This window comes from Thalassophryne amazonica, chromosome 21, assembly GCF_902500255.1.
Source record: "Thalassophryne amazonica chromosome 21, fThaAma1.1, whole genome shotgun sequence".
Taxonomy (NCBI): domain Eukaryota; kingdom Metazoa; phylum Chordata; class Actinopteri; order Batrachoidiformes; family Batrachoididae; genus Thalassophryne; species Thalassophryne amazonica.
Window position 1 is genome coordinate 30,884,128 of NC_047123.1, and position 53,425 is coordinate 30,937,552.

Genomic DNA, 53,425 nt, shown 5'->3' on the forward strand with positions numbered 1-53,425 from the left:
TTAGACATTTAGTCGGTAAATGTTCGGTAATATATTTTAGATAATATGTTAATATGAATTCTTTTGACATAGAATTGTAAAATAAACCTTTTATTAAATATTTTGGCATAAAATTCGTTTTTGAACTAAGCCTCGCGGAAAACGTGAGCTAAATACAGGTGCCTTAATGATGCGTGTTTATGCCAAAATATGGAATAAAGTTTGCCAACAGCTCCTCGCCATAATTAACTTTAGGATTTCTATCGTTGTGAATTTCGGTTCTATACATTTAGCTCCAAAGGTTCATGAAAGTGTTCGAGTTGTGAACAAACTCACCTAAACTTTGGACCTCTTCTACCTGCCTGAAAGGGGCGTGGCTTATTCCCAAAGGAGACTCGATCTTCTTTCATCCGTTTTCCCACAAGAAATATTTGGAATAACTCACCGTTGAGAAACTGGGATTTGAAGGTAAATTACCATTAAAATTCTTGCTTTCACGGAAGTTCGGTCTATCCAGCTGTTTTTAAGTGAAGTGGGTTTGTTGTGTCACCTGGTTTTATTGTGTCTCTGGTAAGTTTGGACGTCATTGTTGCCTAAATAGGTTCGTTATTCCTCTCAAACTCCTGGTTTCATTGTTCCATTTTCTGGCTTTAAAAACTCCAACACAGAATTCAGAGCACAAACCTTTGAGTCCTTTGTAAACTAGAACGGCACTTGGACATTCATTCTTCTGCCAACAACAAACTCTTCTGAAATTTTGCCTGAGGATTAACTTGCTTGGACCCCTTTTCCTTAAAATATACCTTTATTGATTGCTGTGTTTTTCCAGATCCAGCTCCTGTTTGGATCTGAATCATGTGTCACTGTCAAAAACACTTGTTCTGGGGTGGTATATTGAGGGTCCATCCAAGTGTCTAGAGGTCTGGACAAATTATGAAGGTGGACACTTCTGAAAGTCTTGCACAGTAGCAGTATTACAGTATAGTCCAAGTCCAGTTTTGGAATTTTTTACCTCTGCATACTGCATGGAACATTTCATTTATACTGCACGTCTCACTTCTGGTGGCAACATTGGTCAGCAGTCACCAACCGGGTCCATGTGGTCCAACTGTTCTTACTCCACCCATTGCTAATTGTCAAGGTCGGGCATTACCTCAATGCCTTCTGGTGGCTGTTTTTGGTCGGTGGTCGGTGTAATTTGGTAACTTTTCAAAGTCAATGTAATGTACAGTGGTTCATTTCAGGTTAGCTTGGTGTATAAATGTCATCGTTCCAGGAAATGATAGCTATCAGCTAGAAACAAGCTAGAGATGATACCAAACCAGCTGATTAGAATAGAACAGCATACAGCCCGAGCATGTTTTCACCAAGCGGCCAGTCGTGGAAGTACGAATTCTCACCTTTTGGATTCACGACTTAGCCGGAAGTGACGTGGACCCAACCTCACCATTTAGCTAAGTCTAGTGGGCTAATGTGCTCAGGCCCAGAACTATATTGGATCCGTTTCACATGCACAAGCGAAGGTCCCAAAAAACATAGCTACTGTGTGATACGGTGAACTTGGCCATTTCAATACTTTTCAACTCTTCACTTATCTTGTTAGCATGCTAACATACAAATCAAGCAACAGGCTAGTCTTCCAGCAATTAAAAGTACTAGAAAAATTACTGGTATGCAATGCAGTATGCCTAGGGGCAACAGCTAAAAATTTAACTGGTTCTTCTTATTGACAAAATTGACAATTTCAAAATTTTTCATAGTGACCAGATGACCACTTTTTGAGAAAGCCTGCTAACAAGCAAACTCAGCAACAGGCTAGTCCTACATAGCAACTGAAAGTACCAGAAAAACAGCCAGTACTCAATACAGTATGCCTGGGTTCAGTAGCAACAGACAAAATTTAACTTCAAATGCAAATTCAAAACTTTTCTCCTGGATCAGAAGACAACTTTTTTCAGAATTCATGCTAACAAGCAAACCAAGTAACTGGCTATTTTTCCAGCAACTGGAAGGACCAGAAGAACAGTGGGTAGGTGGTAACATACATCTGGGTCCAGAGTTTGAAGAAAAACTAAAATTTTAATAGATTTCTTGATACAGTTGACAACGGAGCTCGGCTGGTACCTTTTGGTAAATGCTAACCAGGCTAGCACCTATAGTTGTAACTATATATGGGCATCGTTTCGTATTAAATCAGAGATATCTGCTTTATTTTAAGGATTCTTACAGTACCATCCATGATGGAATGAGAATCTATGACTTTTCTGTAGCCCTAGATAGTAGATTAGGTTGAGAATTCTTTAAGCGAGCATGAATCGATGCTTTTCAGAACATAATATATATATTTTTTTGAATTTCGACGATGATCTGGATTATGGGGAGCTTCTGTTCCAGTACGATCTGGGCGTTAATGCAGCTTCGCCTCAGTACATTTCAACAAGCCTTCCCTCAGCAGACCTGCAAACTCTGTACCTTCCAGCTGCACAGAGGAAAAACAAATAATGTGTTAATTAAATCCAGGCTTCCGGCAAAGCACAGTAGACACTAACAAACTGGGCTACACAGGACAAAAGAAACTGGTATTATTGATTGTTGGTGCAACAGATTTCATACAGGAAGGAAGATGTGTGGAAACTGGTGCATTTCGTGTTGTTCCCCCCTGCACCAAATTCATGCCCCTGCTCGTCATGCATTCCACAGTCAGACCCTCCCTCCTCCGACACCACCACCTTTTTCTTATCTCTCTGATACCTTTTGTTGTTTGTGTTTTTTCTCAATCATCCTCCAGGACGTGCCTTCAGATCAGCACAGCTGTATTGTGTTTGCTGGTTTTTATGCTGTCTCTTTTTTTCCTGTATATCTGCCAGTCTGTGTTCAGCCAGTGATGTCTTATTTATAAATGTATTGCAGTAGAGCACGTTGGTTGCTGCAGTACCATTGCAGACATACTGCAGAAGGCAGAGGATTAAAACTGCTCAAGTGGAGAAACAAAGGCAGAGCTTTCAAAAAGCTGCTTTTATCTCTCTAACCACCCTTCCAACAGTTCAGGGCTGTTTTGCTTCTTAATGAATTTGTTATTTTGACAGTAGTGTAACATTATCATAGTGTAAAATAACAGGGTTGGGACAACTAGCTAGTACCTGACTAGTTGACTAACTAATCGGGCATTTAAATTCTGAAGTTTACCGCTATTAAATCTTTGTGACATCATAAAGTCAAAGTCAAAGGTTGGAATTTTAACAAGCTCTTCCCTAACCCAAAAACCATCTCTTTGGTGTTATTGTCTTGATCAATTCTACATTGAGTATTGCTATCGTCGTCTCGGTGATGAGGAAGATTGTCTCTTGGACGATATCTGAATGGGATGGTGGAATTTTACATACAGGGTCGATCTCGACACACCTGTGCGTGGGAATGTTGATGCACGGCGATAAACACACAGTCTTTCACAGATTCTTATGGCCTGGTCCAGTGGTTGGCATCTGGGTTTGAAGACCTGCTACGTCCTTCGTCCGCCTTCACAGCTGTTGGATGGCTGTTCTTCACCTTCTCCACTTGATCCACCATAGAGGACTTCTTGTTTCACCACAGCGATAAACACACAGTCCTTCACAGATTCTTATGGCCCGGTCCAGTGGTTGGCATCTGGGTTTGAAGACCTGCTACGGCCTTCATCCGCCTTCACAGCTGTTGGATGGCAGTTCTTCACCTTCTCCACTTGATCCACCATAGAGGACTTCTTGTTTCACCAAAGCAACCCATTAGCCGTCTCTTGATCAAGATTCCTGTTGGACCTTCACAGTTACTGTAGCGGCCACAGGGCACACATGCTCTCCACCGTATTTCACCCCAACAGGCAATACCCTACTTGATCCATTACCTAGGTGTCAAGATGTGTACAAGGAGTTGGATTTTGACACCTGTATTGTAGTGGTTGACATTTGTTTTTCTTTACTGTGAATCATTGCGGCAAACAAGACAAGTTCATTTAGCTGATTCAGGACAACTGTAGTCAAACACACCATGTCAACGGAACAATGTCTGGGATAAATAGTGGTACTTTAATGTAATATTACTCTTGCCATGTGCCTGTATTGAGCTGTAAAACCCAATGAGTTTGTTGAACTCAAACCATTTGAGGAAACCGATTGCCTTCAACTATTTGAGTTTGCCAACTTAAATGAAATAATTTTCAAAAATTTAATTGTTCAAGTTTTAGTACCTTAGTTTTAGTTATATAAACTTATATAAAATCTAGTTTATGTTTTTCAATTAAAACGTGACAATTTTGGATGCATTCTTTGGTTTACTTGTTGACAGTAATCTGCTTTATATATATATATATATAAGGGCTGTAACAGAATGAAAAATGCTAAATGGCAGCCCATGAACAGAATTTGCAGTTTTTCATAATGGTATAAACTTAATTAAAATGAGTAAATTGAATGCACTGGAAATAGTAGAGACGCTTGAATCTTTGACTGGACTGGGTTGCTTGACGCGAGGACGTTTCGCTTCAAATCGCAGAAGCTTCCTCAACTAAAATTCTTGCTCTTGTGGTCTGACCTCTGTCTTGACTTTTGTAGAGAAGAATAATCAAGAAGTCACAAAAGCTGGAGTTTTAAACCTAACCAGACCCCTCCTACCGAGAGGCAGACTGCTATAGGCTAGTGACTAAACAATAGCTCAAATTAGCACCTATTGTGCTCTAGTTAGCACCCTCCTAATGACAGGGCAGCTGTCCCTCCTAATGATGGGACGGACCCTCTCCTGATGGCTCCCTTGACGACTGTTGATGACGTGAATGACTCATTAACATGAACAAAAGACTGAAACTGCTTTGACCTGAGTACCCCATTGTAAACAGGGGATAAAGTGTGTCTCAGACCCCCTCCCCGGTTAAGGCTGGGTTTCAAACGTTTCACAAAGAATGCCTCCTTGACCCCTCTCTCAAACCATTTCTTCTCTCTGGCTTATATTTTAACTTCCTTGTCCTCAAACGTGTGGTTAGTGTCTTTAAGGTGGAGATGAAGGTGGAGATGTGCACTGGAAATACATCACCAACTCTTAAATGCCCCAAAATTTTAAATGCACTTAAAGGAACTGAGTTGTTATGACAACAATTCGTTTTGAGTTAGTTTAATTAATGGAGATGAGTGACTAGAACTTTTTTCAAAGTTTACGTTACATTAACTTAATTATCGTATTAAAATGGAGTGTTCAGTTTAACAGTGTGGTGATTTCTAAATGTGGGAACAATGCGGTCTACCTTTTTATGCATGTTTTGTGTTTTAACTACAGGGCCATGATTACACCAGCGGAATACGGCCAAACATCGTGGGAGTTGTCCATTCAGGTGGATCAAAGAGACGGAGATGAATCAATGAAGTTTAAACTTCGTGTAAAGGGTGACTTGCACATTGGAGGGCTCATGCTCAAACTGGTGGAGAAGATCAGTAAGTGTTTCCTCGTTCAGACTGTGAATAATGTTTCTGTCTTCTTCACGTGTGACTTTTGGTTTGTTTCCTTGGTAAACATCGAAGCACGGTGCTTCAGTCCTCCCTCTCTGTCGCAACAGGCCTGTTGCCTAGGCCACACCTCTGTTTGCGCTGCATTTTTGTGACGCTGTGCTGACTTTGTTTAACCACAATACGTTGGCTTGTCTTGCCCCAGGGGCCAAAGTTCCTCCTGGATCTGATGAGATATTTCTTTACAGCTCCTTGTCAATATGATAAAATGAAAGCAGGTTTAGTGGTTAAAGCGTATGAGACACGATCGGTGACTCAGTAGTTTGTCATCACTGGACTTATTTCAGCCAGCGCAGTGATGTCAGGTGGACTCATAAAACCACCACTTTTTATTTATTTTATTCAGCCACCCACAACATGCTGAGCACAAGAACCCTTTCAGTTTGTAGCAGCAGAAGTCAGGTGTAGACATTTAGTCACAGTCTAGCTATGACCAACAACTCCACCTGTAGATCACTTCTACATGAACCATGAAAGCACATTTATTTTGAAATAATACCATTTTTTTAAAAGTGTCCGATATTGTATGAGTTGTGTGTATTTAGATGAAAATTTATGTATGAAATATTTGGTAAAACACACATAGCCTGAGGGCTAATCACAGTAAAATTGCTTTGATGCAGGGATCAGTGGGTGTCACGATGCAATTCACTGCCAAAACAGTAGGGGGTGCAACATTTTTCGTGACTTTCATACTATCCTATGAAAGCCATTGATTGTGAAACCGGAAAAGTGAGATTCTGAAAATGATGTAGGTAGTGGACCAATCACCATCCGTGCGGCCTCCGCTGTCTCGACATGTAGCTACAATTTTTGGGAGGTGCACGTCAGGCTATGGGGAGGTGCTTCGGAGTTGCGGATATGGCGTAGCATAGATTGAGTTTAAGTGTTAATCACTTGCGTCATACTTGGATTTGATAAAATAGCATGAAGACTACAAAGAACTAGACTACAAAAGCTAGGTAGGCTAGCTAGTGTGGCAACTAGCCAAAAATAAGTTAACGGCTACATAAATACACTGTAGTTAGTTGAACTCAAACATTTGAGGAAACGATTGCCTTAAACCATTTGAGTTTGCCAACTTAAATAAAATAATTTTCAAAAATTTAATTGTTAAAGTTTTAGTAACTATTTCGGACTCTCTAACCAGAAGGCTAAAACCCAGGGCTCTGGCCTTGTGTCCATAGAATTCTTTTGAGCTGTTGGGAGTGAGATTTACTAACTACATATGCACAGCGACACCTGCTGGCCTCCGTTAAATAAACTCAATTAAAATGAGTGAATGGAATGCACTGGAAATACATCACCAACACTTAAATGCCCCTAATCTTTAAATGCACTTAAAGGAAGTGAGTTGTTATGACAATAATTCATTTTTGAGTTAGTTTAATTAATGGAAATGAGTGACTGTAACTTTTTTCAAAGTATGAGTTACATTAACTTAATTATTGTATTAAAATGGAGTGTTCGGTTTAACAGTGTAGCATGTATTGCAATTGTACTTTCATACATTGTCTGACAATTGACTACAATCTATATCTATGTGTGTTTGAACAGATTATACATCAGAATAGCAGAATTTTATATGACCAGATGTTCCATCAATGTCTGAACTGGCTTTGAATACCAACTCTGCATTTATATTCCATTTACTGAGATTGTCCTCTTAACCATTTGGGTGTTTTTGAGCTATCAGTTGTTGTAGCAACTTGAGTTTTCCTTACCGCTGTTGCCCATGTGCTTAATCAAGGGTTGGTTAAGGTTAGACCTTATTCTTGTGAAGTGCATTGGGGCAACTTATGTTGTGATTTGGCACTGTATAAATAAATGAAATTGGAATAGAATTGAACCTTACCATAGCATTGCTAGCTAATATGTCAACCACCGCCGCAAGATAACATTGGAAGCCATTGTTGTGACTGGATCATCCTTACTAGCTAGCTAGAATGTAGCATGGTTGCTACCCAATAGTAAAGTAAAAATTACATTAAATACAAACATTTGTAAGACCCAGTCTTTTCTTATTGACTGCAGTGTATTTACTTATTTTTAAAATGATCCATACTTAGGTATAGAAGAATTTTATAAAATTTGATAGCATGATTTGCAAATTTATTGGCACCATTTTAGACACATTATTCCTTCCTCTGAGTTAACATCAAGACTCTTTTTGCTTCCCCCCCCCCCCCCCCCCCCCCCCCCAACCTTCAGGACTCATAGAAAATGAATGTAGAAGTATTTAACACTTTTGTTTGTTTGTTTTTTCCTTTCAAGGTTTGACGATAAATGTTATAATACTGACACTTCTCCCAATTCTTACTGAATTTTGCTGTGTACCAGAGGCTCCCCAGGACTGGTCAGATCATGCCCTTTGGTGGGAACAGAGGAAATGCTGGCTGCTAAAGACCAACTGGACCTTAGACAAATATGGCATTCAGGTAATAATAATAGTAATAATAATAATAATTAATGAGTGCATACCACTGCCAACATCTAAAACACCCTATTAGGCCTTTTTTGTTGCCCCAAAATGCTAAACCATAGACATTTATTCTGCAGGCTATTAATTGTTCAGTGTTTTGTAAAATTTGCAAACTTCTTATCTTAGAAGATAAGATCTTTGATCCTCATTCTCAATGAGGATCAAAGATCTTCAGTGAGGATCTTTGTCTTGATCTGCCCCTACATACACTGGAATATATTTCTTGATATGACCAAACTTATCACAAAGATTCATAAATATCACTTTGTAGGTAGTAAAACTTTTAATTCCACTTATTGTTTTTATACACCTTCACAATTCTATATTACAGTGATTGAAAAATAACTATAAATATGCAGTATGTTAACTGGAAATGTGTGTGCTGTGCTGCTTTCACACAGTCGGATGCATACCTGCGCTACACGCCCCAACACAAACCCCTTTTCCTTCAGCTCCCCAATATGAAAACCATCAAAATGACTGTCAGCTTCTCCAGCGTGGTCTTCAAGGTGGTAACCGAGATCTGTCGAGTCCTAAGTGAGTTTTCCTGCCCCATGTGATTAGAGTTTTCCTTTTTGCAGTATTGATTGTCACTACGATGGGTGGTGAAATGCCATGTCTTTCCTGATCACTGCACCTGCTGCTCACTCCATCTCAGACATCAGAAGACCAGAGGAACTGTCACTGCTGAAGCCTCCAGATGATCCGTCCAAAAAGAAGAAGAAGAAAGACAAGAACTTCCAGCAGGAGGACATCCTGGACATGGATGAACTGAGTGGAGGACCAGGAGGAACAGGTACTGTGGTGCATGATTCCCTATTGTATTATTATCCTGTTCTGCATGTTTTAATGGTGGAGAACATGCAAAACGCACAGAATCAACCTATGAGATGGGTTTGGTGCAGAAACAAATGCTTGAGTGTTATGGACTGCACCACCTTGCCTCCTGTAGATGAAGTATGACATTACAAATAAGTATTCTTCAGCAAAAGTTGTTAGTGGGATGGATTTTGTGTTTAACCCCGCATAGGCAGAAACCCAGCTTTTTGAAACTTTGAACCAAATTATTTCACAGAATGATTCAGTGAGTTTTGGAATCTTCAAAACAGTAAATGAGCCACTCGCTTCAGAAATTGATTCATTTTCAAAATGCCTGAAATACTAAATTTAACCTCACATTTTAAAAAAAGTCTAAATGGTAAATGAACCTGTTGCTACAATGACAACAAAAAGTGAGTGTAGAAACAAAGATAGTTTTTAAAAAAATCCATTGTTTTGAGCTTTTCCCAAACTAAAAGATGTTTCAAATAACTGGTTCATTTACTGACTCAAGCATTTCAAAACAATCCTGAAATGTGGCGTTTCAAGCATTTTGAAACAGTGAACTGTTTTCTGAAGTAATTGGTTCATTTGCTTAGAATAAACAGTAAATATCTGGGGGGGGGGATTCACCTTTTTGACATGCTTAAAAGAACCAAAAATCTAAATGAAACAGTTGCTTCAAAAAAAATTTGCTGTTTAAAATGAACATTACAGAAATGGATTTGTGGTATCAAAATACTTGACCACCATGAGGTTAAAAATTTAGTGGACAGATAACCAGCATGTGCCCCCACCCCCCCACCCCCACCCCCTTATTTTTCCTGTCTACACCCCTGATTATCACGGAAATACACTCAACAAAAATATAAACGCAACACTTTTGGTTTTGCTCCCATTTTGTATGAGATGAACTCAAAGATCTAAAACTTTTTCCACATACACAATATCACCATTTCCCTCAAATATTGGTCACAAACCAGTCGAAATCTGTGATAGTGAGCACTTCTCCTTTGCTGAGATAATCCATCCCACCTCACAGGTGTGCCATATCAAGATGCTGATTAGACACCATGATTAGTGCACAGCTGTGCCTTAGACTGCCCACAATAAAAGGCCACTCTGAAAGGTGCAGTTTTATCACACAGCACAATGCCACAGATGTCGCAAGATTTGAGGGAGCGTGCAATTGGCATGCTGACAGCAGGAATGTCAACCAGAGCTGTTGCTCGTGTATTGAATGTTCATTTCTCTACCATAAGCCGTCTCCAAAGGCGTTTCAGAGAATTTGGCAGTACATCCAACCAGCCTCACAACCACAGACCACGTGTAACCACACCAGCCCAGGACCTCCACATCCAACATGTTCACCTCCAAGATCATCTGAGACCAGTCACTCGGACAGCTGCTGAAACAATCGGTTTGCATAACCAAAGAATTTCTGCACAAACTGTCAGAAACCATCTCAGGGAAGCTCATCTGCATGCTCGTCGTCCTCATCGGGGTCTCGACCTGACTCCAGTTTGTCGTCGTAACCAACTTGAGTGGGCAAATGCTCACATTCGCTGGCGTTTGGCACGTTGGAGAGGTGTTCTCTTCATGGATGAATCCCGGTTCACACTGTCCAGGGAAGATGGCAGACAGCGTGTGTGGCGTCGTGTGAGTGAGCAGTTTTCTGATGTCAATGTTGTGGATCGAGTGACCCATGGTGGCGGTGGGGTTATGGTATGGGCAGGCATCTGTTATGGACGAAGAACACAGGTGCATTTTATTGATGGCATTTTGAATGCACAGAGATACTGTGACGAGATCCTGAGGCCCATTGTTGTGCCATACATCCAAGAACATCACCTCATGTTGCAGCAGGATAATGCACGGCCCCATGTTGCAAGGATCTGTACACAATTCTTGGAAGCTGAAAATGTCCCACTTCTTGCATGGCCGGCATACTCACCGGACATGTCACCCATTGAGCATGTTTGGGATGCTCTGGACCGGCGTATACGACAGCGTGTACCAGTTCCTGCCAATATCCAGCAACTTCGCACAGCCATTGAAGAGGAGTGGACCAACATTCCACAGGCCACAATTGACAACATGATCAACTCTATGCGAAGGAGATGTGTTGCACTGCATGAGGCAAATGGTGGTCACACCAGATACTGACTGGTATCCCCCCCCCCAATAAAACAAAACTGCACCTTTCAGAGTGGCCTTCTATTGTGGGCAGTCTAAGGCACACCTGTGCACTAATCATGGTGTCTAATCAGCATCTTGATATGGCACACCTGTGAGGTGGGATGGATTATCTCAGCAAAGGAGAAGTGCTCACTATCACAGATTTAGACTGGTTTGTGAACAATATTTGAGGGAAATGGTGATATTGTGTATGTGGAAAAAGTTTTAGATCTTTGAGTTCATCTCATCCAAAATGGGAGCAAAACCAAAAGTGTTGCGTTTATATTTTTGTTGAGTGTATGTGAATTTGGCTTCCAACGCATTTCTGTCTATATATATATATATATATAATACTGTGGATTATTTTTTGGGCTGTCTAAGTTTGATGTCAGTGATGAGTAGAAGTGCATCTTTTTTGCCTCTGTGAAAATAAATGAGATCCATGGATAAACTGACAACATACAGTGGGACTGAGGATCTGACGAAGGTTTCATCCCTGAGATCTAAAAGAATTCATGATGCCACCATGATGTTCTTCAGAATTTTGCTTACATGCACGAAGAAGTAGAGTCACACTTCAATGCTTTGGATTTTTTTTTCCACTGCAGATGTCCTGTAATGTAAAAGTCACTCTTCTCTTCTCTTTGAAATTATCCTCATTTTGAAATATTCTTATGAATGGACATTGGATCTTATGTTTTTTGTTGTCTTTGCCATCTTTAATACAAGGCCCCATGTACAGTAAGACCATGACAGCGACCTACGACCCTGAGAACGGGATGCCGCTGTCTGCCACCAGTCTTTGGTTTGGAGAAAACCCTTTCGCCGAATGCCAGCCCAACCTTCCTCCCACTGAGTTAGCCAAACTTTACCAAGCGCTGTCACTGGTGGACAAAGCCGTCAACAACGCAGGGTAAGCGGATTGGAACGGTGGTGATTTTATACATTTCTATTAGTATTCCAGCTGGTGAATCACCTGAGTGGTTGTCGGTGCGTTCTGCAGGTGGTTGGACTCATCGCGCTCTCTAATGGAACAAGATATTCAGGACGAAGACAAGCTACTACTACGCTTTAAGTATCACGTCTTCTTTGACCTCAATCCTAAAGTAAGACACAGAAATAAAACATCTAACCGCACCTCATTATAAGATTTGTTCATTTTCTGCCGCCGATCCAGTAGCAGCGCACTACAGCTCATCCCACACTTCCCTATCCGATAATTATAAGATGTTAAACTAAGTGTTCGTACGTCTTTCCTCATGCTTTTGTGTTTTAGTACGACGCCGTGAGGATAACCCAGCTGTATGAACAGGCCCGCTGGTCCATCCTTCTAGAGGAGATCGATTGCACCGAGGAAGAAATGTTGATGTTTGCATCACTACAGGTGATTGTTCATAATTATAGACATGATACACGTCGACTTAAAATCCACAACACAAAGTCAGCTTAAAGCAGAACAGGAAGAGAGAGCAACACCCACCTTACATGTTTGACCCCAAGTCCATGCAAATTTCGCTTTTGTGATTTGGTGATTCCATAAAATATATACGATTCTCTGTCTCTTTGGTGTTCATTCACTTCTGTCCAAAATAAAACCAGTTTATGTTTGAATAACACACAAACCTTCCACCGTGTTTAATCCAGATTGGCTCCAAACTGTTTGAATTTGACCTTTCAAGATCACCTAATGTTGCAAGTGATACATGATTTTATATTGGTGACTAGAGCCCGATCGATATATCGGCCGATATAAGCCCTTTTCATAGTACTCACTATCAGCCGAACTTTTGCCAATAGAACGCCGATAATTTCTCATAAACAGAACAGTTACTGAAATACTGTTTGTGTCGGCAATGTAAAATGTCCTTGCACCGTTTGTCCAGTAGATGGAGCTCTGACTCCATTCAACTGAGAGCTTCTTACACCCCTGCTTAAATGTGTTCATCACCGGCCCCCGTAGTTCACGTCACACTGCACTGATCGGCTGACAAAAGCATACAAGTAAGTTTATAAGAATGTTGTTTGTAATAACTTTGCGATTACATTCACCCCACATTTCTCCGGTTTCAGTTCAACTCAGTTTGATTCTCAGTTTATGTAGTAAGATCAGATGTATTTCACAACTTTTTAAGGATATGTATTTGCTAATTTCACAAAGGTTTAATTCTTGATTGCATTTTTTGAACTTGAAAATTCTTCTCTGTTATAAAGTTAATCAATATGAGGACAAAGCTTTTAGCTCATACCTTTTTTGTTAAGGGTCCAAAAAGAACATTTTATTCATTTAAAAAAAAAATCGGCTGATTTCTCAGCAAATCAGCCGATTTATCGATTATCTGCATTTTTTTTCATCCAAATATCATTATCGGCATCGGCCTCAAAAAAATCAGTATCGGTCGGGCTCTATTGGTGACTTTAACCAGTTCCTCAAAATAGACATTCTAAAGAAATTAAAATTTTGGAGATTATTTTCCTCAAAATCGATTCACTTTGTCCTCAGCTGATCCTCAATTATTCCACCAAGTTTGGTACAAATTGGATGAGAACTTTTTGAGTTATTTTGATGACATGCAGATGTCTTAGAAATACTTTTTTTTTTTTTTTTTTTCCAAGTGGTAGCACTTAGGTCTCTTATTGGTTTCATCTTCTAAAATCAAATATTTTCTGCCGTGGCTGGAGGTCTGAAAAGATTAACTTTTGTTTCACAATTCAGCAACCCAATTTCTGTCCATTTCATTTTAAAGATCACATATATTGTTGTATTAAAACACATTTTTCTTGAAAAACAGGTTGTAAATTTATAACACTATAAACCGTATAATATACACAAACTATAATACATGTATGTTACCATTTTGCTGGAGCACTTAAGTTGTAAACATTACCGTTGCAATAAACTGAGATCTGAGATCTTCACCTGTGTACAAAATAAAATGTCAGTGACACAGATAATAAGTGAATAAGTGAAAAAACGACTGTGAAAATTCATCTGCATATGATTTCTGCTCAAAAATGTCCATTTTATCATCCTGGATGATATTGTCCATAAAATTTGTGACATAATATTTTATTTAGCGTGTCATTCGGAATTTTGTCCGTGAAGGGTTGGTAAAGATTGTTGGTATTCAGGTTTCTATACCCGCTTATTCTTGCACATAAACAACAAAACTATGGCTGTAATATTACAATTTATTATATTCTGTGTCTACATTATGTGTGTGATCTTCTGCAAACTGAGCGTATACACTTAAACCCGATTTATGAGACATTATGTGCCTGCGCAGTAATGTCTCATAAATCGGATTGAAGTGTATTTGTGCCTCGCAGCTCAGAATATTATCCATCTGTGAGCACAAGTTTGGTGTTTAAATCCTTGCGAGGACACGTCAGGACATGAGTGGGAAAAAAAATCCCACAGGAGGAGGAAGGGAGATAAGTAGAAAAGTTTTTAAAAAGTGGTTTATCAGAAGGCTTTGCTGTGAGGAGCTGGTGAATAATATATCTGTGATATTCTGTCCCAGCTTTTTTTTTTTGTTTAATCATCAGCTGACGTGCATGAATCAGAATCTGCAGTGATTCGGTGTTGCGTTCACCTACACGATGCTGCGCCGGCCGGCTGGCTGGCTCACCAGCCCGTGTGCTCAGACCTCCTTCTGACTCACAGCAGCCTTGCGTAATTATGCTTTAGAAGTCAGGATGACCTGTTATGAAAGTAAGCAAGCGCTTTTGTCATAACTGAGTCCTGTTTCTTCTAGTATCACATTTGCAAGCTGACCATGTCAAACGAACCACTGGACCATTCCAACGAGCCAGAAATCGATGAAGTAGAGGCTGCTTTATCCAACCTGGAGGTCACGCTCGAAGGAGGACATGCTACAGACAGAATTCTGGTAAACACTTGAAGTAATGTTGCCAGGTCTGCAGCATTGCAACACCTGGTTTGAAGCAAAAGTTGACTGCACGTCTGAACATGGTGTCACGAGAAAGCACAGGATAACTGACAGCTATTTTTCCCACCCTCCAGGAAGACATTACAGACATTCCAGAGCTGGCAGAATACCTGCGGTTGTTTAGGTAAACCTAACCGTAATGTTTTTTCTTTTTTTTTTTCTTTTTTGTTTTGTTTTAACATGTGCATTGTTTTTTCCTTCTGTGTCTGTTTGTGTGTGTCTGTCTAAAACTGTGGTTTGATGTGTAATTACCATATTGTAATTATAAGACACCCCCCCCCCAATTTTTGAGATATATTTTTGGACAAATACCTTTGAAGATCTCTATTTGAAAATAATTCTCTTAAAAGCATATGTTATGGGCAGCCCCTCATCTGCTTTTGTTTTTTGTTTGTTTTTTAACCACATACTGACATACTAGATCTTTTAGCCTCACGGTAAGCTGTTCTGACTTCTAGCAAAGACTGTCTTTTTGAGTTTGCCATCTTCTCATATTACATTCTCACACTGTATTTCCTGGCTGCTTGAGAGTTGTTTGATAATATGTGATTCTGTGTTGCTTGACATTCTGTGACACAGCAACCCCTCCACCATGTTTAATGCTTAATGGCTCCAATGGATTTTAGTTAAATGGTTGTGATCTTAAACTTCAAAGGTCAACAGTCATGTGGCCATTAGAAAGATGATATATGACTTCATGTTCAGGCTTTGCAGTAATAATAACTGTGTCTTTATCGATTTCTTTCAAAAAGACTTTCTATATAACCCGTACATACTCGTACCGTAAAAGCACTTGGCCAAAAATCTGATTTTGGGCTGTGACCAAGTTTAGTCCAAGTTAGAACAGAATCATGAGGGTTACTTTGTTCAAACACGGAGAGCCAGATAGTACCAAAAACAGTATCACTGTCTGTGGTATTCTTGTAGACTTTTTTGTTTTTACTTTTACCTGACCAGTCCTCTCAAATCCGCCTAATGTAAGTGTTTGCAAGGTAGGTTTCAGAGATCATGAAATTAGTTTCTGCTGAAATGTATATGTTTTATCTTTTCATAATTTTGTCTTGTTTTAAAAACACGATTACTTTTGTTTCATCAGACCAAAAAGATTGACGCTGCGGCCATACAAAGAATACTGGTTTGTATTCAAGGACATCACCATCTCCTACTACAAAAACAAAGAGGCATCCAGCGGCGAGCCCATTGAGCAGTTTCACCTCCGAGGTGGGAAAAAATAATGTGATTGTGAATGTGAAACACTCTTTTATGTGCGGTGTATTGATTTGAAATAATGACCATAGATGTCAACTTTTCAGTCAGGTTTTATTTTGTGCAATTTCTAAAGCTAAAAAGCAGGCAGCCAAGTTATTCCAATGTGCAAGGTTATATGATATACAGTTCATGTGGAAAGTATTCACAGTGCTTCACTTTTTTAAGAAATCACATCTATGTAAGTATTAACAGCCTTTGCTCAATACTTTGTTGATGCACCTTTGGCAACAATTACAGCCTCAAGTCTTCCAGAATATGATGCCACAAGCTTGGTGCACCTATCTTTGGGCAGTTTGGTCCATTCCTCTTTGTAGCACCTTTCAAGCTCCATCAGATTGGATGGGGAGCATTTTCAGATCTCTCCAGAGATGTTCAATCAGATTCAGGTCTGGGCTCTGGCTGGGTCACTCAGGAACATTCACAGAGTTGTCCTGAAGCCACTCCTTTGATATCTTGGCTGTGGCTTAGGGTCATTGTCCTGCTGAAAGATGAACTGTCGCTCCAGTATGATGTCAAGAGCACTCTGGAGCAGGTTTTCATCCAGGATGTCGCTGTACACTGCTGCATTCATCTTTCCCTCCTGACTAGTCTCCCAGTTCCTGCTGCTGAAAAACATCTCCACAGGATGATGCTGCCACCACCATGCTTCACTGTAGGGGTGGTGCCTGGTTTCCTCCAAACATGACACCTGGCATTCACACCAGAGTTCAGTCTTTGTCTCATCAGAGCAGAGAACTTTGTTTCTCATGGTCTGAGAGTCCTTCAGGTGCCTTTTGGGAAACTCCAGGCAGGCTGTCATGTTTATCGCTCAGTTTAGACAGGCGGCCAGCTCTAGGAAGAGTCCTGGTGGATCTGAAGTGCTTGAGGCCACTGTGCTCATTGGGACCTTCAAAGCAGCAGAAATGTTTCTGTACTCTTCCGTAGATTTGTGCCTCGAGACAATCCTGTCTCAGAGGTCTCTAGACAATTCCTTTGACTTCATGCTTGGTTTGTTCACTGACATGCACTGTCAACTGTGGGACGTTATATGTAGACAGGTGTGTTTCTTTCCAAATCATGCCCAATCAACTGAATTTACCCCAGGTGGACTCCAATTAGGCCATGGAAACATCTCAAGGATGATCAGTGGAAACAAGATGCACCTGAGCTCAATTTTGAGCTTCATGGCAAAGGCTGTGAATAATTATGTATATGTGATTTCTTAGTTTTTTATTTTTAATTAATTTGCAAAAATCTAAAAAAAAAAAAAAAAAAAAAAAAAACTTTTTTTCACATTGTCATTATGGGGTATTGTGTGTAGAATTTTGAGAACAAAATGAATTTCATCCATTTTGAAATAAGGCTGTAACATAACAAAATGTGGAGAAAATTAAGTGCTGCAAATACTTTCTGGATGCACCATAAATGCTACACGTGACATCTTCGACAAGCTCTGTTGTGATTGGCTGTAGTCACTGCTTTTATATCTTTTGTTTGTTTGTTTTTTATGCAACAGGTTGCGAGATTGTACCTGACGTCAATGTTACAGACAAAAAGTTCGGCATCAAACTCCTGCTGCCGGTTGCCGATGGAATGAATGAAGTGTACATCCGATGCGACAACGTACGCCCCGCTTCTCCCGCTGTTGATGTGTGCAAATTTTCCAGTTCAGAGTTTAAAGACTTCTGTTTCCCTGCTGCAGGAAACGCAGTATGCCAAGTGGAAAGCTGCGTGCATCCTGGCATCTAAAGGCAAGACGATGGCCTACAGCTCCTACAAGTCAGAGGTGAAGAAAATCCAGTCCTTCCTGCAAATGAAGAGCCTGGCGCCCCCTCCTGGTCAAGCGGCGCCTGACGTTGATGCCATGGACATGAATGCCGAATGCTTTGTTTCTCCGCGCTACGCCAAGAAGCAGAAGAACAAACAGGTTTGTGTTTGGGCTTCTTACCAGTGTGACTGACGTTACCAAACATTATCAGGGTTTCCTCACAGAATGTTTTTTTTGAATCGCCGTCCAATGAATGTTTCAAGCTGACGGCACGTATCCTGGAGGCCCATCAGAACATAGCGCGACTGTCCCTAATGGATGCCAAGATGCGTTTTATCCAGGCCTGGCAGTCACTACCAGAATTTGGTATCAACTACTACATTGTCAGGTATAGTACACATAAAGTATTTGACAAATGGTTGATTGTGTAAAAAATTTTTTTAAAAGGATTCTCTGTTGCAGGTTTAAAGGAAGTAAGAAGGATGAGCTTTTGGGGATCTCTTACAACCGGATGATTCGGATTGACATGTCCTCTGGTCTGCCTGTCACCACGTGGAGGTTCGCTAACATGAAGCAGTGGAACGTCAACTGGGAGATCAGACAGGTGAGGGAATGCTCACGCAATATAATGTGATTTAATTAGTTTAACTTGAGATGTTCTGACAGAAATGTTGGTAAACATCTTTCCAGGTGACCATACAGTTTGACCAGAATGTGACAATAGCCTTCTGTTGTGTGAGCTGTGACTGTAAGGTGGTCCACGAGTTCATCGGCGGCTACATTTTCCTCTCCACGCGATCTAAAGATCAGAATGAGACGCTAGATGAAGATCTGTTCCATAAACTCACCGGAGGCCAGGAATGAGTGAAGATGGATTGAAACCTGCTTCCCAGAGAATATCTGTCTTTTTTTATTTGTTATTTTTAAATAATCTACACTTAACATTGGGGAAAGTGCGGCATTGATCTGGAGCAAACACAAAGCAAAACTCCACTGCTGCCAAAGAACATCTGGAACTGCATAAGATTTCACGTCACAGAGCAACAACATCAATGTCTGCATGATATAACAACCCAAATAACATTGTTCTTAGAAATATGTAGTTGAAATCTGTCTTTTTTTTCAAAAATTTGATAATGTCTGTGCAATTTCTTTTTTATAAGTGAAGCAATCTTTCAATCTGATAAAAAATTGTGTTTTTTTTTTAATCATGAAAGTTCTTTTTTTATCAACTTTGACAACTTCCTTAACTTTTTACTCATGGACATGTAGGTGCTTGGGTGGAATTTCCTGGTAAACAACACAGTTCAGTACCTGATGGAAATCCAACCTTTAATCCCAATGATCTTGCATGATTGACCTCACTGGGGCATTTCCAGAATGCATCTACATTTGTGTTCCAAGTTTTCTCCAAATCAGGCTGAATTTTTGTGGATCTGCATCTTGATTTTGCAGAAGCTTATTTTGTAGTGGGAGGAATCCCACGCAGACATTGACAGAGCGCACGAATGCCACACAGAAAGGAGCAAGGCATTGACGGGCTTGAATCAGGGACGTTCTTGCTCGGAGTCAAGAGTGCTCCACTAATTTAAAATGTTGCATGTGACCATATTTGCTTGTGGTTCTTCAGACAGACATTGTTCTTTAATGAGGAAGGATGTTGAAAATGTTTTCCAAGTGTACTTTGACATACAGAAGCCCTTTAAATTGATCTACCAATACATTACTTTTAACAACAACCTTCACACCAAAGTAGTGTACTATCTTTACACAAATATATATGTTCTGTCCGGCGTTGGAAAGTGGACACTTCTGGAAGTGGTCCGTATTGGAATTCCACTATTGCAAGGGTACAAACCCATTACAAAATTTCAGGACTATTAGTCAAATAATGTGTGTGTGTGTGTGTGTGTGTACACTCATATATGCTTATTATTGCATATGAGGAAATTGTTTACACATAAACAAATGTAAGAGTCCATATACACATAACTCAAAATATAATCACAAGAAGTGTGCTCATTATGACAAACTATAAAAGGCAGCAATTATTAAACTGGAGGAAGTATTTGCTTAGATTTTTTTTAATGAATTAATATTCTGTAATAATAATAGAAAAGGTAATTTAAATATTACAAATTACATTTACATTTTTACCAAACTTTTATATATATTATATAAAATATGCATAAACTATTATATTCCTTTAAATCTTTCTCGAAATTAGATATTTAAATATTACAATTACATTTTGCAATGAGATCATTTTTACCTAAATTTTATCAAACGCTTTGAAATGCCCAGCACTGGTTATATTCATAAACTGTTATATTCTTTTCGATCTTTCTAGAAATTAGATTAAACTTCTCAAACACAAAATAAACGTGCCATGAGTATAACTCTTTTGAGAAAAGTGCTCAGAAATAAACAAATAAAATTTAAACTTCAAATTTTTGAGGACAACTTCACTCACCGATAATTTTTGCATCCATTTTTTTCCACCGACTGACTCATCGCACTTCGCTGTTATTGGTGAATCAGCTCATCGGACCTCACGTTTGGCCAATCAAATACGACGAAGGAGGAGCGCGTTGCTATCGATGTCGTCTACGATCGTCTAGTCGTCCTGTGAAGCTAGGGAAACGAAAGCTAACACGTGGAGTTACTTTGGTTTATTTTTCCACTTTATTTTAATCTGTTTTAGCGACATTTCGAGCTTTGCCTCTTCTTAAAAGACACTGATTAATTTTCTGAAGTCGACCGGTTTTGTTTTTTTTATTGGGTATTTCGTTCGTGTTATGGCGGATAGCGATGACGATGATTGTCAGTACAGGATCAAAGAGGGAGATTATGTTGTTTTAAAACGAGGAGAAATCTTCAAAGCTGCTCAAATTCAGCTCAAAAAGTAAGTCAAACCGCGTCTTAACTTGTTTAACTTCAGATATCATCCGTCTATTAAAGGATAAACACCATCTTTAGGTCTTACGTGTAAATTACGATTAATTAAAATGCTTTCTTTTTTCCTTTTTTTTTTTCCATACAGAGCAGAAATTCGATTTTATGAACACATATACAAAAAGCAAGGACGTACAATTAAACATTCTAAATGATGTCTGATGTTCACCATGCAGGAAAATAAGTCTTTCATGCAGCTTCTGTGAAGGTCATGTGTGGGAGCATCCTCCTCACCGTGGTCCATCCATGGAACCTTTTTGGGTCCTGGATGGCAAACACTTGTACCATCCCCAGTTTTTCATAGTAGCCATCTATCTGCTGCAACATGGGTGTGCTGCAGTCCTCATAAATCCTCCAAAGAGACAATGTAACAAAGCCATCTGGTCCAAGCATCTTGCATCCAAGTCTCACAACCACACAGTAAGACAGGAAGCACCAGGACCCTAAAAACGTGGACCTTTGTTCTCCTGTAAAGAGATCGGCATTGCCAAACGCCTCTGTCCAGCAACCTCATGACTGCATAGCTCTTCTCAGGTGTCTCTCAATCCAGAGACTTCAATGTCATTGCTGAGATCAGTCAGTGTCTCTCCAAGTTGCACACACGGGCTACAAACAGATACACTTCTGATGCCGGAGTTCAGGAAGTCATTGAAAGTCTGGATCTAATGCTTGATCCTGGATCATCGCAAACCCAGACACTCCTCACTCACCTTCTCAAGTGCAGCAATCAGGGTATGCATTGATTCTGCAAAGATCACACCATTATCAAGGTCAGCAAACCTTTCCTCAATCATAAAGACACCTAAATCGCTGGTTTTCACAATCCTACCCAGCATGAAGTCCATGCAAGCATTAAACAGTGTAGGCCCCAGAACACATCCATGACAGACACCAGTTTTCACTGGGAAGAAGTTTTCAGAGTTCTGTCCCGCCTTGTACAGCACTGATGTCCAGCAATATCTTGGGAGGTCCCACAAATTTTCAGGATGCTTCAGAGAGCAGTCCGGCCAATGCTTTTGAAAATCAACATGCGCTTCAAAAAAGCACTTCCAGGATTTTGCGCCAAATCCAATCCACACTCACATATTATGTAGTCTGCCTCTTCCTTTTTGATTGCTGTTGTGGGTGTTGTAGTGTATATATGCATTTAATTTGATGGAAGTAGTTTTGCAGTTGCTGTCATGACACTTGATGACATGTAGGATTTCACAAAACGCTTTTTGCTCTGGTGAAGCTCTACTGCCTTTTAAAAAAAACATTATCTGCCACTGCAACATTTAAATCCATTTGCAGAGATAAAATTTTGTGGCTTTTAGGAGGACAAAATGTGAACTGTTCCTTGAGATGCTTTTAAAAAAAATCTTTTGATTTTGTTTTGTCTGCTCACAGGAAGATGGTTTTTGAGAAGCAGTGGTTTTTCTTGGATAATGCAGTTGGACAATTGTACAGCACGACATTTGAAATCGTCTCGGGGGGGATGCTGCAGCCGAAGAAGCTCAAGGACGCAGAGAAATGTTCTGGTGTGTGACTTGGCGCTGGAAAATATTGCTTATGAACATCATCCACTGAGTCTTTATGTTGCACGTGCAAAACAATAAGAGGAGACTTAATTTTTGGGGAGTAATCTTATCGCCTGGTTTGCACAGAAACAAAGGCAGGCACAGATAACCGAAACATAGTGGATGACGGGAAGTCGCAGAAACTGACCAGGGATGACATCGAAATGCTCAAAGAGCAAGGACTGCAGGGTCAGGTACATCAGCAGCTGTGCACTTATAGATCTGAACACAAAAAGTATTCTCTCCACAAAATGTCCGAAAAAAAAAATACATTTGAAATATTTGCCATTTGGTGGCTATTTTTAAAGTTTGCACATGTTCCGTCCAGGAGATCATTGAGCGACTCATAGAGAACAGCACAACATTCACCAACAAGACAGAATACGCGCAGGATAAATACATCAAGAAGAAAAAGAAGAAGTGAGTTGTGTGTCGCTCTACACCTACAGGCAGTTAGAAACTTAAATTATTAATGCACGCTGAGATATGTGTTGCTCCTGTCCTTTTTTGCTGCAGGTATGAAAATTCTGTGATGATTCTAAAACCGACTTGTCGCATCCTGGCTATGATGTACCTCGGGCGAGAACCAGGCAAGATCTGGTGAGTAAGCATACGGTTGAGCAGTTTTCTTTTTGTCCTGCACCAGAAAGACGTTTGAATTTTTGTAATTTCATGACGCAGCCACCTGAGGTACGACACTCTTGCCCAGATGTTGACTCTGGCAAACGTCCACGCCAGAAGCAAAGTCTTAGTGTTTGACACATGCGCCGGTCTCGTGCTGGGAGCCGTCATGGAGAGAATGGGAGGTACGTCAGTCCTGAAGAACCTGTCATGATCCACACTCGAAGGTCATTCAGGTGTGTCTTCATGAAGCAAGCCTTCCTGTTTTGTGTTTTGTTTTGGTTTTACATCAACCATGTTTTTATACAGGTCACGGATTCGTGATCCAAATGTACCCAGGCGGCGGCCCAGTTCGGGCAGGCATGGAGAGCTTTGGCTTCCCCGCTCATTTTCATGATACGCTATACGAGTTTCCCATTTGCCATGTCAATGCCCTGCTGGCAGGAACTCTGGACACCTCCAAAAAAGACTCAGATGCTGGTAGACCTGTTGCATATATTGTAGATATTTCTTGCTTTATTGTTTTCAAATAACACACAATAGCAAGTCAAAATTTCTTGCCCAATTACCAACAAACGTCTTTTTTATTATTATTGGGTCGTTACTTTTGAGGCAGTTGTCAACTAAAATAGTTTTTACTCTGACGCTCGTGACATAGATTGTCTTCGCCAATAAAGCAGATCCAAAGCCGTCCAACAGGAATGAAGAGGAGGAGCCAATGCAACCTGAGGCTGAGCAGCAGGATACGGCGGAGGAACGAAGATCGGAGACTACCAGCACCGACAAAGACTCTACCCAAGACCCCAAAAAGGAAGAGAAACATAAAGATGCCAAAGTGTGTGCACTATTTATCAAACCCTACTTTAGACATTTTCTGAACTTTTTCCAGGTGGGAGAGTTCCCCACAGATCCACAGGTTCTTAGGAAACTGCAAATTTATTATGTTGGCTTGATGTTAAAAGTGGACTAAATTGGACAAGGAAATCCTCATCTGTCGTAAACTTCACCCCCCTTCAGGCTGAGGAAAAAAAGATGAAGCTGGAGGAGAAGCGGAGGAAGCTTGCAGCTGCTGCCGCCCTGCTGGAAGGGAGGAATGCCGACGGGTTAGTGTCATATTTGATGCTCGCGTTTTTGTTTCTTGTTTTTCTGCAGCATTCTGCCTCATTGGCTCTTAGGAGGAAAAAAAATATATATATCTCAAGAATTGAGGATGTAAAAAGGTCTTTTGTTGAGATAAATGCATCTGAGGTCACCAGGACAGAGCTTTGTGGTTCTCCGTCACCCAAAGGGAAGCTTTTTTGCTTCTTTGCACTCAGTGTGACGTTAGAGCAGCAAACACTGGTGTTGGCGTTCGTCTATCGATTTCCTCTTCATCATAAACAGCACTTCAAGAACACAGCTTCACTTGCGTCCTAAATCTTCCTCTTTTATTGACTCAAGTCCAGTGATGTTAAACGAGTCGTAAGTCAGACGCCGCTCTAATTATCTGAACGACATTACTGCCTCTCGCTGAAGAGTAATGGCGCTGCTGGTGGTGCGTCTTGCATCGGGCGACTGTGCTTGATGGTGTGTTTGTGTCCCGCTCACAGGTTGGTTATAGCCAGTCGGTTTCACCCGTGTCCTGTCCTGATTGGCCTCCTCGGGTTCCTCTCCCCCTCCAGGCCCTTTGTAGTGTACTCCCAGTACAAAGAGGTAAGACGACGAGTGGAGCTGCTTCTTAGCCACGCATTGCTGTTGATTGAGTGTAATTACACTGGTCGGCTCTCTCATTAGGTGCCACTGTGCGTGGGGTTTTATTGCTTAAAATTCCAGGGGGAACCCACCGTAGTGCCTGCAGTTAACAGTCCCATCACTGTCGAGGACTATGACGCACATCATGTCCTCGCTGTGAACTCTCTGTCTTAACGTTGCTTAAATGTCTGTGCTGGATTTAGTTTTTTCTTGATCTCTGCAGCCGCTGATCGAGTGCTACACAAAACTAAAGGAACGAGGCGGCGCAGTCAACCTCAGGCTGACCGACACCTGGCTCAGACATTACCAGGTAACTAAATCAGCTGTTTGGACACTGCTGTACTCCAGATGTTCTTTCACCTCTGCCTGTGGAACAATAAAGCCATATTGATATGTGTGTATAATATTTTGTATTTCTAATCTGACGCTACTAATGCTGACAAACTTGACCTGACTCAGCAGGGGTGTGTGCGGTTTTTTCCCCTCTTCAAGTAAGAATGGGGGTGCCCATTTCTCATACACCCTTAGATCTGCCAGTGATGACCGACATATTCTGCCAATAAATATACTTTATTTATATGCTTGTGATTTTTTTTTTTTTAAAATGCAATATACATTATATTCTCTGTATTTTCCAGAATATATGTCGCACCATGTCTCTTAAATTGAGGAAAAAACACATATAGTCACACTGGACCTCCCGAACCTAGTTTTAAAAAAAAAGAGAGACATACTTAACGGGAATCGACACCTGTTTCTAGTTCAGAACCCATTAGACGTTTAATTGCACAAAAACGTTACAGATGTCCACAAAGCTTTCATCAAACTTCTTGGCCGTGTTGAATTGTGTGTCTTAGTCGAGTGTTACTCAGCCCTTCCCCTCAGAATGTGAGATCTTCCTGTGGAATTAAAGTCCTCTCGTCATGTTTTGGGGGTCGTGTGTCCAGGTGTTACCTAACAGGACTCATCCCATGCTAACGATGACCGGCGGCGGGGGCTACCTCCTCTCAGGGACCACAGTTTTTACGGACGGCTCCAAACCGGCAGCCTCCCAGAGAGCAGAGGAACCGGCACCAAAGAGACTCAAACTGACCGATTGTGAAGGATAAACGGCGACAAATGCACACTTGTCGCAGCCTGTAAGGAATCCCTGCGGCACCGACTTCCTTTACTGTTGAACTGATGTGACAAACGTGGAATAGCAAAGAATTCGTCGAAACTTCCTCCCTTCGTGTCTTTTCAGACGAGTGCAATCGGAGGCGAAAAGCTTTTTTTATTTAAATTTTTTTTAATGCTTCCTGAGCTTAGTGTACGTAAGCAGCTGTTTGAGCAAATGATCCTGGTTTAAAGTCAGTTTTCTCCACATTATAGTTTATAACAGATGATCATCTTCTGTGCACAAGGTGCTTTTGTTTGTATGTTCCAAAATTAAAATGCTGTGAAGAGCTGGAAACGTTTGATTGGTCCCAGAATAACCCATTTCATTGAGTACAGAAGTAACAAACGTCAGAACACAGTAATTTGAACAATTTTTATTTTGAGATATATCTCTGTTAGGTCGTGTCATATCAACATCAAAACCATTCCCATGCTGATTAATTGGAAAACATCAAAGTGTCACAGATACAATGCTTTTGGCAAGGCTCCAGAGTTTTTGGATTATTATTTTTTTCTTCATTTTTATTTTTTAGTGCATTTTATTTTTAATACTGTAAGCACACAAAATTGGCTGCAGCAGAAAAGCAGAGATTTCAGAAACATGGTTTCAGGCTTATTCACTGTTCTCATGCAACTTTTCTGCAATTTTTTGCAACTCCGCATCCATTGCCGCGAGGTTTTCCAGTTCTTTCTCCTAAAGAAAAGATGAAAGAAGAAACTAGATTATATATTCTATATTCAGATCAGATATGGATGCAGTTAATTTCTGCATTACTATTGTCCACTAAAAGTGCAAGTTATCTTAAAACGGGTTATGACACTAATTGCTCTGTGGGAGAATCACAAGGTTCTCAGTGCGAGAGACCGCATGTAATTAAAAAAAAAAGTGGAAAAGTGCTGGACACGTGCATAAAGTGTAACTGTGATTGCTGTAAAATAATTTCATACATAGGTTTAGGGGATTTTCTTGAGAAAAGAAAGGCGTCCATAACAGCGTGATTGTCTCGTGTTTGTCGTTTACCTCCTGAGGGGTCAGAGCCCTCGGCTGCACGCTGCCCTTCGAACCGTTGGCCAACCAGTTTAACTTAAAGTTCAATAACTTGGCCAGCTCATTCATCTGAACACAGGAAATACTTAAATTAGACAATAATGCTTCAAGATAATCTGATCTATGATCATAGAACCTCTTCTAATTGTTTTGAGCAGTATATTTCGCTATGACGGATTTGGGTCTGTGCAGCATTTCACTTATCTCTTGTATGATTTGTTAACAAACAGGTTTGTGCAAAGGAGAGTTTTAAAAATGAGATCAAGAATCTGCATACATCATTTTGATGAGTTCTGCTTGTTGTTGAGGTGGATCATTCATCATGTTTTGTAGGGAAAAATACTGATTCTGTAAACAAACCAATCATTGTGACCTTAAAGTTGAGGAATCCTGATCTGATAACTCTTATTTTTGTGTATAATGCATGTGCACAGAGCACATTGTAACATTAAAATTAACACTTTGTGTATGCTGAAAAAACCATCATCCACTGTTTTTGTTCCCTGATTTTTTTTTAATAGATTTTTTTATGTGGCTCTTATCAATTCCATGTCATGTTCTAGTCATAAAAGTGGAACACACAGAGTAATATAACCATAATTCCACTTCGGAAAACATAACCCATTAACATTCAGACAAATAAAAATTAAAATTCAGCTTAGTGCAGCAAAATGTACCATGGATCAGCTCTGCATGGACATTCTTTCTGCTTACAATTATTCAGTTTCTTGTGCTGTTGTTTTGGTAAAAACACAACTCTATAATCACTTAATAATTACACATGAGGTGTGTGAGCAGGAAAAACTGATGAGCGGACGGTAAGAAAAATCCGACACCTGTCAAAAATAGTCTATTTGAAGCGAAGCAGAGTGTAAATATGCTTCACAAACATAATGTGATACTGCTTGTAACTGAGCAAGCATCGAATAGAGTGGTGGCTGTTTCATCAACATGTTGCTTATAAATTGGGCTGCAGATTCGATGAGACGTGTTTAGTGCCTTCATCAGCCCCGATATAATCTTTGTGATTAGATTGGGGTATCCCTAATTCAACTCATTATTGATCTTTGATCTTGAAAGTTGAAATTCAATGCTGTTTGCTGAACTTTGTTCCTAATCAGTGGTCTTTTATCTTGGTCCCTCAAATTTTATCCTTATCACTGACCTTTGATCATTGATATCCTTGATACTTTGAACTTTGAGTTAACCTTTGATCCCAAATACAGGATCAAAGTCCATTAGATCATGATAGGGATTAACACGAAGCTGTGGGTTCTTTCATTGTTAGCCTTTCCATAAACTTGGTTTTTGTGTAATTATGCTAATAACCAGATGTGGCAATCACGTAACATACTTTGATGAGGTAATTACCGTATGTATCTTAAATCTTAAGGTGGCAAATTATGCACCGAATACAGATATTTCAGTCTTCACGCATGTAAAAAATTAGATCTTATCAGAATGAACGTACTTTGGTTGAGCTTGCTTCGTGTTCGTCCGTGTCCCTTTGTACCAGGCTGGATGGTAGTACCCTCTGAAGATCCAAGGGTTGCGTTTTTCTGCAAGGTACCTGAAACACAGCCATCAAGGCGTTTTAGAGGATTGGTCACTTTTTGTGTGATAAATTTACTTTTGTCCCTTTGTTGTGCCTTACTGACTGTTTGCTATCTGACTACCTCAGCGCTTCATCCCTTTCTCTTCCATCTTCTTCAGATTCTTCTGAGTCACTCCTCTGTTGTGCATCTTCTTCAGAGGAGTCTCCGCCACGCTTGTGATAATTCTTTTTGTGGTGGTACCGATGCGTTGGTTTCCATATGTGCTTTTCGATTTCCTCTTCGTTTGCGTCTCTCTTGTCAAAGTCCCAGTACTCCTGACTGCGCTCCTCCTCTGAGAGCTCTTCGTCACGTTTGTGTCTCCTCTGGTGGTACCTCCCAGGCCTCCATTCCCTCTTTTCCCTTTCATTCTCCAGTCCCCAGGATTCCTGGCTGCGGTCTTCGACAGACTCTTCCTTGGGTTCTTCTGAAAGCTCTTCGTCACGTTTGTGTCTCCTCTGGTGGTGCCTCCCAGGCCTCCAGTACCTCTTTTCTCTGTCGTTTTCCAGACCCCAGGATTCCTGGCTTCGTTCTTCCTCAGGCTCTTCTCTGGGTTCTTCTGAGAGCTCTTCATCGCGTTTGTGCCTGGTCTGGTGGTACCTACCTGGCCTCCATTCTCTCTTCACTCTCTCATCATCAATGCCCCAAGATTCCTGGCTGCGATCAAAATCTTCCTCTGGCTCATCACTGCGTTTGTAGAGCTTTTTCTTGTAGTGGTAGCGATGTGTAGGCTTCCATATGCGCTTGTATCTCTCTTCCTCGTCCTCGTTGCCGTGCCTTTTGGCGACGTCCCAGTACTCTTGGCTCCGTTCTTCCTCAGGCTCCTCCCTGTCTCCTTCTTCTGAGTACTCTTCATCTCGTTTGTGCAGCTTCTGATGGTACCTTCCTGGCCTCCAATATCTTTTCTCTCTCTCTTCATCGTCTTGGTCTGCTCTTTTTTCCTCTACCCCCCAGCTTTCCTGACTGCGCTCACCATCTTCATCGTCTGCACCTCTTTTATGATTCTTTTGGTGAAATCGCCCTGGCCTCCAGTTCCTCTTTTCACGCTCTACTTGCTCTTCGCTCTCCTGCCTCTTGTCCTTCTCATCGCCAACACTCCAGGATTCCTGACTGCGCTCGTCCTCTGAGTTTTCTCGCTTTTCTTCCACAGATTTGAGCAGAGCTTCAATGTCTTTCATGTCGGCTCCTTTGGCTTCAGGCTGCTCGGCTTTGACCACCTCTTCATGAGTTAAAGTCCCTTCGCGGGTCTTCTTATCCAGTGGGGAATGGTTTAGCCCTGAAACAAAACAGAATGAAAGAGATTAAAAAATGTATCTTCACTTCTTCCATCTGTTAGTAAAATTAATAATTATCAGCTGATTGCCACACAGTTTGGTCAAATTAATGAAACTGGCATTACTCTAGAACCGGGTCTGGATTCCTTAAAGATACAGTGTGTAAGATTTTAGTGTCATCTAGTGGTAATGCTACAGATTGCATTATGTTATCACTGCTTATAATTTTGTTGCCCTACATGTTTTTGCTTTTTTGAAGATGGTGATTCATGTCCCCTTGCCTTCTCATGATGAGCAATATGCATGATCCTCCATTTCTCAAAAGCAATGGTTCTCAAACTTGTTAGCCTGCAGTAGCAACCAGTAGGCTGTTTTCTTTAGTCATCCAGCCGCTTCGCAAAATGTGAAAGATTGAGTATGTCCCTTTTGGGCTACTGTATCAACATGGCGGCCTGCATGAGGGACCTGCTCACATATAGATATGAAGTTTATGTAATGACATCATTCATTTCCGAGTAATTACACAAGTGAATAGATGGCTATGAATGCTATATTCAATTTTTGATAAGTAAGACCCTGAAATTTGAAATTCTACACAATGTAACTTTAACTATATATATATATAAATTTTCTGTAAATGCAGTAGTGAAATAGAGTGGGGAAACTGATTGAATGCTAATGTTAACAGCATTTTAATATCATAATAAATGGATATATGAGCATGCAGTTATGTTAATCCATATGTGAAATTTAAGATAGTTTTTCTTCAGATATGGCAGTTGCATGTACAGATTTAAGTCCTAAATATCCCTTTTGCATGTTTGATAACTCGTCCTATTTTAACACTTTTACCTATTTATTAATAACTTGACTACTTTTCCTCACTTTGTCTCACAAACCTGCTTGGAGAATGTCTTTGCATTCCTGATCCAGTGACTGAGTGTCCGGTTTGGAGAGTGCTTTAGACAGGACTTCAACCAAACACCGGCTTACCTGCGATTAGAAATAAACAGTATGTTTGCTTTCTACTCATTTTTTGCAGAATCGCATGCACTGAAATTTAACTGCATTTCAAAAAGCATACCACATCTTCTCTCTGCACGCCTTTTTCCAGTGGAAGTGCTAGATTTTCTGCATGTAAGGGAGAAATAAAAGGGTTATCAATTGCGAGCACAAAATAATTGCTGCTGCTGCTGCAGCAGCACCTTGCACAGTGATCTGGTTTCTGTCCATGGTGCTGAACTGCACTCACTAACTTAATGAGCTGTGCAAGAGCATAAAGCATCATTGTGCCTACCTGCCAAGAGAGCCGCAATGGCTACCACAAGGATAAGGCTCATTTTGGTGAACATATATCCCAACAAAAAGATTCCGAGCTGCAGCTCTGATGTCTCAGTTGAGCTCTCGCTGGAGAGAGCTGCGTTACCGCTCTGAAGGCTGGAGGAGAGGAGCGTCTCAAATAAGGAGAGGAGTGGGCTGGAAATGAGTGGGAGGAAGGCTCCGGGCTCTGTTAATGTCGTGACTCGTTACACCTGCAAAGAAAGCTGTAATTGAGATTTGATATGTGCGCATCATTGACATTTTTGAGGGAAGTAAATTTGTAATTTTGTTAGTGCCGCAAGTGATTTGGGTGAAAATCAAAATGGACTTGCAAGAGTCCATGGAGGTAATTGTAAAATGCATGGAAATGCCCAAAGACTGTTGGGAATGTACCTAATAAACTGGAAACTGGTATATTTCAAGCCTCATAAAACTCTTATTTATTGCAAATTCTCAAGTGATTGCTCTGCTTGGAATATTGTGCCCTGCAAGTGAATCCACTCAAACTCTAGCAGGTTTTCCCCAGTGTCTGGGTTATGCCTTACTTTTTTATGTTTCTTAAGTGATAATATATCGGAGAAAATATAAACCGTATTCTAGCTTTGAGGAAATCACAGTTTATCTGACTGACTCCTCAGTTATTCATTCAGGTTTCTGCGCATTCCAATCTCACATGGGAACTCATGAGTTATAGCACCGGCAATGGAAAACTAATTAATGGAGGCCAAGATCAATACTTGTGGTTAAAACCCAAGCTGCATCGATTTATCGGGGCCCACACTTGCCAAAATCCAGATCCAAGACTAGATTTCCAGATGTGGACCCTGACACTTTTAATGTAACCTATTATTCATTGCATTGTCCTATTCATCCATTTTTCACCCATGGTTGGCCAGTCACATTTGATGCAGCTGTTTCCACCAGAATAAATCTACAATGACTGGTCTGGGACATGGGTTTTCTTCCTTTATGGTTGCTGTCCTCCACCAGTGCCAAAGGGCATCACGCTCTCCTGTCTCCAGCTCAGTCCTTGCTAACACAGCTGTCATCATTGGGTTTTTTTTTTTCAACTTCTATTAAAGTGTGTTTTGCATATATAGCTGATATAACAACAGCGCAAGCTCATTTCAAGTTACATAACACCTACTCCTAATTTTCATCATGCATGTGGTAAGATTATTCCCCGCAACAATCCCAGACATGTCCAGCAGGTGGTAGATGGGTATATTCCAGTAATTAGCATAATCTCGTTTAAAGCTACAGCTTTAGGGGTGTTTATTAGCATAATTACAATATCACATTCAAAACTAGCTGTTGACTAATGTGCATTTACCTCCAACAGAAAATTGATGTTTTCTTAACTGTATATACTTACTGGATATAGTACCTCAGCTTTGCAGATATAGTCTTAGTGAAGAACATTACAGTGTTGAAGACGTGTTTATGAACTTCATGGAAATCTAGGTTATGCATGAAGGATGGCTGTAAATCTCTGAATGCTGCTGTCGTGATGGGACGCTGTTTTAGGAGGATGCAGAACTCGCAGTGACAGATCTCAAACTAAGTCAGCTCAGCTCTGCACCATTCAGTACACTGAAACTGACAACTGCAAGCATCTTCTTACTAGAACTTGGTGTGTTCCATTCTTGTGAGGATCAATGATACTAAAAAAAAAGTGGATGTTTTGTTCCATTTTGTGTAAAATGAGTCACCATTCCAAACAGATTCCACCAGATTGAAGAATGTTAAATAATAATAAAAAATAATGTAAAGCTAACTTAATCTAATATAAAATGTAAAGTTATCATCATTTAAAACACACTGGAAAGCTAACTATATGTGAAGCCAGCTAAATCTAATAGAAGGGATGCTAACACGCTAACAAAACAGCTAACCGAATCAACTACCTGTAAAGACAACATAATCTAAAGCAAACTGAATATTAAAGCAAATTGGAAAGATGAATATGAAGCAGCCAAGTAATTCAAATACGAATGGTTAATACTAAGCTAATTGCAAAGCTGATGGATAAAGCTAGCTTAGCATGAAGTTACCTGCTTCTTTAACTCACTGAAAAGCAAAGCAAATTTAAAACTAAAACAATATAAAGTTAAATATGGGAAAGCTAAATGAATCAAACACTAACTAAATATAAAGGTTATATACGGGATATGAATTTAACTGAAAAGCTAATCCGGAACTAGCTGAAAAACTTACTGAGTATAAAGTTAATGTCATCCAAAACAAACTGAAAATAAATCTTGTGGAAAAGTAAACTGAAGTCAACTGAATTTAATGCTAAATTAATACAAATATAACACAAACAATATAAATCTACAAAGTTAACTAGAATTAAAAGTAGCTACAAAGCTAACTGAATCTAAAACTAAGAAAGCTAATTAAATACTAATCGAATCTAAAACCAAAGTTACCTCATTCTACAGCTAATTGAACATAAGGATAACTGAGCATAAAACTAAACTTGAAACTAACTGAATCTAAAGTTACACAATTCCAGTCAAGTTACACAATGAGTTTTCCGGAGCAGCGCCAGGTCACGGCTTGTTATCAGTTGGTATAAATCAGTGCCAGTTTTGAACATATTCAAAATTTCGGGCACTCAGTCTTCCTCGCCCACATTGGTGTCCAATTTTCATTGTCGAGTACAGAAAGAATCACTCTGAAATATGAGGAGTGTTGGATGGAGGGTGCGCCGCGCCTTTCCCATGGCATCTCAAGCTGTATATGTGGGCTGCGTCAAAGTGGCTAGGAATCCACTGAGCTATGGGGGTGGAAACAATTTTTCCCGACTTTTGCTGTGTGGTGTGTCTGCTCAAGAGGACTCAATGCCAAATGCAGCCAAGCGGGTGTTTCTCTGGTGCAATCGGAGGAGGAGCCATGAGTTGTACCTCAGTCTGTTACAGCAACAGCAAAAACTGCAGAGCTTTTCCTTCTTCTTCTTTTTTTTAGCTGTAAGCACAATGGTAATATCACGCGTCACAAACCCGCTGTCTCTCGCCTGTAGCATTTCTGCTGACATTACTGGTGTCTATCTCAGGCTGTTCTCATAACTGAAATAATTACTGGTCGTATATATATATACTGCCACATATTCAGACTGTATTTTTTTACATTACACAGTGCCTGCTGAACGAGTAGAGTGAGGTGTTGCCGTGGGTTACTGGTTCGCTGCAGTTTCCTCCTCTAAGGATGCTGTTTGTCTGCAGCTCCAAGGTGAACCATCCAGGCCCCGGAATTCAAAAGCATTGAACCAATAAATTATAGAAGTCCCGTGCTCTTTTATATGTGATGGTGTGCATGCATTTGTGGCTTTATTTCTCTAGCTCCAGGCCTGATTAATATTTCAGCGAGCAACAACATTACAGCAGCTTACGGACAATAATCTGGGTGTTTGACAGAGGTGTTTGATGCGTTTAGACAGGCTCGCCGCCCTTTCATCATATCCATTTGCATGCATGAACAAAAGGCGCGTGGCATCCGAGCATAGTTTAGTAGGGTGCACGGAAGCATCCGCTGGGCTTTGATCATCATTGGCAGCACGTGTCAAAGTGGAGACACTTTGATGTTACACCAAAAAGTCTGTGGTCATCTACAGTTAACAACATTTACCTTTCTGAGGTGTTTGTTGCTGTCTGACATTCACATTCTCAGTCAACCAAGTTAATATTGTTCTCGTCTGTCTGATGTAGGAATTCAACAGAAAGGAGAGCAGATATCAGATTTAATCTCTGCAGAAAATGCAGTCTTAGTATGAAAGAAAATGAGTTTATCTCTCGTACTGGTTTTTAAACCTTGATGATCTCCAAACCCTTCTTATGTGTTTCCACACAACAGAAGATGTTTTTTTTTTCCTTGATCCTCTGCACAAAATGAAAATTTAATGAAGCAGTACTGCTGCATATGCTCTCCTCTGTGAGGTTTTCATCATGTTTATTGATTTTTGATGCGTTAATGCAAACTAGCTTTATTACACTATTCTGCACAAGAGATTGATGAACACTTTCCACAGGGGCCATTCCACACCTCATTAATTTCTAGGGTAGGATGATAATTTAATTTTAATTAACTTCGATTAAATTGCACCCCCACCCCCCGCATACACGATGACCTGCGTGCTCATGTTGCGGTGAATATTATCTCCAGGTTGCATGAATATTTATTTGTACCTAAGATAAATCTCCATAAAAGGCAAAAGACCAGAAAATCACGGGTAGTTTGAAGGAGGCAAGTCAAATGTCCTTCCTTTTTTTCCTTCCTTGCCTCCTACCTTGGTGTAATGCTCGAACTTAAATTATGACCATGTTAATTTCACATCACATAAAAGACGCTCCATGAGAGAGATGACATATTTATTCTCTTCTTGCATGGGAAATTAATTGTATTTCACAAAATATACAAAACCTTCCTGACCTGACTAATTACAGGATTATTTTTAAAATATGTAATTATTGCACATCAGCATTTTTATCAATCAAAAAACAATCCCTTGCAATAACTCTAACAAGTCAGCATTACAAAATAAACTTTGCTTTAGAGAGAGAGCATAAACCGGGACCAAAGGAGTTGTATCTACCATGTGCATTAGTCATGGGCGTGTCGTAGTCAGAATATCAGATCAGCCAGTCAGAGTGGCACATACCGCTTCCTTTAAGTGCGAAACAAATGCGTTGGGAATCATCTGACAAAAAATATGCTGCATAACACACTGTTGGATAAAACTTCCTCGGTAATAAATTTGTAATTCATACAACTTATGCTATAGGAGCGACTTGCTAATAAACAGTCTTCCATGAGGAAAAATACATTAATGATGAGAAATTATTGATACAGATCACTAACATATAAGATAAAGTAATGCTTTATCATGAATCCAAACATACTTTATTAACAACTGAGTCTTCTGTAAACCATCTCTACTTCTGTGACCTTTGTTAGCTGTTCTGTTAAACCAACACTCAAACATTCTTCTCAGAAGTGATAAAATCCAACAAGGTAGAATCGGAACTGAAACAAGAGAGACGGAGAAATTGGATTTTGTTTAAATTTTAAAGTGCAAAGCTGTCTGTCACTTTTAGTAGGTTACACTGACCTCCGACTGAGCCTGGAGCGCAGCGTCTTATTGACATTCTGTGAGGTGTTGCTATTGGACAGGTGACCTTTGTCTAAGATCTAAATAACATAATGAATTGTGTCATTTAGCACGAACGCTGACGTCCTGAGGGAATATCTTGAGGTTTGATGGTGCACGGTGCAAATCCATTTGGGGTGTATCTGAAAGCACATTGCTATCTATAGGGTGCATATTCTGGGTGCAGATCTGCACACTTGGCACAAAGGGGCTGGCTTTACAGCCCGTGTTATAGAAGGGTGTGTTGTGGGTGTTCTGTAGGCATGTCATAAAAACTAGCTTGCTTTGTGCAGAGTGTTGGCATGTGCATGGTCAACCTGCTTATGTAAGGTGTATCTGAGTACTGCACTTTGCTGCATTAGACTTTAGACCTGCTTTCAATTGAATTCAGTTGAACTGAAGGAAAATGGGCACTGGGTGTGTAAATGACAACTGCTTGAGGTGGAAACCAGAAAAGACACCTTGCACATGGTGAAAGATAAAAGCCCCAAAGTTTTACTATATCTGTAACCACAAACCATATCAGGTCTTCATGTTGATTGGACAGATTATCACTTTCTGATAACGTTATCAGCCGAGTGTGGATCAACTCCAGGTGGACATCTGTCAGGCCTGTTCTTCTTTTTCAACAAGCTGAGGAACACACGTGTTGGGTTTATTGTGCAAATGAGTTGCTACATATTCATTGCACACAAGCATCTGCAGTCCTGGTAAACAGAGGCTCAATTTGCATTATTATTGTCTTACAAAATAAAAAATCAGACACAAACTGGTTTTCACGTATGAAAAGGTTTGATTTACTTGAAAGACTGGAGACTTCCTGGTCTTAAAAGAGATCAGAAATTCATTGATAAAGGTTTTTTTCTTCAGCAAGAAAAGAAACCTACAATTATCTGCCTTGGTCTTCTCAGCCTTTTGGTGTTGCTGGGCTTATTTTCAGCCTAATTATGGCCTCCTTCACTCACATCAACAGTTCTTTGGACCTCGTGTTGATAGTTCAAATGAACAACTCCGAAACGCAAATTCAGCACTTGTAATCAACTCCAGAAATATCGATGCAACAGGCCACAACTGGCTTGTGAAACCGCTTGTCAGTCTGTTGTCCAACGTCCTCTGAAACTTAAACCAATGTGAATGAAAATGGATGAAATTCCTAAATGGTTCATTTTTGTTAAACCCCTTCAACTAAAGCTGAAAGTTGACACTGATTGTTTCATTTGATCTACACTGAGGTTCTAATACAGCAAAAATTGTTACTGTCCAAAATATAGATTTGTCTTTCATTATTATATTAAATGTGATGGTTCCCAGTTCAAGTCCTAATGCTTGAGTTATGCCTGGAAGTGTTTTTGTAAAGATTTCATAGCCTGTCCTGGTTGATGAGAAATAAGTAGACGTTTGGTGAATCATGCCAGCTCACTTCATGAAAGTTCTTGTAAGTTCTTGACCTTTTGAAAGATTTAGTAACTCAAGTTTCTTCCAGCGCGCTTACCAACTGCTCTATAAGGAAAAAAAAGTTATCATTAATCAGAGAGATGAACACAGTGAGCAAGCTGGGTGATATTCTTCCACCGATTGATAATAACGATGGCATAAAGTACATATCTGAAAAGTGCTTTTATAATAAAAAAAATCCTTTGACTAATATTTCTCAATAACACTGAGTGTGCCTCTGCAAAAATGCCAACACTGGTGTTGAGATCAATGGTGATTTCCGAATGTTGCTGTTCTTAGCCTGACTTCACATTTGAAAGGATCAGCACTGACACTTGTTTGTTTTGTAAAGGTCCGCGCTTTCTGCCGAAGACAAGCGTTGGCCATTCAGCCATTAATCTGATTTTACTCAGCTGGAAGAGCCTGAGCTAAAAAGACGTGATTGTTTGGTGTAAAGCTAGCAGACCATCCTCTGGCAAAGTCGATTTCTCTGTCTGAATTAAGACGGGAACATTTCACTGGTCTTTCTCGCTCCTACACAGATGCAATAGGAGCAGACAGCATGGCATTAAGCTTCTGCAAATTTTGTGAACATCACTGCAATCATCTGACAAATCTGTGGCTTAATTTAAACAACCAATGGAGATATTGGGTATTGGAAATGGTAACCCCCACCCTCTGATCAAAACACCATCTTATCTGTCATATATTTTAACATCTTATGTGTCTTCCTGTGCTCGAAAAATGCAGGCTGATTTTGAATCCCAAAGGTGAAAAAGAAGTCAGCAGGCCATGGGGCTTTGATGTTTCCCGACATAAGACAGTCCGACTTTATTGAATCCTTGAAATCAAGACTTAAAGCACACCTGTTCTCTTGTAAAACCATATGTTCCTTACTGCGCTGTAAAACTCCAATCTGAATTTGTATCCTAAAGGTGAAAAAGACGTCAGCAGGCCATGGGGCTTTGAAGCTCCTGGCATATGACAGTCTGGTTTTGTTCAGATCTTGAAATACAAACTTAAAACATGTCTGTTCTCTTCTTATTTATTTAGTTGTGCACCAATACCTTACATTTAAGTGGTGCTAATGTAGATTGTATTAGCAAAGCAAAGGCCTTTCCTGGCATCTACAGAGTGTCTTCTTAAGGTCTTAATATTTCTTTGTTGTTAGGCTAACTCTGAGTAAATGGCAAGTTCAAATGTATTTTGCAAACAAACCAAAGAGTGTTTTCTTTTGTTGGTATTAAATGTTCCTCTGTGCCCCATTTCAACTAATCACCCTCATTTTAGACCAGATAAGGGTGAGATTTAAGAGGTGTGCGATGTCAGTTTGACCCAGTTACACGATAACTACTGAAGGATTTTTGCTGACAGGAACGCTAGGGGAATGCACAAGCCTGGCTTACATCAAACACATCAAAGCCATTTCAACAAACCCTGTTGCTGTGTCGAATTTTAAAGACTGGTACCATCCTGCCGCTGGAGACCATCAGATTGCATTTTCCCACTGTAGTCTTCTCAACTCCACCTGTCACGATGCATTTGTCAGCACACAGAGAGAGATAGTATCAATTGTCTAGGCTCTCTTCCCCCTTGGATGAGAAACCCATCATCTCTTTGATCTCTGGGATCTCTTTATCTTGACCGTCATCCCAATTTGTTCCTGTCAACTGAATCTAATGTTGTTATCCCTGATAAGCATTTAAATATATTTTTTAAAAATTTTTTTGACATTTTTCGCGTGTCATAAGTAAACTATTCTTAATATTTTCTCAATCTAGACTAAACCATCAGGCTGTCCACCAAACTGTCCAACAGGGAGCCACTGATTAACAGAGATTATTAAAGAAACCGTAGATTGTATTAGATTAGACTATATTAGATATAATTTTATTGATCCCTTGGGAAGACGTATCTATGCAGTCAAACTGAAATTTGATTCAATATTTGTCATTTTAGCAACTTGATAATGGCATCCATGAACATGAAGACAGAAAGGGCTATGGCAGCCTGACAAATGATTAACCACTGGTTGACCTTTTGTTCTTAATCTAATTGAAAATCAAATTCCTTGACCTCGACTTTTACCAAAAGGAAATATTTAAGGCCAATTTCAAGGTCAGCCTTCAGTGACACTCCAAGTTTTGTAGAAAATAGTGGAGCCCAACCGATGTGGATTGGCAGTACCAGTATTATAGAGTAAAAAAAAATTGCATTTACTGATATATCTGTTGATAGATTTATACAGTACATTAAAATTGCAATGTTTCCAAATCTTTTGTTACTAAACTTATGCAATTCAGGCTTCACACTTCACAGTTTAAACATGAACTGTATCAGAAATAACTATACATATAACCAACAACCAACCAACGTACATCAAGCTGAAGTCACTCTGGTTGGCAGCCATGATATTGCATCATGCAGTATTTGCATAAAATAGACTTCTCATCTATTGAAGTGACTGAAAATGAATGGCAGCTGGTCACTTTGCCGCTGTCTCTTATTGCTGAAATGGCCAAGGGGTGAAGGGGTCCCAACCATGTTTCACAGCATTGTAAAAAATGCAGTTAGAGCACCCTCTGCTGGACAAAATATGTATTGACATTATGTTCACTATGTTCAGAGCATGAGGCGAGGTACACCCTGGACAAGACACCAGTCTGTTGCAGGGCCACATATAGACAAACACACACACAAACACGGGGAGAACATGCAAACTCCACACAGAAAGACCACAGGTGGGAATCGATTCCATGACCTTCTTGCTGTGAGGCAACAGTGCTAACCACTAATCCAATGTGCTGCCCTTAAATAGTTGTTCTGCATTGTTTATTTGGTAAAATAAAAGCTTTCCTATCTGTAAAAATAACACTGAAACCAATATCTTTGTGAAAGGCCGAATGAAATATCAGTTGGGCTCTAGAAATCAACAAATTCCAGAACCCATCTCTATATGTTTGGCAAATTTGGTGGATATCACATTGGGGGGATGGGGTGGAAATCAACATTTTGTCCTTTAAGGTAAATTCTGGGGTTAACTTTCTTCCACATGCCAAGTTTGTTGGAAATCAGGTGAAGGACCTGGGAGGAGTCGTAGAGAAAACAGATAAACCTTGCTCAAAATACATTATGATAACCTTAACACTGAAATGAAAACACGGCTGGTCAACCATTAACATTTACGACGACATGCTGGACCGGCGATTTGACGACTGTTACCTCAACACAGACTCCTCGTCCTCTTCAGAAGTGTTCTTTCTGTGCCCCAGTCCTTTCTTTCTTTCTTTTCTTTTTTAAAGAAGTGCTTAACCTGAAGGTACCAGGACTAAAAAAATTTACTTCAAAGATGGAAAGTGGATGTTTCAAGAATCTTGCATTTGAAGTGAGTTTGAAGACTGATTAGACAAACTGGTGATTTTAAATGGATTTATCTATATTTGTTTTGTTTTGAAATGATGTTGCAGGTGGATGAACAAGATGAGGTTCAGCCTGGTGTGAAGCACAGGAAGATTTCTGGAAGCAGCTGTGTGTCAAAGGAAGACAAAAATAAACCAACCTATTGTGTGGCTGATGTTCCTCCCTGGTACCTTTGTATCTTCTTGGCCCTACAGGTGGGTGAAAGCTGGCAGATGGGCTTGTACATTGTGGTGTGCATGAAATTTCAGCGACAGTTTGCACAAAGGCACATGGGAGACTTGAGCATAGGTTTGATGTTTTCTCATTTTAAAAGTAGTACTTCTCTTTTCCATTCCACCATGAAGCTGTGACTGGAGATCCAACAGTTCCTCCAGTCACGTCCACGTAAGGGTATAAATCAACACTGCAAAAAAAAAAAAAAGGGGGGGTGTCTAAAAAAGACATAATAACACAAAATCTGAGGGAAATGATCTTGCTGCATGGACAGATAATTTCACTTAACAAGATGTCTTGAATTAAGATGGTTAAATCTACAAATGAGCATCTCGAACAGTTAAAATAAGAAATTAACCCTTAAAACAAGATAAATTCTGAAAACTTCTAAAACTTCTTTTTTTAATCTTGGTACACTGCAAATTATTTGTTTTTTATCAAGATTAAAAAAAACTTTACATTTAGATTAGATTTAGACAATTTATCTTGTTTTAAGGGATAATTTCTTATTTTAAGTGTTCGACATGATTATTTCTAGATTTATTTCAAGTGAAATTTTCTGTCTATGCAGTAATAATTTTTGCCTCAGATTTAGTGTTTTTATCTTGTTTTTAGACACCACCTTTTTGCAGTGAGTGTTCTTATGGATGTCTTGGTGGCTTCCCTCACTTGTCACCTTTCTGTATTCAGTATCCAAGTGAATCATCCAGTATTTTAGTTGAATTAACTAATCTTGCAAACATTAGTGTGTCCCTCTTTAATTATTATTATTATTAGTAGTAGTAGTAGTAGTAGTAGTAGTAGTAGTATTAGTATTAGTATTATTATTATTATTATTATTATTGTTGTTGTTGTTGTTGTGTGGCATAGAAATATCACGTACAGTTTACCAGAATGCACTGGAGATTTGAACCGTGATTTGATGTTTTTGCATAAAAAAAGGCCTTTGCGTAGTCTCCAATCACAGCCTTCAATCACAACTGCTCCAGAGTTGCCATGTATGTCTTGGTGGCTTCCCTCACTTGTCACCTTTCTGTATTCAGTATCCAAGTGAATCATCCAGTATTTTGAGTTGAATTAACTAATCGTGCAAACATTAGTGTGTCCCTCTTTTATTATTATTATTGTTGTTGTTGTTGTTGTTGTGTGGCATAGAAATATCAGGTACAGTTTGTCAGAATGCACTGGAGATTTGAACCGTGATTTAATGTTTTCTCATTAAAAAAAATGTCCTTTGCATAGTCTCTCCAATCACAGCCTTCAATCACAACTGCTCCAGAGTTGCCATGGATGAATTTTTGGCTTCCCTCACTTGGCACCTTTCTTGCATGGTCACTTTGAAGAGCTGCTTACTGTAGGCTGATGTACCAAACAGTACCATACTGTATGGCTGTAAAAGGGTGTCTATACAGTACTTATGCAACCCATTATTCTGGTTTTGATATCTTTATTTGAATAGAAAATGTATAGCTGTGAAATAAGTGGAAAATAAATACATAACTTGTATCTTTTCCATAATATGCATCTTAGTTATTAGATTTCACATTCCCTGTCTGTCTTGCATCAACCTGGAAAGTTGCATAGTGCACAGATATAATACTTACATTTTCACTCAACGTGTGCTGTACTTTGAGGAAGTTCATCAGCATGTAACCAAATGTCCCGTCCTCCCCCCAGCACTACCTGACGGCGTTCGGAAGCATCTTCGCTATCCCGCTCATCCTTTCGGAGGGTTTGTGTCTGCAGCACGACAGCCTGACTCAGAGTCAACTCATCAACACCATTTTCTTTGTCTCTGGCCTGTGCACTCTGCTGCAGGTCATGTTCGGTGTCAGGTGAGAATGACATCATGAACGCGTTCCGTTGGAACCATTTTAGTCATTGTGTCCTCCCACAGCAACCAGCATTTCTGGTTGAAAACAAATCCTTGATGTTGGCGGTAAGTCAGGCGGCGATCGCGAGGAAGTCTTAGAAGGAAGATGAAGTAGCCAAAATGCATACAAATGCAATCACTCAGAAACAGATCTGTCAATGCCAAAGTTCAAAGAGGTGTGGAAGATAAAGCCGACAATGTTGACATTTCTTCTGGCTTTCCTCGTGTTGCGTATGTCGATGCCAATCAGTCTAAGGAGTTAATGAGTCTTGTATAATTAGGCAGAGTTGATGACTTGATTAGTATAATTTCCTTGAATGATTGACCTGGAAACCAAAGTCCCTAAGGTCATTGCGAAGGGAATGGTGTCACCCTAGGCTGGTCCACACAGAACTGAAACACGAGATTGTTGACATGAAGACTGTGTGCATCCTGTCGGCGAAGTGGGATCCTTCAGTCATTGAAGCTTGTCTGTCTGTCTGTCTGTCTGTCTGTCTGAGTTAGATATACCTGAGTTGACACACTTTGGTTGTTCTTCCAGTCTGTCTGTCCCTTTACCTGCCTGGGTTAATTCTACATGGCTCAAGACTGTTGGTCCGTCTGTCTACCTGTCTTGGTTAGATCTACCCGAGTTAGCTCTGCCTGTCTGTTGGGGTGAGATCTACCTGAGCTGGCTCTGCCTGTCTGCCTGCCTGCCTGTCTGGGTTAGATCTACCTGAGCTGGCTCTGCCTGTCTGCCTGCCTGCCTGTCTGGGTTAGATCTACCTGAGTTGGCTCTGTCTGTCTGCCTGCCTGTCTGTCTGTGTTAGATCTACCTGATTTGGCTCTGTCTGTCTTCCCGCCTGCCTGTCAGGGTTAGAGCCACCTGATTTGGCTCTGCCTGTCTGCCTGCCTGCCTGTCAGGGTTAGCTCTACTTGATTTGGCTCTGCCTGTCTGCCTGCCTGCCTGTCAGGGTTAGATCAACCTGATTTGGCTCTGCCTGTCTGCCTGCCTGCCTGTCAGGGTTAGCTCTACTTGATTTGGCTCTGCCTGTCTGCCTGCCTGCCTGTCAGGGTTAGATCTACCTGATTTGGCTCTGCCTGTCTGCCTGCCTGCCTGCCTGCCTGTCAGGGTTAGCTCTACTTGATTTGGCTCTGCCTGTCTGCCTGCCTGTCAGGGTTAGATCTACCTGATTTGGCTCTGCCTGTCTGCCTGCCTGTCAGGGTTAGATCTACCTGATTTGGCTCTGCCTGTCTGCCTGCCTGCCTGTCAGGGTTAGATCTACCTGATTTGGCTCTGCCTGTCTGCCTGCCTGCCTGTCAGGGTTAGCTCCACTTGATTTGGCTCTGCCTGTCTGCCTGCCTGCCTGTCTAGGTGAGATCTATCTGAGTTGGTTCTGTCTGTCTTTCTGTGTGTCTGTCTGTCTTTCCCCTTTTTTTTTTACCTGTCTAGGTCAGTTCTACATCACTTAGGATTGTTGGTCTCTCTATCTTCCTGCCTGTCTGTCTGCGTGTCAAACTGTCTCTCTCTCTGGATCTGTTTTTTTTTTAATACATTATAATGAATAGATATATCAGGTGCAGCAATGAGGAAGAGTGATTTATACACAGTCGGGATGGAAAAAGAACACTCGTTCATTCATTGAAAGCTGATGTGATGCACCTGGGTTGTCATGGCAATGAACAAAGGCAAGATTGTCTGGAAGAAAACAGGAAGCCTTCCTGCTGATGTGAGATCTATAGAAAGGAACCAAGCTGCAGGTAGGAGACAGTTAAAGTGTTTGATTTCCACCTGTAAGAGATAAAGCTTGTTTGGACTCACCAGGGAGGGATTAACGGTATTAAACGCATCAGTTTATAGCTTTGAACAGTCAGGTTGATATCTTTTGAGAAATAGATATAATAAATAATCCAGGCTGCTGCATGTGACAAAGCTTTGCCAAATGTCCGCTGTGCAAAGGGAAACATCAGATTTTTCCCTTTTTCTGTCACACACTCCTGCAGGCTCCCCATCCTGCAGGGTGGAACTTTTGTCTTGGTTTCTCCTGCCATGGCCATGCTGTCCATGCCGGAGTGGAAGTGTCCGGCTTGGACCCAGAATGCAACTCTGGTCAATGTCTCCTCACACATCTTCATCGAGGTGTGGCAGACCCGTCTGAGAACAGTGAGCCCATGAAAACCCTTTAACATCACTCCTGTTGATCTCAGCATCTATTAGCGGCAGTCAGTCGGTGGCGTTAACCTTGTCGGGGTTCTGTCTTCTCGTCTGCAGCTGCAGGGCTGCATCATGGTGGCTTCTCTCCTGCAGATACTGGTCGGCTTCTCTGGACTCATCGGCTTCCTCATGCGCTTCATCGGTCCTTTGACGATTGCACCCACGGTCTCACTCATTGGCCTGTCGCTGTACGACTCAGCAGGACAAAAGTGCGGCAGCCACTGGGGCATCTCTGCCATGTGTGTAACCTACCCTTCCTCCTGAATGCCCTATAGGGGAGGTGCTCTTGTTCTTTAAATGTTCTTCTTGTACATGCATACAGGACCTCAGTGCTGGTCATCCTGTTCTCACAGTATGTCTGCCGCGTGCCAATTCCCATTCCCATGTACAGCAAAGCCAAGAAACTGCACATCACCAAGTTCTATGTCTTTCAGATAATGCCTGTATGTTCCCAGAAGAAAAACCATTGTTGTTCCACATTTTGTAGCAGTAAATGCTGACAACAATAATGACATCCGATACTGATTAGATCTTGCTGGGCATTGCGGTATCATGGTTAGTCTGCTACCTCCTCACCATCTACAATGTCCTGCCGTCTGATCCAGACCAGTATGGCTACGAGGCTCGCACCGATGTGAAGGGAAACGCACTGGATCAGGCTTCATGGTTCAGGCTTCCTTATCCTGGTAAGTCCTAAGTCTGTTTCTGCCTTGAATTTGACTTAAAATAAATGGACCTTGGCAAAAGTACCCATGGGTATTAAAACCCTAAGGTCTAGGGAAGATGGGTAGAGTAGGGCCAACAAGAATGTGGTTAGCTTGTTTATGATAGAGTATCCTGGGAAACAGCACAATTCATTGTCTGGGGGAAATTTGACCTGTGGAGGTAAAAATGATTTTAAGCCAAAGTGTCTGAGGCTGTCTGTGGAAACAAAGTCAAGAAACTGACAGATTAAATAACAGGCTTTTAATTCAAGGCCTTGAAGACACACGCAGAGTCAAAATCAGAACAGCAGGATTTTGAATAAGTGTGTCTGCACAGAGCAGTTCGTGTGAGAGCTCTTTGTACACCATCTAGCAGGCACATACACATGAATACAGTTCAACAGTAAAACGAAACTGTCCAACTTTCCCATGCAAACTCTCACAATGAATGTTATCACAGTTTCTGTTGTGCAGGAGATGAGAAGGAAAGTCAGGCAGAAACAATGTGGTTATTAATGCAGCTGCTTAGCTCATTAGGTTACAAGCTTTCACAGTTTTGTGTTTTCAATGTGTGGATTTTCAGTTTTTCCTTCTTTTTTTGCAAGAACAGTTGAAACTGGCAACATAATCACAAATTCTGTAGCTGAGACACTTTTGACTCTACATTCAGGTCAGTGGGGCGTGCCATCGGTGAGCCTGGCAGGTGTGATTGGAATGATGGTTGGAATCATTTGTTCCATGGCAGAGTCTGTGGGAGACTACCATGCCTGTGCCAAGCTCTCCGGCGCCCCACCTCCACCAAAGCACGCCATCAACCGGGGCATCGGCATCGAAGGAGTTGGCAGTTTGTTGGCCGGCGTCTTTGGCACAGGCAACGGAACGACCTCATTTAGCGAGAACGTGGCGGCACTGGGTATCACAAAGGTACATTAGGCAGCCAACACCAAGTGCATGAATCACTGCAGACCCTCAGCACAGACAACACACACAATTAGCTTGTTTGTATGATGACAGGTGGGTAGTCGAGTGGTGATTGCCCTGAGCGGAGTTATCATGGTTCTGATGGGGATGCTGGGAAAAATTGGAGCCATCTTCACCACAATCCCCACTCCCGTGGTTGGAGGGATGTTTCTGATCATGTTTGGAGTCATTGCAGCTGCTGGAATTTCAAATCTGCAGGTACAGTGCAGCATAAATTACAATTCAAATTTCAACCTGATTGTGCTTCTTTGTGCTAGCAGGCTCTCCATCTGCCACCAAAATAACTCGAAGAGTTTTGATACGATTTGGACTAAAGATGGTGGAATAATCAAAGGTCAACCAAGGACAAAACTAGTTTAAAGTCAGTGTCACAAGCCAAGGTTTATTTTTGTCCCTATGTTTGTAAGGGGAGGTGATGGTCCAGTGGTTAAGTGTTGGGCTTGAGACCAGAGGACCTTGGTTCAAATCCCAGCCTGACCAGAAAATCACTAAGGGCCCTTGGGCGAGGTCCTTAATCCCCTAGTTGCCCCCGTTGTGTTCTGAGCACCTTGTATGGCAGCACCCTGACATCGAGGTGAATGTGATGCATTATTGTAAAGAGCTTTGAGCATCTGATGCAGATGGAAAAGCGCTATATAAATGCAGTCCATTTACCATTTATATATAGGGTTTATTTTAAAAGACTCACTCACTCACTCATCCTCAACCACTTATCCGGGATTGGGTCGCAGGGTATTTTAAAAGACTATTTCATATTATTAAACACTAATATGAAGTCATGTATCACCATTCTATGGGTCATGTGACATTTGACCCTGGGTAACCTTGAAATGTCAACATTATTTAGAATGGATCCATTAAAGAACTGGCTAAAGATACACCTGATATGAAGTCATATCACCTTCATATTGGCTATTTGACCTTGAAATGCAACTGTGAAATGTCAAATTCATTTCCACGGGCTACGCTGAGGAACTGGTCAAAGATATGCCTGTGGTTAGTATTAAACACTATTATGAAGTCATGGATCACCTTAATATGGAGCACATGCTCTTTGATCTTGTGTAACCTTGAATGGTAACATTCAAGGTCACAACTCTGTTAGCCAGTATTGATTAAACATGGTGGATGCGTTATCTGTTAGTACAGGATAAAGTGGTTTGTTGTGGTGGTGTTACGCTCTCTGAGAGCATCTTCATGGTTTTCCCAATGATTTAACTGCACTGATGCATCTCATTTTATAGTCCACAGATATGAATTCCTCAAGGAACATCTTTATTTTCGGTTTCTCCATATTTTCTGCTCTGGTCATTCCAAACTGGCTTGGCAAGAATCCAGGTTTTATTGCAACAGGTATAGCGCGTCAACATGTTTACTCCGCATGTTGACACGCGGCAGTGGTGTTTGTCACGCCGCCGAAGTTAAGTGCTCTGGCTTTGCACTGATTTGGATCTCATGCTGCGTTCAGGTGCTGAAGAGGCAGATCAGGTGTTGCAGATTTTGCTGAACACTCCGATGTTTATTGGAGGGTTCCTCGGCTTCTGCCTCGACAACACGATTCCAGGTAAGCCCAAATTGGAGGCGTAATAATGTAAAAACGGGTATTTGTCAGGTTGTGTCTAACGGTCACTCTCATCCTATGATCTCAGGTACCAAAGAGGAGCGTGGCCTCTTATCCTATAACAAAATCCACTTCCAAGACTCCACAGACTCCTCGGCTACAGAGGACATCTACGACCTGCCTTTCGGCATTGCTTCTTTTCTCGCCTCCCGCTCTTGGAGTTTTCCAGTTCCATTCTGCCCATGGAAGGGACGTGGCTCTAAGCACACACACGAAGACAACGGCCTGTCCCACGTTCAGGGAACACAGCACGTGCCCCCCGAAATCATCGGGGTCGCCCAGGAAGCTGCTCTCTGAGGAGAAATGAATGAACAAAACCCCACCTGCCTCTCAGGTCATATGACTGTTTACGATATTACTGGACACTCAGGGATGATGTGTGCTTTGCACCTTTTGACACCTGATGTGATTTAATTAAACCCTATGTACCGGCCAGGGCTTTGCATTCACAGGATGCAGGACTCCTCTGTGTTCCAACGGTGAAGAAAAAATCTGCGGGACAGAGAGCCTTCTCATACCGTGCCCCTGTTTTGTGGAATGGTCTCGCGGCCTCAATAAGACATTCAGATTCTGTGGAGACTTTTAAGAACAGACTAAAGACACGTCTTTTTACTCAGTCCTATGGTTAGAATGTGTATTGGCATATTTTTTAAATGGAGCAGAAACTCTGAATAATTTAGGCCTAAAATCTGCCTTCAGGTCTCCGTGACATCTGTGTTGTATAATTGTTACCATGGTTGCGTGTGTTTTTCTGACAGGAGACTTGTATCTTATTAAAAAATAAGAAAAAACTGATGCTAAAATTAACACTGTAAGACCAGCGGTTACTGAGATACGGACTCATTTCTTTAACTCCGAGTCAGTCGCACCCAGAGCCTTCATTCACTCCTCATATCTCCCGTTTCAAAGGAAATTAAATTTAGCCTGCAGATAAATTTGTTTTCACACAGCCCCGTCTTCCCCACGCTGATATGCGCACTGGCTCCTGAGCTGTTATTGTGTCTCCTTTTGCAGAGATAACTCATCTTCTCAATGTTTCTGATCTACGTTCATGGCCACATCTGGTTCAAACCATCTTTGACAGGCAGGCGGTGCGTCGGAAATCAAGCCTTGATCTGTGGAGGCTCCTGAGGCCCAGTTTTGTTCACCGCTCAGCTGTCATAACTCATATTATCTTAGGATTTCGCGTGTAAATCATGCACTTTCTTCTCTGTGGATGTCTGTCTTTTGTGCATATATTAAATATTCAGTTTTCTGACTTTTGCACTTCAGTTCACAAAAGGATTTTTATGTAACACTGTGTTCTGCATTCTAATGGGAAACGACAACACACGACTGACTGGCTGCTGAGCCGAGTCAGCTTTGATTCTTTTTATTATTATTATTTCTTTCTTTTTTTTATAACTTCAGCCTTGAGAAATTGCTTTATGTTCTCTTTTGGAAGTGAACATTATGTTGCCTCCTTGCAGATTTCAGGCGCTTTATCAGATTTATTGTGCATTTATTGAGCACTTCAGCAGTTAATCTTTCTGGAAAAAAAAATACTGCTGTAAAGGGAGAGAATGAAAGAGAATGAGGCAAGAGACAAATGCAGAGGCAAAAGAAAGGAACTATGTACTCATGATGACCAGTTGATGCTCTACAAAAGGAGACATACAATGCTCCCTTCCTGATTCGATACATATTTAGGTTTCAGACTAATTATATAGAAGGTGAATGCATAACTTAAAACAAATTATTCTGTGTATCATGGCATCATGATACTCCACTCCTGTAATATATGGTTTTGTTTGGGCAGATACAACTTTCTGTAGGCTCCAGTAAGAATGACAAGTGACAATGGTGTTACTATGGTAACGGACAAAACCAACAAAATTTAGAGTACTCAGATCTAAGTAAGCTAACACGACAGAGGGGATGCTGACTTGAAATTATTCAGGAATTCCAAGTTTATATTTTCTCAAACTGAACCTTTTTAAAGCAGCACGGTGGATTAGTGGTTAGCACTGTTGCCTCACAGCGAGAAGGTTGTGGGTTCAATTCCCGTGGCCTTTCTGTGTGGAGTTTGCATGTTCTCCCCGTGTTTGCGTGGGTTTCCTCCGGGTGCTCCGGTTTCCTCCCACATCCAAAGACATGCGGGTTAGGTGGATTGGAATCTTTAAATTGTCCTTAGGTGTGCGTGTGGGTGTGTCTGTGTCTGTTTGTGGCCCTGTGGCAGACTGGCGTCCTGTCCTGGGTGTACCCCGCCTCATGCCCTATGACTGCTGGGATAGGCTCCAGCCCCCCGTGACCCTTAATTGGACTAAGCAGTAGAAGATGGATGGATGGATGGCTGAACCTTTTTAAAATAGCCAGGAACACATGTTTTGACCTTTGATTTCTATGAAGTCACCCCTGTTTACATATTGGTAACCGCTGAGACAAGAAAGCAAATTTTAGGTTTAAACTTAGTCATGAAATCAAAGCATTTGTTTTTGTTTGTTTGTTTGTTTTTTCCTTCCGGTGTTTAACTGCAGTAAACTTGTATTTTATAAATAATTTGAGATCAAAATTTATCTACTTGTTGGAAACAAAATGAGTGGCAACAAATGAATATCAGTGTGACAAAAAGGAGCACTGGGGTGACAGATTTAATTATTAATCAATTAATAGGAAATTAAGACTGTTTTTAAAATAAACTGACACTTCACATGCATCTACAAAGATAACTGTTTGGAAAGGCTTAAAACCACTACAATGGTGACATCTAGTGGAATGATTTGTTACTGCGGCACGGGTGGAAATTGGATTTTCATTCTGAATGTATGAAAGTAATAAGTCCCGGATGCTCCCTTTTTTCACTCGCAGTCACCACAGCCGATCCAAGGTGGATCTGCATGTTGAATTGGCACAAATTTCAAGCTGAGTATCCTTCCTGACACAACTCCACATTACATGGAGAAATGCAGCAGGGGTGAGGTTTGAACCAGAACCCTTCCTCACTGAAAGCAGCTGATCTCAGTGGGGCCATCTTTCTGATGTATTCATGGATGCTCCTCGTCTCATCCTGGATTGTGGCTCTGACACACTAATCCTCACCCTTCGTCCTTGCGTTGCTCATAGAGCTTCAGGGTACTGGACTTTGGGTGGAAACCACCATGCATTGTGAGGAGCGTCTCCCCCTGTGGCCAAATTATTATCCCGGCTGGGTATCTGATGACTGGTAGAGGATATGTATTGATGGCTCAGATCTTATTCCTACGAATGAGCTGGCTTCTCAGAACCTGTCTTACCTTCTGGAGGTATTTGATTGTGGCTGACCTTCAACACTGGCCTTTTTTTTCTGCTTTGTAAATCAAGAGGGAGATATCCTTGTTGTGTTGACATCTTTTTTTTTTGGGGGGGGGGGGGGACTTTTTTTAAATTTAATGAGACAAACAAAAAGTTGCACAGAAACCTTACAGAGGATTAAATACAACAGCAAAACCAACATACCAAAGACCATGTTAATTAAAACAAACAAACAAAAAACAGATTAAAAACTTTGGGGGAATTATATATATATATATATATATATATATATATATATATATATATATACTTTCTAGGGGAGCAAAGACAGAAACATACAACACAAGCCAGAAATAAAAAAAATTTAAAATGCAGTGTCAGCGTTGATCTTATTAACTGTTATGCCAGTTTTATTTTTTTTTTTTTATTTTTTTTTTTTTGTAGACATAAGGGAAAAAAGTGAACTCATTTATGAAATAGGAGGGTTTTCTTTTTAAGTTGTGTTTACATCATGTGAGTTCAGGCGGTTCAGGCCAAATAAATAAATAAAAATAAAGCTCCACACAGTTGATGCTGCATTCGCTACATCTCGTAAACTTTTCTATTATTGCTGTATTAGCGCGGGTTACCCCTCTTGTGCGAGTAATATTTCGTTAAATTCATATTAAAATAAGGTAAAATGGCAAGACGTGGCTTGGGACATGGAGAAACCTTGATGGTTTACAGGCGTGTGACTTTGTCCTTCGTGGTAATTTATTTACACATGTACGCGTTAGAAGTGTGCTGTTTCTTGGAAAGCGCCTGAATGCATCGTCATTGCCACGCCGCAGATCCGGTGCAAAGCGGTATGAACCAGCATTGTCAAGTGATTGGAAGCAGCAACAACTAAACCCTGTTTGTGGAAATGATGCCTCCAAAATAAAACCACCACATTACTACATGTAAAAATAAAGGTAATGGGCAAATACACTTTTATAACTCTCTGTATTTTTCTTGGTTAAGGACAGAGTGACTCCGTTTTTTAATGTAAAAAAAAAAAAACACAAAATGTTGCCCATGAAATAACGCAGAGGTTCTTTACAATTTAGTCACATTGAACAAAAAAAAAAGAAGAAAAAAATAGAAAAACAAAAGAAGTTTTTTTGTTGCACGAGTGAGAAAATGAGCACAAACATCAAACTGTTTTTATTATTTTAAAAAGTTCCAAAATTTGTGTGAAGTGTATTAAATTTGCAGAATATCATTTGAATTCCAATCACATAGAATATTTGTATATCAGACAATCTAGCTCTAAATTATATAAACCGGCATGGTTATTGGATTTAAGCATTCTCAGGTGAAATATATAAGTTATAA

General features: G+C 40.6%; 4 protein-coding genes across 10 annotated transcripts; 3 read left to right on the forward strand and 1 right to left on the reverse strand.

The window, feature by feature from the left end:
- Window positions 1-316: 316 nt before the first annotated feature.
- fermt1 (fermitin family member 1) lies at window positions 317-19,691 on the forward strand. 2 transcript variants are annotated; one of them, XM_034162533.1, is made up of 16 exons: window positions 317-447; window positions 5,281-5,435; window positions 7,848-7,945; window positions 8,391-8,526; window positions 8,648-8,785; window positions 11,716-11,899; window positions 11,990-12,092; window positions 12,263-12,370; window positions 14,742-14,876; window positions 15,011-15,060; window positions 16,033-16,157; window positions 17,701-17,807; window positions 17,887-18,111; window positions 18,216-18,340; window positions 18,415-18,556; window positions 18,643-18,816. In XM_034162533.1, exons 2-16 carry the CDS (start codon window positions 5,285-5,287, stop codon window positions 18,814-18,816), a joined length of 2,001 nt encoding a protein of 666 aa, XP_034018424.1. In that variant the 5' UTR covers window positions 317-447; window positions 5,281-5,284. The 2 variants fall into 2 exon arrangements, with proteins under 2 accessions (XP_034018424.1, XP_034018425.1); XM_034162534.1 differs by lacking the exon at window positions 317-447 and having other exon boundaries at window positions 5,285-5,435; window positions 18,643-19,691.
- An 856-nt stretch (window positions 19,692-20,547) lies between these two features.
- Window positions 20,548-26,267, forward strand: trmt6 (tRNA methyltransferase 6). Of its 4 annotated transcripts, none has more exons than XM_034161929.1 (12): window positions 20,548-20,857; window positions 22,297-22,427; window positions 22,554-22,660; window positions 22,795-22,886; window positions 22,983-23,066; window positions 23,148-23,272; window positions 23,397-23,567; window positions 23,765-23,922; window positions 24,105-24,190; window positions 24,677-24,779; window positions 25,042-25,128; window positions 25,766-26,267. In XM_034161929.1, the coding sequence occupies exons 1-12, from the start codon at window positions 20,751-20,753 to the stop codon at window positions 25,925-25,927; spliced, it is 1,413 nt and encodes a 470-aa protein (XP_034017820.1). In that variant the 5' UTR covers window positions 20,548-20,750; the 3' UTR covers window positions 25,928-26,267. The 4 variants fall into 4 exon arrangements, with proteins under 4 accessions (XP_034017820.1, XP_034017821.1, XP_034017823.1 ...); XM_034161930.1 differs by having other exon boundaries at window positions 23,768-23,922; XM_034161932.1 differs by having other exon boundaries at window positions 23,397-23,561; window positions 23,768-23,922.
- A 79-nt stretch (window positions 26,268-26,346) lies between these two features.
- chgb (chromogranin B) lies at window positions 26,347-31,396 on the reverse strand. Of its 3 annotated transcripts, XR_004558411.1 has the most exons (8): window positions 31,188-31,293; window positions 30,975-31,021; window positions 30,790-30,883; window positions 29,484-29,892; window positions 28,701-29,201; window positions 28,496-28,594; window positions 26,998-27,093; window positions 26,572-26,670 (listed from the first exon to the last, which is right to left on the reverse strand). XR_004558411.1 is itself a non-coding variant. In XM_034161935.1 (7 exons), exons 1-7 carry the CDS (start codon window positions 31,240-31,242, stop codon window positions 26,499-26,501), a joined length of 1,377 nt encoding a protein of 458 aa, XP_034017826.1. In that variant the 5' UTR covers window positions 31,243-31,396; the 3' UTR covers window positions 26,347-26,498. The 3 variants fall into 3 exon arrangements, 2 of the variants coding, with proteins under 2 accessions (XP_034017826.1, XP_034017824.1); XM_034161935.1 differs by lacking the exon at window positions 26,998-27,093 and having other exon boundaries at window positions 26,347-26,670; window positions 31,188-31,396; XM_034161933.1 differs by lacking the exon at window positions 26,572-26,670 and having other exon boundaries at window positions 26,997-27,093.
- A 9,682-nt stretch (window positions 31,397-41,078) lies between these two features.
- On the forward strand, window positions 41,079-49,200 carry LOC117503468 (solute carrier family 23 member 1-like). Its single transcript, XM_034162701.1, has 12 exons — window positions 41,079-41,178; window positions 41,261-41,407; window positions 43,104-43,261; window positions 45,283-45,442; window positions 45,551-45,732; window positions 45,816-45,936; window positions 46,023-46,179; window positions 46,868-47,121; window positions 47,212-47,376; window positions 48,423-48,531; window positions 48,647-48,742; window positions 48,828-49,200. Exons 1-12 carry the CDS (start codon window positions 41,143-41,145, stop codon window positions 49,094-49,096), a joined length of 1,854 nt encoding a protein of 617 aa, XP_034018592.1. The 5' UTR covers window positions 41,079-41,142; the 3' UTR covers window positions 49,097-49,200.
- The last annotated feature ends 4,225 nt before the right edge of the window (window positions 49,201-53,425 follow it).

Coding starts and splice junctions, on each gene's coding strand:
- fermt1 (XM_034162533.1), top strand. CDS start 5,285: ATGATTACACCAGCGGAATACGGCCAAACATCGTGGGAGTTGTCCATT. Junction 11,900..11,989: donor AAAGCCGTCAACAACGCAGG/GTAAGCGGATTG, acceptor TGCGTTCTGCAG/GTGGTTGGACTCATCGCGCT. Junction 15,061..16,032: donor GAATACCTGCGGTTGTTTAG/GTAAACCTAACC, acceptor TTGTTTCATCAG/ACCAAAAAGATTGACGCTGC.
- trmt6 (XM_034161929.1), top strand. CDS start 20,751: ATGGCGGATAGCGATGACGATGATTGTCAGTACAGGATCAAAGAGGGA. Junction 23,273..23,396: donor CGTCATGGAGAGAATGGGAG/GTACGTCAGTCC, acceptor GTTTTTATACAG/GTCACGGATTCGTGATCCAA. Junction 23,923..24,104: donor AGAAACATAAAGATGCCAAA/GTGTGTGCACTA, acceptor ACCCCCCTTCAG/GCTGAGGAAAAAAAGATGAA.
- chgb (XM_034161935.1), bottom strand. CDS start 31,242: ATGTTCACCAAAATGAGCCTTATCCTTGTGGTAGCCATTGCGGCTCTC. Junction 30,884..30,974: donor GCGTGCAGAGAGAAGATGTG/GTATGCTTTTTG, acceptor TTCTAATCGCAG/GTAAGCCGGTGTTTGGTTGA. Junction 29,202..29,483: donor GGAAGGTACCATCAGAAGCT/GCACAAACGAGA, acceptor CCACCAGACCAG/GCACAAACGCGATGAAGAGC.
- LOC117503468 (XM_034162701.1), top strand. CDS start 41,143: ATGGAAAGTGGATGTTTCAAGAATCTTGCATTTGAA. Junction 45,443..45,550: donor GGCAGACCCGTCTGAGAACA/GTGAGCCCATGA, acceptor TCTCGTCTGCAG/CTGCAGGGCTGCATCATGGT. Junction 45,937..46,022: donor ATGTCTTTCAGATAATGCCT/GTATGTTCCCAG, acceptor GATACTGATTAG/ATCTTGCTGGGCATTGCGGT.